This window comes from Phacochoerus africanus, chromosome 7, assembly GCF_016906955.1.
Source record: "Phacochoerus africanus isolate WHEZ1 chromosome 7, ROS_Pafr_v1, whole genome shotgun sequence".
In the NCBI taxonomy this organism is placed as follows: Eukaryota; Metazoa; Chordata; class Mammalia; order Artiodactyla; family Suidae; genus Phacochoerus; species Phacochoerus africanus.
Window position 1 is genome coordinate 26,606,169 of NC_062550.1, and position 58,546 is coordinate 26,664,714.

General features: G+C 42.6%; 1 protein-coding gene across 4 annotated transcripts; it reads left to right on the top strand.

The window, feature by feature from the left end:
* The first annotated feature begins 8,856 nt into the window (after nt 1–8,856).
* Nucleotides 8,857–56,312, top strand: OS9 (OS9 endoplasmic reticulum lectin). 4 transcript variants are annotated; one of them, XM_047787045.1, is made up of 15 exons: nt 8,906–9,102; nt 9,519–9,695; nt 11,202–11,265; nt 11,393–11,469; nt 11,652–11,750; nt 51,172–51,382; nt 51,491–51,595; nt 51,810–51,910; nt 52,105–52,156; nt 52,838–52,926; nt 53,133–53,405; nt 53,679–53,868; nt 54,783–54,947; nt 55,094–55,206; nt 55,517–56,312. In XM_047787045.1, the coding sequence occupies exons 1-15, from the start codon at nt 8,941–8,943 to the stop codon at nt 55,640–55,642; spliced, it is 2,004 nt and encodes a 667-aa protein (XP_047643001.1). In that variant the 5' UTR covers nt 8,906–8,940; the 3' UTR covers nt 55,643–56,312. The 4 variants fall into 4 exon arrangements, with proteins under 4 accessions (XP_047643004.1, XP_047643001.1, XP_047643002.1 ...); XM_047787046.1 differs by having other exon boundaries at nt 51,494–51,595; XM_047787048.1 differs by lacking the exon at nt 54,783–54,947 and having other exon boundaries at nt 8,857–9,102; nt 51,494–51,595.
* Nucleotides 56,313–58,546: the final 2,234 nt, after the last annotated feature.

Genomic DNA, 58,546 nt, shown 5'->3' on the forward strand with positions numbered 1-58,546 from the left:
AGGCATCAAAAAGTATTGATACTGGCAACTCGGGGTTGGTAATTTGGGTCCGATTAATTAGCTGCCCTGATTTATGAGATCACTGGACTTCTAACCATTCCTCAGTTGGTGAGTATCGTGGATCAAAGCAAGTATATTGGTCTCCCTGTTGACAGATAGAATAAGTGGTCCTGTTGTGAGTACAACTTCCATGAATTTCTCTGGAACAGGAGAAAGGAGTGGAGTAAAGCAAAGTCCATGTAACCCCTTGATCTGATCGGGTCACTCGAATGCACGAGTCCCATGAGGACGTGGATCCTGGCAGAACCAAAGGGGACCAGATTAACAGCAACAGGCAGCAAACATACATGTTGGTCATAAGATAACAGTATATGACAGTTAGAGAGTCTTGTGGATGGGAGGTAAGGCAGTTTATTTCACCAGGCTGTCGATTCCTCAAGCTTCAGCCATGCGTTGACTGACCAGCTTCCGGTGTGGTCAGAGCAGGGCTTTGAGATCGTCGTCTCCTTCTCTGTATTGTCAGGTGAAGAGGTCTCTCCGGATCGAGGGCAGTCTCCCACTCTCCATGGTCGTCAGCTGGGCCAGCCGGTTTTACTCTAGAATGATGGATCCAAGCATCTATTCCTGTTACTTTAAGAGCAGTAGGGGTGGTTAGAATTACAGTATAGGGGCCCTTCCATACCAGCCTCAAAGGCTCCTTTTTCCAGTCCTTTATCCACACCTGGTCCCCCGGCTTGTGGGGGTGTACTGTTATACCTAAGGACACAGGTATTCTGTCTGTGACCCATTTATGTATCCGAGAAATAGTGAGCCCCAGTCCTTGTAATTGCTTATGTAATTCCAAGTCTCCCAACTCCCTGGTGTTTCCTTTTAAACTGATTAGTGGAGGTGGCCTTCCATATAAGATTTCAAATGGCGAGAATCCTCTTCCCGCTCGGGGTGAGCATCTCACTTTTAAGAGGGCCACCGGCAACATGTTTATCCAGGGCAAGCCAGTTTCCTGACATAACTTTGCCAGGGTCTGTTTAAGGGTTCAGTTTATGTGTTCTACTTTCCCTGAACTTTGAGGGCGATAAGCAGAATGTAATTTCCATCAGATCTGTAAAGCTTTCGCCACCTGTTGTACTGTTTCAGCCACAAATGCCAGACCATTATCTGACCCAATGGTCAGAGGCATTCCATATCTGGGAATAGTGTCTCTCAGGAGTGCCTTGGTTACTTCCCTTGTCTTTTCAGTTCGGGTAGGGAAGGCCTCTACCCATCCTCCAGGCAGTTATAGTCTGGGGGGCCCCGCTTCATCTGGCAGAAAAGTAGCTGGGTTCAGAGTTCGCACAACCTCCAGTTTTACCCGTGGATTTTCACATAGTAACCCTTGATATTGAGTCATTCGTGCATGTGTGAGCCAATGGTGGCCCCTGGTATCCATTAGGGTTACAACTGAGTGTGGGACTTTAACATTGAGGTTTTGTCCCAGGGTCAACTTGTCAGCCTCTCTTACCAACAAGGTGGTAGCTGCCAGCACTCGGAGGCAGGGAGGCCATCCGGCAGCAACTGAGTCAATTTGTTTAGACAGATATGCCACTGACCTCTGCCAAGGCCCAAATTCTTGAGTTAAGACTCCCAAAGCCATCCCATTTTTCTCATGAACAAAAAGGTTAAGTTCTCTGGTTACATCAGGAAGTCCCAAGGCTGGAGCCTCAGTGAGTTTGGTTTTGATTGTCTTAAACGCTGTCTCCTGGCTTGGTCCCCATTCAAGGGGAGCCTTTTCTTCCCCTTTTAAAGCCTCATACAGAGGTCTGGCCAGGTCTGAAAACCCGGGGATCCATATCCGGCAGAATCCTGCTTGCTGCCCCTAGGAACTCACGAACCTTCCGGTGGGTGGTAGGGACAGGAATGGCACAAACTGCCTGCTTTCTTTCAGTCCCCAGCATTCGTCGGCCCTGCATGATGTTGAAGCCCAGATACTTGTTTTTTTTTTTGCAGATTTGTACCTTTTTCTTTGATACCCGATACCCTGCCTCCATCAGTAGGGAAAGGAGAGCTCTTGTTCCCTCTAGGCACTGAGCCTCCGTGGTGCCAGCTAGTAAGAGGTTGTCAACATACTGTAGCAAAACACAGCCCAGTTTTTGTCCAGGAAATTCAGCCAGGTCAGCAGCTAAGGCGCCGCTAAAAAGAGTGGGAGAGTTTTTGAATCCTTGTGGGAGTCTAGTCCAGGTAAGCTGTTCCTTTGTCCCTGTATGTGGATTCTCCCATTTAAAAGCAAACAAGGGCTGACTGGCAGGTGCCACCCGGAGGCAGAAAAAGGCGTCTTTTAAGTCCAGGCAAGTAAACCACTCAGCAGTGGAGGGGATCAGCCCTAGCAGGGTATACGGGTTAGGGACGGACGGGTATAATGTGACTGTTGCTTCATTTATGGCTCTCAAGTCCTGTACTGGGCGGTAGTCCTGTGTTCCCGGTTTTTTCATGGGCAGTAAAGGGGTGTTCCAAGGGGACTGACATTTTATTAGCAGTCCGTGCTGAAGCAGCCTATGCAGGTGAACCTGGATTCCCAGTCGAACTTCTCTGGGAATTGAGTATTGCTGTAGCTTTACCGGTTGAGCTCCGGGTTTTGATCAATCAAGACAGGAGCGTGGCGTTTTGTCAGTCCTGGTGGGTTTCCTTCAGCCCAAACCAATGGGTATTTAGTCTCTAGTTCTGGGGGAATGGTCCCCACTTCTGAAGGGGAAGAGTACAAGCGTCATTTCTCTTCTCTTTTCACAGCAAGAGCCATGATTAAAGGAGAGGGGGTTCTGTCAGTTTGAGTTGGGCTGATCCATCAGTAGAAAAGGAAATTTGTGCCCCCATTTTAGCCAGCAGGTCTCTTCCCATCAGGGGGACTGGGCAGTCAGGCAGGTAAAGAAACTCATGTATTACTTCATGGCCTCCTAACCGACATCGTCGAGGACCGCAGAAGGGCCTGTGGGTTTGTTACCTGTGGCCTCAACAATGGTGGTTTCTTTCCCCGAGAGGGGAACCACAGGTTGTGTAACCACAGAAAGTTCAGCACCTGTGTCAACCATAAAGTCTATGGGGTGGCCCCCTACTTGAATTCTGACCATAGGCTCTCAGGGGCCCAGATGGAGAGAGCCTGGTCCCCCCTAATCAGACTCAGCTAGGCCGATCAGGTTGGTGCTGAATGGCTCAGATCGGTACCGGCTAGGTGGGGCCTTGGTCTTTTTCTCAGGACGGTTGGGGCATTCATTTTTTCAATGTCCCTTTTCTTTGCAGTAAGCGCATTGGTCATGTTCCAGGGGACTCCTTTTCCCTGGCCTTGTACCATGTCCCCTATGGGGTGGTCCCACTGGGGGCACCGGTTTTGACAGGGTGGCTGCTAGAAGGGTCACTTTTTGTTTCATTCTCTTTTCTGCATCACGGCGGGCCACCTGGTCTCAGTTAATAAAAACCTTGTTGGCTATTTCCAACAGTTTAGTGGCATTCTCTCCTGCAAATCCTTCTAATTTCTGTAGCTTTTTACAGATATCTGATTGGGCTTGTCCCACAAAGGCAGCATTTATCATCCGTTGGTTCTCAGGGGCCTCGGGATCAAAAGGGGTGTAGGTTCAGAAAGCCTCACATAGTCTCTCATAGAATCTGGCTGGGCTTTTATTTGGCTCTTGTAGTATCTCACTGATCTTAGCTATATTAGCAGGCTTTTTAGCCCCAGCTATTGCCCCCTGTAGGAAGGCCTGCCGGTACCTCTCTAGGTTACGTTTCCCTTTTTCAGTGTCATAGTCCCAGTGGGGGTTTTCTTCTGGGAAGTCTTCCCTCACCCAGTTTGTTAAGTCTGCTCGACCCCCCGCATTGGCCTGAAGCCATTTTTGGGCTTCTGTTACAATTTGCCAGCACTCTTCAGTGTCAAATAGAGTAAAAAGGAGTTGCCGGCAGTCTATCCAGGTGGGACAGTGTGTCTGGAAAATGAATTGTAAGAGATCAATCAGCGCATGAGGCTTTTCAGAATATGAGGGAATATGGTGTTTCCAGTTGAGGAGATCAGCAGTGGAAAAGGGCTGGTAATAATAAAAACATCCCCCCTCTTGTATGGTCCCATCGGGGGCGACTTGCTGTGGCCCCCGTGTCTCCCGTAAGGGCATTTGTAATGCTGGAGTGGCTGCTCCCTGAGCTGAAGGGAGACGCCTGCTCATAGGTTCTGGAGAATCTGGCTGTGGGGGTGATATTGCCTCGGGAACTTCAGAAGCAGAAGGAGGAGGAGAAACAGAAGGTGGTGGGCTATCTGGCATCTGGGGACCCTCGGCTCCTGGAGGTGGGGCCGGCAGCACATAAGGTGGTGGCATAGGGGGCGAGTCCTCAGGTTCCCCTTGATAAATAGGTGGCACCTTCTTTTGAGACAAGGTTTTCTTCTTGGACTGGGCTACTAGCACCTTACACTGTCCCTGGTCTGTGGTGCAAAACCGAACCCATGGGGGCCTCAAATAGGCAATTTCCAACCATTGATCAATATACGGAAATTGGTCTGGGTGTCCAGGGTCTCCTGTTATAACATTATATACTGTTGTAACTGTGAACACATCTAAGGTCCCTTCCGGAGGCCAGCCAACACCAAAGGAGGGCCACTCTAGGGTACAGAGGGTACACAGTTTTCCAAGACTCAGTTTAACACCATAATCTCTAGAAAATCCTTTCTTAAAATTCTTAACCGTATACTCTAAGACAGTGGGCTTGGAAGCCGATTTACCCATTGTGTGAAGTCCCACCCTGTGCCAGTGACGCAGACAAACAGTGAGGACAAGGCCTCAGGTAACAATCGCTTCATCCGCCTGACCGCTCCCCTGGAGGAGATATTTCAGGCACCTCTTAGCATAGGTGGGACTGTATAAACCCCAACATCAGGATCCCCCAGAACAGGGCCACCATAAGCCGTATGAGGGTCGCTGCGGAACTGAAGGTTAGGACCCACTCTGGCTCCGTAGTCCAAAGACGGTGGAGCACGGGCTCTCGTTCTCTCCAGTCATTCACACACACACACCAGAATTGACAAGCCTCCCGATCCCAAGGGAGCAAACCCTGACCTGAGTGACCCTTTGGTCACTGAGAGGTGATCAGTCTCTCCTTCCACCGTATGGCGGGTCCTGACTTGGGCAGATGTCCCCGGGGCACTCACCAGTCTGACGTCCTGTCCAGGAACCTGTTTCCACTCTCCTTCTGAGTCCATTTGGGAAGCGGTGTGGGCCAAGGCCACGGCCCGAGTGAGGGTCTGGATCCAGCAAAATAGCCGGTGCGCGCTATCCACCTGTCACTGGGCCAGCGACCGTGGCCTCCCCTGGTTCCCCGACAACGGTGGCACAAGAGGCCAGCTCGGTTGTTGGCTTCCTGGCCAACGCACCAAAATGTTACGGAAACCTCAAAAACCATGGCAACGGAAGGAGACAAACAGCACTCAGAGATATGGAAAAGCAAGGTTTATTTAGCATCGGTGCGGGCTCAGAGGAGTCACCGCCAGAGTCTGAGCACCAGGCCTTTGTACTCAGTAACTTTTATACACTACAAGGTCTTGATTTTCCCATGTAAGCATCCTGGACCTCCCCCATCCCCAAGCAGACAGTGTTCCTCCCTAAGAAACTGAGCAAGCAAGGTTACAGAAGCAGAACTGATAAGCAATGCTGGGTACCTGATTAGCAGGGCTGCTGGCTTGGACAGAGAGCACACAGTTGTTACATTATTATAAGAAGGGTGGCATAGTGATGAGCACAGCTGGAAAGGCTTGCAGCTGCCTTCTTAGCCAAGGGGGGGGGGGTTGTTCTTTAGTTAAAACTCCATTTTATCTGAACTGCTCGAATCGTGATGAATTGACTTGTAGTTCTGCCCCGCAACTTGGAATCTCCCTTCAACTTTGCCCTGGGAAGGAGTTTCCCTTTTTGGCACATCAGGTTAAGAATCAGGTGTTGTCACTTTGGTGGCTTGGGTCACTGTTGTGGTGGGTTCTATTCCTGGCCCAGGAACTTCCACATGCCAGGGTGCAGCCAAAAAAAAATTTTTTTTTAATTGCACTGGGGATTCCTTTGGTTTTTCTTTTGTGCTGGATACCCTGCTTCCTGGATTTCATACTGTTCTCTCTTTTGACTAACTTATTTGTCTTGGTGTAATACATCCTCTTCTACCTTTCTGATACACAATGCATGGAACAGATGTATTTTGAGACCTCGCATATCTGAAATCATCTTTATTCTGGACTCATAAATAAGTCACAGTTTGGCTGTGTATAGAATTCTAGGTTGAAAATAATTTCCTTAAAATTTTGAAGCTTTTTTTTTTTTTTTTTTTGTCGTTTTAGAGCCACACCTGAGGCACATGGCAACTCCCAGATTAGGGGTTGAATTGCAGCTGTACCTGCTGGCCTATGCCACAGCCACAGCAACACCAGATCTGAGCCACATCTGCCACCTACACCACAGCTCAGCTCACAGCAATGCTGGATCCTTAGCCCACTGAGCAAGGCCAGGGATTGAACCTATGTCCTCATGGATACTAGCCAAGTTTGTAACCATTGATCCACAGCGGAGCTCCTTGAAGCCATTTCTTAATTGTCTTTTACCTTAGAGTGCTGATGAATTGATAGCTCTAATGCTATTCTGAATTTTTTTTAAATTTTTGCTGTTCTGATTCTCGATCCTTGTATGCAACTTGTTCTTTCTCTCTAGAAGCTTTTAGAATTGTTTGTCTTTGTCCAGTATTCTGATGTTCTGTAATGATGGATGTTGTTGTGGACCTGATTTATTTTGCTGTCAGTGTGCCCTTTCAATTTAGAGACTCAGTTCTTCATTTCAAAGTAATATTTTAAAATAATTTCTATGATTATTTCTTTCCCTCTGAGTCAGTCTCTGTTCTTTTTGTGGAACTCTCATTATTTAGATGGTCAACTTTCTGGACCGGTCTTTTGCTTTTTTATTAATTTGCTTCAAAAGTAAGTCAAACTTGATTTTGAATTTTATCCTCCAGGGTTTTTTGTTGTTGTTGTTGTTATTTTTTCTTTTTTTTTTGGCTGCACCTGCTGTATGAGGAAGGACTGACCATTTGTCACAACAGTGACCCAAGCCACTACAGTGACTTGTAGTGGGTACAGATCCAGTACCACAAAAGAAATCTTTCCTCTACTCTTTCTGTTGAGTTTTTATTTCTGCTGTCATGGTTTTGATTTCCAGAAGTTCTTTTTTTTTCTTATCCAGATAGTAATTACTTTTTAAACAACTTCCTGTTGTTATTTTATGCATACAATATATTATCTCTGAGTCCATTAATAATGGATTTTTTATTTTTAAACTTTTTTTTCTTTGCAATTTCTGTTTCATTTACATTGCTTTTTTTTTCTTCTTGCTTGTTTTGGTTTCTTCCTTGTATATTAAGACTGTCCTTAAATATCTAATGATCCTAGGCTGTCTGCTTATTTTATTTTTATTTTTATTTCTATTTTTAGGCCCACACCTGCGGCATATGGAAGTTCCCAGCCTAGGGGTTGAATTGGAGCTGCAGCTGCCCGCCTACACCAGAGCCACAGCAACATGGGATCCAGCTTGCAGCAATGCCAGATCTTAATCCACTGAGCAAGGCCAGAAATTGAACCTGCATCCTCATGGATAGTGTCGGATTCTTAACCCACTGCAGAGACAACACAGGTCCTTAACCCTCTTTGCCACAGAGGAAATTCCAGTCTGCTTATATTAGAGTGAGAACATTAAAAAGCTGATTGGAAAGATTGTGTGAGGGCTGGGGCCTGTAGGCTAAGGGCTTAATTGAAGGATTCCTTCATCTGTTTACAAGAACCTAGAAGAGAGTATCTTTGGGATTTCTCTTTGGGGCTGGACAGATTCTCCATATAAGTTTTTCCAAAGTATAACCATGCTCTTGTTTATGTTTGTTTAGGAATTAATTTCTCAGGTTTGCTAAATCAGTTACCATTCCTTAATTTGCTTTCTAGCTTCTAAAATGTTGCTGCTGTTGTCTCCTTTCGCTTTGTTCCTACATGGCCTAGAGGATAATACATGCATTGCCACTGCTCCCCAGCCCCAGCCCCAGCCCCCCGTTTTTAATTGGAAGCCCCATTATTTCTTTTTCTTCTTTTTCTCTTTTTGCTCTTTTAGAAGGCCGCGCCCGCAGCATATGGAAGTCCCCAAGCTGGGGGTCGAACTGGAGCTGCAGCTGCCAACCTAGACACAGCCACAGCAACACAGGACCCAGTCGCGCCTGCGACCTATATACCATAGTTCACTGCAACGGTGAATCCTTAGGCCGTTTGGCGAGGCCAGGGATCAAACCGCACCCTCATGAATACTAGTCTGACTCCTAACCCTCTAAGCCACAATGGGAACCCCCCTCCCATTATTTTTTAGGATAATTTTATTAGAGGACAACTGCAGGATTGTGGAGAAAGGCTTTGAAACAAATTACTAGATTGCCCTAAAGTCGTATGTATATGTGAAAAGAGTAATCTATTATGTAATAATTGTTTTGCAACAGGTATTAGTAGCTTTCAGGAGTATTGAGTGGACGCACCCATATGCCTCAATTCTCCAGGCGGCGGCCCTACACACAACACAGCAAATGACTTAAAACGTCGAGATGTGCTAAACAACTGGTCGGAGATAAAAACCTGCTTAACCTGGCCCAGCGCATAGACCACGCCTTTCTGGAGCGGAGAGGGTGGGAGGGGGTCCGATCTCGTTGGTGATTGGCTGGCCTCTCTGGCCAATCACGCGCAGCGAATGATTTCGCTAATCGTCGTGATCCACCTCCTAGTGGGCTTTGGCGCTACTTTGTCAAATGGGAATAGGGTACATGAGAAGGACAGAAAATTTAGCCAATGAAACCTTGGGGCGTTAATGGGCGGGGTGAGGCCGCTGCCAGGTTTGGGGCGGAAGGAGTTGTTCTGGATTAGAAGGGGAACGAAAGATGGCGGCGGAGACGCTGCTGTCCAGTCTGTTGGGGCTACTGCTTCTGGGGCTCCTGTTACCCGCAAATCTGACCGGCGGTGTCGGGAGCCTGAACCTGGAGGAGCTGAGTGAGATGCGTTATGGGATCGAAATACTGCCGTTGCCTGTCATGGGAGGGCAGGTGAGGAGGCGTAAAAGGGGAGAGGGTCCGGAGCAGAAGGGGAAGGGGGAGATGGTAGAGGAAGAAGGGCAGATGTGTAGTCTCTGGCGGGAGAATCGGTAAGAGTAAGAAGGGGATTTATGAGAACTCCTGAGGTTCGCAGACTGAGACCCATTCCCTTGGGGCCAGGGACTGGGAGGGGTGGGGCTTCCCGCTGTCAGCTTTAAGTCCCAGTTCCTGATCGAAACACTCAGACTCCTCCCCCGTGGAGAAGTGGGAGTGTCCTCTCCCCTCACCCGCTAAACACAGCTGCAGGACTTGTGGCCCATTCTGTCTTGACTGGGCTCTTCCCCAGGATATGAAGGGGGATCTCGTTGTTCTTCCTGATCCCAGGTTCTCTTTGCCTCCCCGCCCCCCGACCCTTACCTCTTTCCCAGAACCAAGCTTCGGACGTGGTGATTGTCTCCTCTAAGTACAAGCAGCGCTATGAATGTCGCCTTCCAGCTGGAGCTATTCACTTCCAGCGTGAAAGGGAGGAGGAGGCACCTGCTTATCAAGGGCCTGGGATCCCTGAGTTGTTGAGCCCAATGAAAGATGCTCCCTGCCTGCTGAAGGTGAAGGGGACTGGGATGGAGGGAATGAGGGCTTAGGAATTATCTGTTTGGGAACCAGTGTGCCTGTGAATGAGGAGTGATCCAGAGGATATGTAAGAGTTAAGAAGGCCATTGAAGGAGTAGGCATATTGTACAGACAGGAAAGAAGCAAAGACTCCTCTAACCACTGATGACACTTTGCTGAATATAGAAGGAGGATTAGATAGACGATCTCAGAAGAAGAGTTAAGCCAACGTGGTATAGGCTGGCAGCTGCAGCTCCAATTGGACCCCTAGCCTGGGAACTTCCACATGCTGTAGGTGCGGCCCTGGGTGGAGAGGGGGGGAGTTTAGCCAAGATTGAGGTGCTTAAAGAGGGTCAGTATAGGGCAAGAGGGGCACTCCCCAGACAAGCCTTCCTTGTAAAGTCAACCCTCCTCTTTCACTCTCTGTCCAGTATCCTATTTTATTTTCATCTTGGCACTTTTCATCATCTGAAATCATCTTATTACCTGAATCATCAGTTTATTTATTTTTGGTCTGAGTCCTAGCACTAGAATGTAAGTCTGTGAGGGCAGAGAATTTATATTGTGCACAGCTGTATCCCCAGTGGCTAAAACAGTACAAGGAAGTTCGATTTATTTTGTAATAGCCTATGTTTCCTTGGTCTGAGTGCTTCAAGGATATCACAATTTCCTATCTTTATGAACACAAAGAAGGATTTTTATCTTATTTATTTTTTATTGTTTGGTCTTTTTAGGGCCGCACCTGCAGCATATGAGGTTCCCAGGCTAGGGGTCAAATCAGAGCTGCAGCTGCTGGCCTACACTACAGCCACAGCAACACCAGATCTGAGCCTCGTCTGCCATCTACACCATAGCTCACGGCAACGCTGGATCCTTAATCCACTGAGCAAGGCCAGGGATCGAACCTGCAGCCTCATGGGTACCAGTCAGATTCATTTCTGTTGAGCCACGACAGGAACTCCAAAGAAGGATTTTTAAAAAGCCTTTAAAAAGAGAGGAGTGGGAGTTCCCGTCGTGGCACAGTGGTTAACGAATCTGACTAGGAACCATGAGGTTGCGGGTTCGGTCCCTGCCCTTGCTCAGTGGGTTAAGGATCTGGCGTTGCCGTGAGCTGTGGTGTAGGTTGCAGACGCGGCTCGGATCCCGTGTTGCTGTGGCTCTGGTGTAGGCCAGTGGCTACAGCTCCAATTAGACCCCTAGCCTGAGAACCTCCATATGCCGTGAGAGCGGCCGAAGAAATAGCAAAAAGACAAAAAAAAAAAAAAAAAAAGAGGAGTGGAAAACCCACAGGTGGGAACCAGCTAGGCTGTAGAGGTCTCTCTCCAAGTCACAGAAGGCTAACAGCCATCCCTCCTCACCAAGAATCTGGAGGATTGAATGTGGAAGCAGGGGGAGGTAAGAAGTAGATGAGAGGTGATGTGTCTGCGACCTGGGAGAGATTCTGGTTCTAAGAAGATATATCACCATCCCCTTGACTTTTCTTTTTTTTTTTTTATTGTCAGACCAAAGACTGGTGGACGTATGAATTTTGTTATGGACGCCACATCCAGCAGTACCACATGGAAGGTGACTCCTTTCTACATTTTCCCTAAGTCCTCAGCAACCTGTAATGGAAGGTGACCTGCCTCCCCAGATCCCTTCCTAGTCCTGTGAGAACAGGGTAACCCGCGCTTCACTGTGCTTTCTCTTGCAGATTCAGAGATCAAAGGTGAAGTCCTCTATCTTGGCTACTACCAATCGGCCTTCGACTGGGATGATGAAACAGCTAAGGTGGCAGGAGTGTGGGATTGGGAGAGAAAGGGGTCCGGGCTGCAGAGAGCCCTGATGAGAAGGGGAGGGTCAGGAATAGCTAATTGTTTCTCTCGGAGCTTGGTGGCCATCAGGACGAAGTGCTCTTCTTCCTCCTTGCTGTCTTTCTTATGTCCCTCTGTCTTGCCTGATGTCCTCCCCAGGCCTCCAAGCAGCATCGCCTGAAACGCTACCACAGCCAGACTTATGGCAATGGGTCTAAGTGCGACCTCAACGGGAGGCCCCGGGAAGCTGAGGTTCGGGTGAGTCCTGGAAGAGGGAAGTTAACACTCCTCTGGTGACAACTCAGATTCTAAGGGAAGAGGAGAGGGTTGCATGGTATAGTCAAGAATGTCTCTCCCAGACCCTAAACCCTAAGTTTAAGACTTGTATTTCCAGCTTCTTACCACTGCCTAGATTTTCAGAGGCACTTCAAGTCAGCATTTCCCAAATCTCCCCTCCAAACCCCCCAACCACACTTTTTTCCATGTTTCCCCTTTCTGTCCCTCTGGAAACCTGAGTGTCATCACTGACTCTTGCTTCTCCTTCATCTTGTCTTCCTTCCTTACTCTGCAGTGAGGTCATGCTGGTGTATGTGTCGGGCTCCGCTCCAGGAATAAATACAGTGGTGGGCAGACATGCAGCCCCTGCCCTCCTGGACTGAAGTCGGGAAAGGAAGGCAGAGGTTAGAGCATCACAGAAATGAGCCTGTGATTGCAAATTGAGAAGTGATGTGGAGGAAAGGAATCTAGGTCTCTTAGAGTCGATAACAAAGCCCATTCACTCTACTTCTAGATTTCTCTCACAGCTCTCCTCTTCTTTCCTATGCTTGATACCTTCATCTGTTACCTACATCACTGCTAAAGCTTCTTAACAAGCATTCCTGATCTAATGGTCCTTAATGAGTTCAGGCAGGCAGCTGTATGGCAGACAAGAAAGTTCCTCAGGTGATTCTAATGTATGTTTACAAACATACACACCTGTAGAGAACCCATGACACAAGCATTATCTTGCTATAATTTAGATGGGCACATGCAATTGTGTGCTGGTAAATGTTGCCAGGATAGGGTGGAGTGGTGGTGGTGGGGAGCCCAAAGGTACTGTTTGCCAATATCCATGGCATAAATATCCCCACCATGGCCAAATTCATGCCGTCACTGGGATGTCAGTCATATGGCAGTGTTCCTAAAAATTCGCCATTTGGCTCTTGTGAACTGGCCTGAGCTAGCTTCAACACACCACTGCGAGCAAGTATCACTTTTCTACTGGGTTCTGGAAAGGCTTCAATAACTCTGCCTTGTACAAAGGATAAGATCCAGATAATTCAGTGCAGACCAGGGTGGTAGCAGGGGAAACGGTGGGAAGCAGTCAGATTCTGGACTTTTTTTTTTCTTTTTTTTGGTCTTTTTTTTGCCTTTTTGAGGGCTGCTCCTGCGGCATATGGAGGTTCCCAGGTTAGGGGTCTAATTAGAGCTACAGCTGCCGGCCTACACCGCAGCCACAGCAACGCGGGATCTGAGCCTCATTTGCGACCTACACCACAGCTCACGGCAATGCCAGATCCTTAACCCACTGAGCAAGGCCAGAGGTCGAACCCGCAAACTCATGGTTCCTAGTCGGACTCGTTTCCGCTGCGCCACAATGGGAACTCCAAGATTCTGGACTACTTTGAATGTAAGATTTGTTGATGGATTGGATGTGAGTCAGGTATGACTCCAGGATTTTTAGCTTTAATGACTAGAAGAATAGAATTATCATTTACTAAAGTGGGGAGGAATGGCTTTAGAGGAGAAAACTAGGCAGGTGTTGGACATAGGAAGTTCAAAATGCCTATTAGATTTCCTAGTGGTGGTGTCCAGTTGGTAGTTGGCTCTGTAATTCTGGAGTTTCTGGTGCAAGGTCTGAGTTGGAGATAAAAATTCTTACTGCGTTTCTTTCCCACTGCCCTTCTTTCTGTCCTTTGAACCAGTGAGTCTCATTGTTCCCTCTGCCTAGAGGCATCTTCCCAGAGATCTTTGAATGGCTGGCTCCATCCTCTCATTCAGGTTATATATCTCTGTGACACCTCCACAGGGAGACCTAACATAGGCTCTTAGACACCCCCCCTCCCCGCGCTCCATTCCAGTAAACACCTGCAGTGTTTTATATTCTTCAAAGCATATGTCATTTCCTGAAATTAGCTTATTTTTTGAGTTCAATCTTTCTGTCTATCCCCACCCCTAGGATAAGCTCCAGAAAGTCAGGGACAATGTCTGTCTTATTTTCTGCTATATCCTTAGTGCCTTGAACAGTGCCTGGCACCAAGTAGGTGCCCAGAGGTTATTCACTGAATGAATGGAATGAATGATAAGCTAGTTCAAATGTCGCTTTATTTTAGGTGACCTTTCTTGGCGAGCCTAGAAAGTTCATTGTGTTCCTTCAGCGCTTCGTATACCTACATCCACATAGATCCATGTATTAACCTGCTCGGGCTGCTGGAACAAAATACCACAGGCTGGGTAGCTTATAAACAACAGAAATTTATTTCTCATGGTTCAGGAAGCTGATGTCTGAGATCAGCGGTTGAGTGAGGGCCCTCTTCCAGGTCACAGACTTCCTGTTGTTTCCTCACAAAGGAGCTCTGTGGGGTCCCTCTCATAAGAACCTTAATCCCATCCATGAGAGCTCCATCCTCATGACCTAATCGTCTCCCAAAGGCCCCACCTCCTCATACCATCAGAGCAGGCATTGGGAGTTCAACACACGTATTTTAGGGCGACAGAGACAATTCAGACCATAGCAACCCACAAGCATCCACACACACATATGATCTGTTATGGCACTTACTTCCTTATGTTCTGTTTTTTTCTTATTTGTACCTTCAGTAGGCCAGGTACTGAAAGCAAAGACTGCATTTTCCTCTATTGAACATATGCCCTGTGCCAAGCACTATACTAGAAACTGGAGGAGTTCCCTTTGTGGCTCAGCAGTATCGAACCCGGCTAGTATCCATGAAGACGTGGGTTTGATCCCTGGCCTTGCTCAGTGGGTTAAGGATCCAGCATTACCGTGAGCTGTGATATAGGTCGCAGACACGGCTTGGATCTGGAATTGCTGTGGCTGTGGTGTGGGCTGGCAGCTGTGGCTCCGATTTGACCCCCTAGCCTGGAAACTTCCATATGCCGTGGGTATGGCCCTAAAAAGACAAAAAAAAAATTTTTTTTTAAAAAAAGAAACTGGAGATGAAATGGTGACTGAGAGACCTAGTCCTGCTCTCAAGAGACAGACATTAAACAGCCATAGCAAGTAGGATAGAGGCTCCAACGCATGACAAGGTCCATATCACAGGCGGCGCACAATAAAGGAACTAATGGAGTCTAGGCCAAGGGGAAGCCTGTAGAGAAAGGGACCTTTGGCCTGACAACCAAAGGATAAGGAATTAGTCCAGCAGCTGTAGAGGAGTAGAAAGGGCATTCCAGGTGGAAGGTACAGTGAGTGCAAAAGGCCTGGAGGCAAGAGGGATTGATAGCCCTTCACAGGGACCAGAGGGAATTGTGGGAAGGGAGTATGGGAGGTGAGCCTGCGGTTATTAGAGGGCAAGTCACAGGTCACAAAGCTCTGTGGCTGTGTTAAGTTTGGACAGTCTGAGAAATGAGGGGGAGCCATTGAAGTGTTTTGAATAGGGTGATGGCACATTCAGTGTTGGTTTTGAAGGCTCCCTCTGGCTGGATCGTAGCAAGTGATGCAGAGAGGCCAGTTAGGAGGTGGTTGCAGTAATCCAGGTAAGAAGCCAAAGCGGCCCGGAGATGGGAATTATTGGAGAGATTTAAGGGGCAAAAATGAATAGAGTAGGATTCCCAGGTTTCTGGCTTGAGCAACTGGATAGATGGTGGGTTTTGTTACTGAGATGGGTGCAGTGGGAAGAGGCATAGGTTTGGTGCAGGAAAATGATTTTGGTTTTGAATATGGTGATTTTCCTGTCTAGGCATCCAAGTAGAGATCTCTGAGGAGGCTGTGGGATCTGTGGGTCTGGAGCTCAGGAGAGAACTCTAAATTGAACCCAGAGTGCTGGAGTCATCAACATACTGGGTATCATTGAAGCCATGGTATGAATGAAATCCCCCCAAAGAAATAGTACACAGTGAGAAAAGTGGAACAGAACTCTGAGGAGGTCGTCATTGAAAACTTGGGCAGAAGGGGGCCTTTGTCAAGAAGGGGCCAGAAAAGAGACTGGAGGCAGGGAACCCAGGAAAGGCCATGTCTCAAGGAAGGGCTGGTCCGTGGTATTGGCTGCATCTGAACCTTCAAGGAAGAGGAGAATTAAACTCTGCTTGTGGATGATCATGGAATTATTATTTTAATAAAGACAAACACATGCATGGAAATAAAAGTTCAGATGGTAGGGAGGGGAACCAGATGAAAATTGATAAGTCCTCTGCTCCTAGTCTCCCCTGACCAGTCTTTTGGTTGGACTCAATGCCAGAGGTCATTGGAGATTTTCACCAGAACAGTTTCAGTGGGATGGTGAAGATGAGGTATTGAGGAGTGTGGTGAGAAAGCAGAGATCTTTGAAGAAGTCTGCATGCAAAGGGGAGGGAAAAGGGGGGCACTAGTTAGTGGGGCTGTGGCCCTGGCAATGAGGGGCTTTGTGGTTGTTGTTTCATGGTTTCAGGTGGGAGCATGTTTATTTATTTATTTATTTATTTATTTTTCTCTTTTGCTATTTCTTTGGGCCGCTCCCGCGGCATATGGAGGTTCCCAGGCTAGGGGTCCAATCGGAGCCGTAGCCACCGGCCTACGCCAGAGCCACAGCAACACGGGATCCGAGCCGCGTCTGCAACCTACACCACAGCTCACGGCAACGCCGGGTCCTTTCCCCACTGAGCAAGGGCAGGGACCGAACCCGCAACCTCATGGTTCCTAGTCGGATTCGTTAACCACTGCGCCACAACGGGAACTCCCGGAGCATGTTTAAATGCTGGTGGATCTAGTAGAAGGGAGGTGAGGTTGAGGTACCCGAGAAAGAAAAAGACTAGAAGGTAGGCAGAGCTGGGGTCCTCAGGAGGGGGCTCTGCAGTTGTAAGTGCAACAGAAGGGTGGCTTATTTGCTGAGGAGTCTGGAGGTTTTAGTGGCAGAAAGTTGAGGGCCTTCCGGTCTGGCTGCTGCTCAGTTTTTATATCCTGATGGGCCACCCAGGTTCAAAGCCTACCTCACTGAGTGAAGCCCCCAGTCCAGGGCAGGCATGGTGAAGTTGCCCCCTTGGTAGAAGCAGGGTGCACAAGTGTTTGGTAAAAGCACAGTTTCCATGGAGTTTGGGAGCAATGGGTTCGCCATCTGGAATTAAATAAGTTTGGATCACCACCTCGATTCTTATATTAAGTAAGATTTCAGATTTTTTTCCTTTAAAATGTTTAATCATGAACCATTTCAAACATACAGAAAATAGTGTCATAGAGACCCGTAAATCCACTGCCAAGTTAAACAGGTGTTAACATTTTGCCATATTTGCTTCAGATCTGTATTTTTTTTTTAAATAAAAGGGATAAAATGCTAATGATACAGTTAAAGCCCACCCTCTCATTTCTTCCCTCTCTCTCCTCTCCAGAAAGAACCATAACAATCTCTGTGCTTGTTTTGGACTTTTGTTAGTGCTACACAGATCACAGGCAATGTATATAATTTCTGCCTTAAAATTATACATCAATATACTTTTGCTTTTTCATTAATCGATGTTTTTACCATTCTGTGGTGTGACATTGCAGATCTAGTTCAGTGATTTTAATGGCTGCATTGTCTCATTGTTTATTTATCCATTCCTCTATTGAGAAGCAGTTGAGTTTCAGCTCTAATGCCCTTACACACAGTGCTGCAATGTTGGTCTCATGAATGGAAGAGTTTCTCCAGGGAAATACCTTGAAGTAGAATCATTGGGTTATAGGGAATGCATATTTTATTGGTGAATTTGGTACATTGCCCTTTTTTTTTTTTAATGTCTTTTAACATATAGGCATTCTTCACTTTTTAAAATTTATTTTTATGTTATAGTAAAATAAACAATATTAAAATTTATCATTTTAACAATTTTAATTGCACAATTCAGTGGCAGTAAGTACATTAACACTGTTGTATAATCATGACCACTCTCTGTTTCCAGAACTTTTTCATCATCCCAAACAGAAACTCTGTACCCATTAAGCAATAATTCTCCATTTCCCTACCCACAACCTCTGTTCTAATTTCTGTCTCTATAAATCTGACTGTTCTAGTTACCTCATATAAGTGGAATCAGACAATACCTGTCCTTTTGTGTCTGGCTGATCTTACTTAGCATAATGTTTTCAAGGTTCATTCATGTTGAAGCATATATTAAAATTTTATTTCTTTTTATGGCATAATTTATAGTGTATTCCTTTTACGGGATATTTAACAATTGCATGTATATACCGCATTTTGTTTACTCATCTCTTGATGTATAGACTCTGGTGTTTCTACCTTTTGACTATTGTGAATAATGCTGCAATGAACATTAGTGTACAAGTATCTGTTTGAGTCCCTATTTTCAATTCTTTGGGTATATATACCTAGAAGTGGAATGTACGTTATGGTAATTCAATGTTTAGCTTTTGGAGGAATTGCCAAACTGTTTTCCACGGCAGCTATACTATACATTCCCACTAGCCATGCCCAAGGATTCAAATTCTTCACATCCTCTCCAACATTTGTTATTTTTTTTTAAGTGACTATCCTAATGGGTATAAAATGGTATTCTTTGAGGTTTTGATTTGCATTTCCCTAATGATTAATGATGTTAAGCATTTTTCATGTGTTTATTGGCCATTTATATATCTTTGCCCATTTTTGAATTGGGTTATTTATGTTGTTGTTATTGAGTTGTAGAAGTTCTTAATACATTCTGGATATTAATCACTTAGATATAGGATTTGCAGATATTTTCTCCTACCCTGTGGGTTGCTTATTTTCTCTCTCTCTCTCTTTTTAAATTTGTTTTTTTATTTTTGGCCACCCAGTGGCATATGGAGCTCCCAGGCTAGGGATCATATCTGAGCCACAGTTGCGACTTGAGCTACAGCTGTGACAACGTGGGGATCCCTAACCTACTGTGCCAGGCCGGGGACTGAATCCAGGTCCCAGCACTCCCAAGACACCGCCAATCCTGTTGCACCACAGTCAGAGCTCCAAGGTTACTTTTTCTTTTTCTTTTTTTTGTTTTTTTGCCATTTCTTGGGCTGCTCCCACGGCATATGGAGGTTCCCAGGCTAGGGGTCTAACTGGAGCTGTAGCTGCCAGCCTACGCCAGAGCCACAGCAACTCGGGATCCGAACCGCGTCTGCTACCTACACCACAGCTCATGGCAACGCCGGATCCTTAACCCACTGAGCAAGGCCAGGGATCAAACCTGTAACCTCATGGTTCCTAGTCGGATTCGTTAACCACTGCGCCATGATGGGAACTCCTACTTTTTCTTTTGATGGTGTTCTTTCATGCACAAAAGTTTCTTATTTTGATGAAGTCTAATTTATCTATTTTTTCTTTTATTGCCTGTGTTTTTGTTACCACATTTAAGAACTCATTACCTATTCCAAAGTCATCCAGATTTTCACCTATGTTTTCTTCTATGAAATACACACACACACACACACACACACACATACATAATAGTTCTATCTTTTAAATTTTGGTCTTTGATCCATATTAATATTGTATATGGTATAAAATAAGCATCTAATTTCATTGTTTTGCATCTGAATTTCCAGTTTTTCTAGCACCATTTGTTGAAAATTGTGTCATTTTCCCTTTGAATGTTCTTGGTACCTTTGTTGAAGATCAAATGACCAAATATCTGAGGGTCTGTTTCTGAGCTCTCTATTCTATTCCATTGGTGTGTATGTCTGTCCTTATGTCAATACCACACTGTTTTGATTACTGTAACTTTGTAGTAAGTTTAGAAATTGAGAAGTGTGAATCTTCCAATTTTGTTGTTTTTAAAGGTTGTTTGGACTGTTTGAAGCCCCTTGAGAGTCCATGTGACTTTTTTTTTTTGTCTTTTTGCTATTTCTTGGGCCGCTCCTGCGACATATGGAGGTTCCCAGGCTAGGGGTCCAATCGGAGCTGTAGCCTCCGGCCTATGCCAGAGCCACAGCAATGTGGGATCCAAGCCGCATCTGCAACCTACACCACAGCTCACGGCAATGCCACATCATTAACCCACTGAGCAAGGGCAGGGACCAAACCCCCAACCTCATGGTTCCTAGTTGGATTCGTTAACCACTGCGCCACAACGGGAACTCCCCATGTGACTTTTTAAAATTTATTGAAGTGTAGTTAATTTACAATGTTATGTTAATTTCTACTGTACAGAAAAGCAATTAAATTAATTATACACATAATTTTTTCTATTTTCTTTTCCACTGTGGTTTATCACAAGATATTAAATATAATTCCTTGTGATATACAGCAGGACCTTGTTGTTTATCTACCCTATATATGATAGTTTGCCACTGCTAATCCCAAACCAAATTCCTAAATCTTTTCTTCCCACACCCTTGTAGCCACAAGTCTATTCTCTACATCTGTGAGTCTATTTCTGTTCCATGAATAAATTTATTTGTGTCATATTTTAGATTCCACCTATGAGTGATATCATGTGGTACTTGTCTTTCTCTTTCTGACCTATTTCGCCTAGTATGATGATCTCTAGGTCCATCCATGTTGCTGCAAAGGGCATTATTTCATTCTTTTTAATGGCTGTGTAATATTTAATTGTATCTGTATACCACATTTCTCTATCCATTCATCTATCAATGGACATTTAGATTATTTCCATGTCTTGGCTATTGTAAATAGTGCTGCTATGAACTTAGGAGTGCATGTATCTTTTCAAATTGCAGTTTTGTCTAGATATATGCCCAGGAGTGGGATTGCTGGATCATATGGTAGCTCTATTCTTAGTTTTTGAAAAAACCTCCTTACTATTCTCCATAGTCTGCTGTACCAATTTACATTACCACTAACAGTATAGGAAGGTTGTATTTTCTCCACACCTTCCAGCATTTATTATATGTAGACTTTTTGGGCAGGGGGTGCCATGCCTGAAGCATGTGGAAGTTCCTGGAGCAGGGATCGAATCTATGCCACAGATGTGACCAAGCCACAGCAGTGACAACGCCACATTTTTAACCCATTGCACCACCAGGGAACTCCATTATCTGCACACTTTCTGATGATGGCCATTCTGACCTTTGTGAGGTGGTACCTAGTAGTTTTGATTTGCATTTCTCTAATAATTAGGGTTGTTGAGCATCTTTTCATGTGCTTGTTGGCCATCTCTTTGGAGAAATGTCTGGTTCTTCTGCTCTTTTCTTCTTTCTTTCTTTCTTTCTTTCTTTCTCTCTTTCTTTCTCTCTTTCTTTCTCTTTCCTTTCTTTCCTTCCTTTCTTTTTTTTCTTTCTTTCTTTCTTTCTTTCTTTCTTTCTTTCTTTCTTTCTTTCTTTCTTTCTTTCTTTTCTTTCTTTCTTTCTTTCTCTCTTTCTTTCTCTCTTTCTTTCTCTCTCTCTTTCTTTCTCTCTTTCTTTTTCTTTCTTTCTTTCTGTCTGTCTGTCTGTCTGTCTGTCTGTCTGTCTTTTTAGAGCCTCACCCATGGCATATGGAAGTTTCCAGGCTAGGGGTCAAATCAGAGCTGTAGCCACTGGCATATGCCACAACCACAGCAATGCAGGATGCGAGCCGCATCTGTGGCCTACACCGCAGCTTGCGGCCATGTCAGGTCCTTAACCCATTGACCAGGGCCAGCAATTAAACCTGCATCCTCATGGATACTAGTCAGATTAGTTTCTGCTGAGCCACCATGGGAACTCCTCTGCTCACTTGTCAGTTGGGTGGTTTTGTTGTTGTTCTTGAGTTGTATGAGCTGTTTGTATATTTGGGAAATTAAATCCTTGGTGACATCATTTGCAAATGTTTTTCTCTCATTCCTTAGGTTGTTTTCATTTTGTTTATGGTTTCCTTTGCTGTGAAAAAGCTTAGAAGCTGTTTAGGTCCCATTTGTTTATTTTTGCTTTTATTTTTATTGCCTTGGGAGACCAAGCTAAGAAAACATTGCTGCAGTTTATGTCAGAGAATGTTTTGCCTGTGTTCTAAGAGTTCTGTGGTGTCATGTCTCGCATTTAAGTCTTTAAGCCATTTAGAGTTTATTTCTGTGTATGGTATGAGGGAGTTTCTAACACCATTGATTTACACGCAACTGTCCAGCTTTCCCAATACCATTTGCTAGAGAGACTGATTTTCTCCATTTTATATTCTTTCCTCCTTTATTAAACATTAATTGACTATATATATGTGTGTGAGTTTATTTCTGGGCTTTATTCTCTCGTTGATCCATATGTCTGTTTTTGTGCCAATGTCATGCCATCTTGATTACTGTAGCTTGGTAGTATTATTTAAAGCTTGGGATAGTTATGCCTTCTGCTTTTTTCTTTTTCCTCAGAATTGCCAAAGCAATTCTGCGTCTTTTATAGTTCCATATAAATTTTAGGATTATTTGTTCTAGTTCTGTGAAAAATGTCATGAGTAATATGACAGGGATTGCCTTAAATCTCTATATTGCTTTTGTAGTATAGCCATTTTAACAATATTGATTCTTCCAATCCAAGAGTATAAGATATCTTTCCATTTCTTTGAATCATTATCAATTTCATTTATCATTGTTTTATAGTTCTTAGCATATAAGTCTTTGACCTTTTTGCCAGGTTTATTCCTAAGGTTTTCTTTGGGTGGGGGATTTTTTTTTTTTTTTTTATGGCCACATCTACAGCATATGGGAGTTTTCCCAGGGATATGGTCAAATTGGAGCTAAAGCTTCAAGCCTGCTCCACAGCCACAGCAACACCAGATCTGAGCTGTATCTGCAGCCTACACTGCAGTTTGTGGCAACACCAGATCCTTAACTCACTGAGCTACAACAGAAATTCTGGCGTGATTTTAAAAGTTTTTTTTTTTTTTTTTCTTTTTACAGCTGCACTTGTGGCATATGGAAGTTCCCAGGCTTGAGGTCCAGTTGGAGCTGCAGCTGTCAACCTACGCCACAGCCACAATAATATGGGATCTGGGCTGCATCTTCAACCTATACCATATAGCTCATGGCAATGCCAAATCCTTAACCCACTGAGCAGGGCCAGGGATCAAACCTGTATCCTGGAGTTCCCGTCGTGGCGCAGTGGTTAACGAATCCGACTAGGAACCATGAGGTTGCGGGTTCGGTCCCTGCCCTTGCTCAGTGGGTTAACGATCCGGCGTTGCCTTGAGCTGTGATGTAGGTTGCAGACGCGGCTCGGATCCCGTGTTGCTGTGGCTCTGGCGTAGGCCAGTGGCTACAGCTCCAATTCGACCCCTAGCCTGGGAACCTCCATATGCTGTGGGAGCGGCCCAAAGAAATAGCAAAAAAAAAAAGACAAAAAAAACACACAAAAAACCCTGTATCCTTATGAATACTGGTTGGTCTCATAACCTGCTGAACCACAATAGGAACTCCATAAAAGGTATTTTTTTATATTTCTTTTTAAAATTATTAAAAAATTTTTTATTGAAGCATAGTTAATTTGCAGTGTTGTGTTAATTTCTGCTGTACAGCAAGGTGACTCAATTATACATATATATTTTTTCATATTCTTTCTCATTATGGTTCATCATAGGATAGTGAATATAGTTCCCTGTACTATATAACAGGACCTTGTTTTCTATCCATTCTATACATAATAGTTTGCCCCTGCTAATCCCAGACTCCCAGGCCTTCCCTCTCCCACCTCCCCTCTCCTTGACAACCACAAGTCTTTTCGCTCTATCTTTGAGTCTTTTCTTCATAGATATATTAATTTGTGTCATATTTTAGATTCCATATATGAGTGATATCATGTGGTAGTTGTCTTTTTCTGTCTAACTTACTTCACTTAGTATGATAATCTCTAGGTCCGTCCATGTTGCTGCAAATGGTATTATTTCATTCTTTTTAATGGTTGTATAATATTCCATTGCATATATGTACCACATCTTCTTTATCCATTCATCTGTTGACAAACATTTAGGTTGTTTCTATATCTTGCTATTTTCAATAGGGCTGCAATGAACATTGGGGCGTGTATCTTTTCAAATTATAGTGTTGTCTGGATATATGCCCAGGAGTGGGATTACTGGATCATATGTAGCTCTATTCTTAGTTTTTTTAAGAAGCCTCCATGCCGTTTTCCATAGTAGCTGCACCAATTTACATTCCCACCAACAGTGTAATAGGGTTTCCTTTTCCCTACACCCTCTCCAGCATTTATTATTTGTAGACTTAGGAATAATGGCCTTTCTGACTGATGTGAGGTGGTACATCATTGTAGTTTTGATTTGCATTTCTCTAATAATTAGGGATATTGAGCATCTTCTCGTGTGCCTTTTGGCCATCTTCTTTGGAGAAATGTCTATTTGGTTCTTCTCACTTTTCAGTTGGATTGTTTTTTGCTGTTGTTGTTGAGTTGTATGAGCTGTTTGTTTGGAGATGAAGTTCTTGGTTACATCATTTGCAAAATTTTTTCCTATTCTATAGGTTGTCTTTTCATTTTGTTTATGACTTCCTTTGCTGTGAAAAAGCTTATGAGTTTGATTAGGTCCCATTTGTTTGTTCTCTTTTATTTCTATTGCTTTGGGAGACTGACCTAAGAAAACATTGCTGCAGTTTATGTCAAAGAATGTTTTGCCTATGTTCTCTTCTAAGAGTTTTATGGTGTCTTGTCTTATATTTAAGTCTTTAAGCCATTTTGAGTTTGTTTTTGTGTATAGGTTTGAGGGTGTGGTCTAACTTCATTAATTTACATATGGCTGTCCAACTTTCCCAACACTACTACTGAAGAGATTTTTTTCCCATTGTATGTTCCTGCCTCCTTTGTCAAAGATTGATTGACTGGAGGTGTGTGGGTTTATCTTCTAGGCTCTACGTTCTGTCTCATTGATTCGTGTGTTTGTTTTCATTCTAAATAAATTGTATTGTTCTTTTACATTTCCTTTCTGACATTTCATTGTTAGTGGAAAAAAATGCAACTGAGAGTTCCCTTGTGGTGCAGTGGGTTAAGGATCTGGCATTCTCACTGTAGTGGCTCAGGTCGCTGTGTGGCATGGGTTTAGTCCCTGGCCTGGGAACTTACACATGCTGTGGGTGTGGCCAAAAAGAAAGAATAATTAAAAAAATTTAAGAAAGAAATGCACTGGATTTCTTAATGTATGTTAATCTTGTATCCTACTACCTTGCTGAATTCGTTTATTAGTTCTAATAGTTTTTGAGTTGAATCTTGAGCGTTTTCTATATATAGTATTATGTCATCTGCATACAATGACAATTTTACTTCTTCCTTTCCAATTTGGATGCCTTTTATTTCTTTTTCTTGGCCAATTGCTGTGGCAAGGACTTCAATACTATGTTGAACAGAATGGCGAAAGCAGATATCCTTGTCTTGTTACAGAGTTTATTGGGAAGGCTTTCAGCTTTCTACTGTTGATACTATTATAAATGAAATTTTCAAAAAATTTCTTCTTTGGGTTGTTCATTGCAAGTAATAGAAATGTAACCAATATTTGCATGTTGATTTTATACTGCATCTTCTCTGAATTTATTTATTAGCTCTAACATTTTTTTTGGTTCCTTTGGACTTTCTATGTAGTATGTCATGTCACCTCTGAAATAGATAAATTTACTTCTTCCTTTCCAATTTGGGTAGCCTTTACTTCTTTTTCTTGCCTAATTGCTCTGGTTAGAACTTCTAGTACTATGTTAAATAGAAGTGACACAAAGCAGGCATCTTTATCTTGTTCCTAATACTGGGGGAAAAGATTTCATTCTTTTACCATTGAGTATGGCATTAGCTGTGGGGTTGTCATATATGTCCTTTTTCATGATGAGACATTCTTTTCTAGTTTATCAAGTGATTTTATCATGAAATTATGTTGAATTTTGTCAAATGCTTTTTATACATAAGTTGAGATGATCATGTGGCTTTTTTCTGCATTCTATTCATGTGACACATTATGTAAATTGACTTTTTATATGTTGAACCATCTTTGCATTCCTGGAATAAATTCCTCATAAATCATGATGCATAATGCTTTCAAAATGCTGCTGAATTTGTTTTGCTAGTATTTTGTGAGAAATTTTACATCTGTATTCACGAGGAATATCAGTCGGTAATTTTCTTTTCTTTCTTTTTTTTTTAATTTTTTGTCTTTTTGCTATTTCTTTGGATCGCTCCCGCGGCATATGGAGGTTCCCAGGCTAGGGGTCTTAGCGGAGCTGTAGCCGCTGGCCTACGCCAGAGCCACAGCAACGCGGGATCCGAGCCGCGTCTGCAACCTACACCACAGCTCACGGCAACGCAGGATCGTTAACCCACTGAGCAAGGGCAGGGACCGAACCCGCAACCTCATGGTTCCTAGTCGGATTCGTTAACCACTGCGCCACAACGGGAACGCCAGTAATTTTCTTTTCATGTAATATCTGTCTGGCTTTGGTATCAGAGTAATGCTGACCTCATAGAATGGGTTAGAGAAACATTCTTTGTATAGTCCAGATTTAATTAATTTCTTAGTTACCTATATTTTCTCTATAGCTTGTCTTTTTCTATCATTTAGAGTGTGTTAAATATACTTTAATTTTTTTTTTGCTTTTTAGGGCCGCATCTGTGGCATGTGGAGGTTCCCAGGCTAGGGGTCTGTTTGGAGCTACAGCTTCCGGCCTACCCTACAGCCACAGCAACACCAGATCCAAGCCACATCTGTGACCTACAGATGCGGCTCATGGCAGCTCCAGATCCTTAACCCACTGAACGAGGCCAGGGATCAAACCTGCAACCTCATGGTTCCTCGTTGGGTTCATTTCCACTGCGTCACAATGGGAACTCCTACTTGTAATTTTAAAAAGTTTTAAATTCCAATATGATTAAAACTTTCAATCTTTTTCTTTATAGTTTGTACTTTTTTTAATCTTTTATTAAATACTTTTCCTATATTTTTCAAATTTTTGAAGTTTTTCTATCATGTTTTGGACTTTAATGTATGATATAAGCTTGGGAGCTAAGTATACCCAGTTTTCTTCTGGATAACCAATTGTTCCAGCATCATTTATTAAATACTCTGTACTTTCCTCTCTGATTTGTAGCACCAGCTCAATCATCTGTCAAGTTCCCATATATATGTGCTCATTTTCTTCTTGGCTTCTCTTTTGTTTCAATTGTCTATTACTAAATATTGGTGTCTGATAATTTACATTTTCCTTTGTTCTTTAAACCTATCTGGGATATTATTGGACCAATTCTGTGAAAATTCTTTTGGAGATTTTAATTGGAATTACATTAAATTTTAGATTAATTTGTGGAAAATTGATATTTTATGACATTGAGTCTTTATATACTATGAACATAATATTTACTTCTTTTGTTGTTTAGTACTTTAGTAAGATTTAAATTTTCTCTGTGAAGCTCTTGTACATCTCATGTGAAATTGGTCCTAGATACCTTGTAGCTTTTGTTCATTTCAAGCATATAGGCACCTTACAGTTTTTGATGCAGTTGTTAATGGCATCTTTTAAAATTACATCTTCTAGAATTCCCTTTGTGGCACTGCAGAAACGAATCCAACTAGGAACCATGAGGTTGTGGGTTCGATCCATGGCTTTGCTCAGTGGGTTAAGGATCCGGCGATGCTTCGAGCTGTGGTGTAGGTCGCAGACGTGGCTGGGATCCTGTGTTGCTGTGGCTGTGGCATAGGCCGGCAGCTGTGGCTCTGATTCGACCCCTAGCCTGGGAATCTCCATGTGTTGTGGGTGCAGCCCTAAAAAGCAAAAAAAAAAAAAAAAAATTCTGATTATTGATGATTTTTTATATATTGATATAATTAATTTTTATATATTGATCTTATAATCAGCAACTTTGCTGAACTCTAATTTCTAACAGTATGCAGAGTCCTATGGATATTCTATGTATCATGTGGTCTGCAAATAGGGACAATTTTGGTTTTTTTCCTTTCTAATTCATATAAATTTCATTTTTCTTATACCTGCAATTCAGTAGAAGTGGTGATGATGTCCATCTCTAACTTTAAGGGCAGTACTCCTGAAGTTACGCTATTAACATGATGTTTTCCTATAGGCTTGGTTTTTCAGTGTTGGGTTTTTCTTTTTTTTGGCCACCCAGTGGCATATGGAGTTCCCAGGCCAGGCTCAGATCCAAGCCACAGTTGTGACTCATGACACAGCTGCAGCAATGCCAGATCCTTTAACCCACTGTGCAGGGCCAGAGATTGAACCTGTATAGTGATGCTGCAGAGATGTCACTGATCCAGTTGCGCCACAATGGGAACTCCTCCTGTAGGCTTTTTGTATACACCACTTACCAGGTGACTGAAGAGCCATTCTATTCCTAATTTGCTGAATATTTTCATCATGGATAGGTGTGGAATTTCAGCACATGCTCTTTGCATATATATTGAGACAGTTATGTGTCTTTTTATCTCTATTTTTTGAAATGTGAACTAAATTAATTCATTTTCTAAGGTTTTTTAACCCTTGCATTTCTTGGTTAGTCCATCATCATGAACTGTACTTAATACATTGCTACATTCAGTCTCCTCATATTTTTATTGATTTTTACAGCTGTTTTCATGTGTGAATTGGTCTATGATTTTCTTCTTTTGTGTTGTCCCTAAGTTATTTTTTTTTTCTGTTTTCAAAACAATTCTTTTTTTTTGTCCTTTTTTTTTTTTTTTTTTGCTATTTCTTGGGCCACTCCCGTGGCATATGGAGATTCCCAGGCTAGGGGTCGAATCGGAGCTGTAGCCACTAGCCTATGCAAGAGCCACAGCAACGCGGGATCCGAGCCGCGTCTGCAACCTACACCACAGCTCACAGCAACGCCGGATCGTTAACCCACTGAGCAAGGGCAGGGACCGAACCCGCAACGTCATGGTTCCTAGTCGGATTCGTTAACCACTGCACCACGACGGGAACTCCTCAGAACAATTCTTTATTTACTTTGCCCCACAAATCTGGTCCCACCTGGAGACATCCATTCTCCCTGACTCCCATAAATGGCATAACATGCACGCCATTGTTTAGGTCAAAAACTAAGGCATCTTTCTCAACTCCCCTCTTTCTTTTGTAGTTTTTTAAATTACTTAATTTAATTACATTAAATTACTTAATGAATTTTATTACATTTATAGGTGTACAACAATCATCACAAGCAAATTTTACAGCATTTCTATCCCAAACCCTCAGTGCATACCCCCACCCCTCAACCTGTCTCATTTGGAAACCATAAGTTTTTCAAAGTCTGTGAGTCAGTATCTGCTCTGCAAAGTTCATTGTGTCCTTTTTTTAGATTCCACATGTCAGTGAGAGCACTTGATGTTGGTGTCTCATTTGTCTGACTGACTTCACTTATGGTAATTTCTAGGTCCATCCATGTTTCTAAAAATGTCATTATTTCTTTCCTTTTAATGGCTGAGTAATATTCCATTGTGTATATGTACCACATCTTCTTGATCCACTCCTCTCTTGATGGACATTTAGGTTGTTTCCATGTCTTGGCTATCGCATATAGGGCTGCAGTGAACATTGGAGTACATGTGTCTTTGTGAGTCATGGTTTTCTCTGGATAGATGCCCAGGAGTGGGATTGCTGGATCAAATGATAGTTCTATTTTTAGTTTTCTGAGGACTCCCCATACTGTTTTCCACAGCAGTTACACCAATTTACATTCCCACCAACAATGTAATAGGGTTCCTTTTTCTCCACACCCTCACCAGAACTTATTGTTTGAAAATTTTTTTTTTTTTTTTGGTCTTTTGGGGCCACACCAGCGGCATATGGAGGTTCCCAGGCTAGGAGTCATATCAGAGCTGTAGCCTCTGGCCTACGCTGGAACCACAGCAATGTGGGATCTGAGCTGCGTCTGTGACTTACACTATAGCTCACAGCAGTGCCAGATCCGTAACCTACTGAGTGAGGCCAAGGATCGAACCTAAGTCCTCATGGATGCTAGTATGGTTTGTTAACCACTGAGCCATGAGGGGAACTCCCTGTAGACTTTTTGATGATATTCTGCCCCATGTAAAGTGGTACTTCGTAGTGGTTTTGATTTGCATTTTTCTAATAATTAGTGATGTTGAACATCTTTTCATGTGTTTTTTGGCCATCTCTATGTCTTCTTTGGAGAATTGTCTGTTTAGATCTTCTGCCCATTCTTCGATGGTGGGTTTTTTTTGTTTGGGTTTTTTTTTTTTTTTTTTTTTGGTATTGAGCTGAAGGAGGTGTTTATAAATTTTGGAGATTAATCTCTTGTTAGTCGATTCATTTGCAAATATTTTCTCCCATTCTGTGGGTTGTCTTTTCATTTTGTTTAGGGTTTCCTTTGCTGTGCAGAAACTTTTAAGTTTAATTAAGTCCCATTTGTTTATTTTTGTTTTTATTGTCATTACTCTAAGAGGTGGATCTGAAAAGATGTTGCTGTCGTTTTTATGTTGGAGAGTGTTTGACTTATGTTTCCCTCTAAGAGTTTTAAAGTATCTGGTCTTATATCTAGGTCTTTAATCCATTTTGAGTTTATTTTTTGTGTATGGTGTTAGGGAGTGTTCTAATTTCATTCTTTTCCATGTGGCTGTCCAGTTTTGCCAGACCACTTATTGAAGTGGCTGTCTTTTCTCCATTGTATATTCTTGCCTCCTTTGTCATAGAGTAGTTGACTGTAGGTGTGTGGATTTAATCCTGGGCTTTCTATCCTGTTCCACTGATCTATATTTTTGTTTTTGTGCCTATACCATACAGTTTTGATGACCGTTGCTTTGTAGTTTAGTCTGAAGTCAGGAAGCCTGATTCCTCTATCTCCGTTTTTCTTTTTCAGGATGTCTTTGGCTATTCTGGGTCTTTTGTGCTTCCAAACAAACTTTAAAATATTTTGTTCGAGTTTTGTGAAAAATGTCCTTGGTAATTTGATAGGGATTGCATTGAATCTGTAGATTGCCTTGGGTAGTATGGTCACTTTGGTAATATTGACTCTTCCAGTCCAAGAGCATGGTATGTCTTTCCATCTGTTTGTGTCATCTTGTCCCTATCTTATTTTGATATCAGGTTATATTTAGCTTCACAAATGCCTTGAGAAGCTTCCGTCTTTCTCTCGTCTCTGGAAAAATTTACTAAAGTAGGATTGAATCTCTTCTTAAAGGTTTGGGAGAACTCTGTAAAACTGCCTCATCCTTACAATTCACCACAGTATTGGTGTGTTGTGGGCATGGTTTTTACTACTGTTTTAATTTACTAATGATAATATTTTTTAGGTTTACTATGTCATGAAGCATTAATAAATTATAATTTTGTAGGCTCTTATTTTTTTCCTAATTTTTCAAATGTATTAGCATAAAATTATAGTGTTTTATTTTTAAAATCTGTTTTTGGAGTTCCCTCCATGGCATGGTGGGTAAAGAATCTGACTTCAGGAGTTCCCTTCATGGCTCAGTGGTTAACAAACCCAACTAGGATCCATGAGGATGCAGGTTCGATCCTTGGCCTTGCTCAGTGGGTTAAGGATCTGGAGTTGCCATGAGCTATGGTGTAGGTTGCAGATGCATCTTAGATCTTGCATTGCTGTGGCTGTGGCTGGCAGCTGTGGCTCTGATTGGATCCCTAGCCTGGGAACCTCCGTATGCCGTGAGTGTGGTCCTAAAAAGCAAAAAAAAAAAAAAAAAAAAAAAAAAGAATCTGACTTGAGGTTGGGTTGATGAGGAGGTGTGAGTCTGACCCCCGGCCCAGCATGATAGGTTAAAGGATCTGGTGTTGCTGCAGCTGCTCAGATTCAATGCCTGGCCTGGGAACTTCCATATACTGAGGGTACAGCCATTAAAAAAATATATATATTAAAATCTGTTTTTGTTGATATATTCTCTTTTTAATTCCTAATGTTGACATTGCCTTTTTTCTTTTTTTGATCTGTCTTGCTAGAGATTTGTCTATTTTTTCAGTCCAAGAGCTACCTTTTGATTTTGGTAGCTTCTCTATTGTCCAATTACTAGTTCATTAACACCTTCATTATTTTATCTTTATCATTTCTTCTTCCTTTAAGTTTGTTCTGTTTCAAACTCCTTGGATTTTTTTCACACTGAAAAATTTTTAAATTTTGGAGTTCCTGTCATGGCTCAGTGGCTAACGAATCCGACTAGGAACCATGAGGTTTCGGGTTCAATCCCTGGCCTCACTCAGTGGGTTCAGGATCTGGCATTGCCGTGAGCTGTGGTGTAGGCCAGCAGCTACAGCTCCGATTAGACCTCTAGCCTGGGAACCTCCATATGCCACGGGTGTGGCCCTAGAAGACAAAAAGACAAAAAAAAATTTGTATTTAATTTTTTGAATAGGTATTAAATTTTCATAGCTCCAGTATAGATATTTATACAAAATATGCAGAGAAACATCTTTACGCATCTTTCCCCTCATCAGCCTGTTCCTATCCCCATGAAAAGGTAAACACTGTTAGTTACTTTCCATACACCCTTTTTTTGCTCTAAAATTTTGTTGAAGTATAGTTGGTGTATAACATATATTAAAGACATACTAATACAGTAATTCACGATTTTTAAAGATTGTATTCCATTTATAGTTATAAAATACATGCAGAGTTCTCTGGTGACTCAGCGGGTTAAGGATCTGGCGTTTTCACTGCTGTGTCTTCAGTTTGATCCCTGGTCTGGAAGTTTCTGCATGCCACAGGCACAGCCAAAAAAATACATATATATATTTTCCCCCATGTTGTAGCTTTATTTTGTACATAATAGTTTGTACCTTTTAATCTCCTACCACTGTATTGCCTTTGCCTCCTTCCCTCTCCCCACTGGTAATCACTAGTTTCTTCTCTGTATCTATGAATCTGCTTCATTTTTATTACATTCACTGGTTTGTTCTATCTCTTAGATTTTCCATATAGCAATATCATACAGTATTTCTTTCTCTGTCTGACTTATTTCACTTAGCATAATGCCCTCCAGGTTCATCCGTGGTGCTGCAAATGGCAGAATTTCATTTTTTATGATGGAGTAGTATTTTCCATCGCGTGTACGTGTATGTATGTGTGTGTGTGTGTGTGTATCACATCATCTTTAGTCATTCATCTGTTGAGGGACATTAAGTTGTTTCCATATCTTGGCAATTGTAAATAATGCTGCTATGAACACTGAGGTGCATGTATCTTTTCAAATTGATGTTTTTGGGTTTTTTGAACATATACCCAGGAGTGAAATTGCTGGACCATATTGTAATTCCACAATTTTTTTTCTTTTTATGGCCTCATTTGAGGCATATGGAAGTTCCTGGGCAAGAGATTGAACCCAAGCCATAGCTGCAGCCTATGCCACAGCAATACTGGACTCTTTAAGCCACTGTGTGGTCGGGCCGAGGGTCAAGCCCAGTCCTCCACGGTGACCTGAGCCACTTTAGTCAGGTTCTTAACCCACTATGCCATAGCAGTAACTCCCGGAGATTCTTTTTTTTTTTTTAAAGCATATACAAGCATAAATCTGTGAGCACTCTCAAATCAGTATTTAAATAGCTTCTCTCTTTCTTTCTATAATTGACATATAACATTTTATTAGTTCCAGGTGTACAACATTAATGCTTAAGTTTTGTGTATAATATTGCAAAATGATCATCATAATAAGTCTAGCTAACATCTGTCACCATACATAATTACAAAATTTTTTTGCTTATGATGAGAAATTTTACAATTGACTCTCTTAATAGCTTTCAAATATGCAATACAGTATTATGAACTATAGTCACCATACATCCCCATGACTTACTTATTTTATAACTGAAAGTTTGTACCTTTTGACTTCCTTCACCCATTTCACGTAAGCCTCATTTCTGTTCTTTATTATACTTGCTGTTGTTCTTTTGTTTGTTTGTTTTTGCTTTTTAGGGCCACACCTGTGGCATATAGAGGTTCCCAGGCTAGGGGTCAAATAGGAGCTGTGGCCACCAGTCTACACCACGGCCACAGCAACGCCAGATCCGAGCCACGTCTGCGACCTGTACCACAGCTCATGGAACGCCAGATCCTTAACCCACTGAGCGAGGCCAGGGATCGAACCTGCAATCTCATGGTTCCTAGTTGGATTCATTTCCACCCCACCATGGCAGGAACTCCTTGTTATTGTTCTTTTCTTGCTATTGTTCTTTTATATGTATACCTGTATCATCACTTGTCTGAAGAGTTCCCTGTTGATGGACATTTAGGTTAACTCATTCATTTACTTGTTCATTTATTATTTATTTATTCATTTGTCTTTTTTCAGGCCTACACCTGTGGCATATGGAGGTTCCCAGGCTAGGGGTCAAATTGGAGCTCTAGCTGCTGACCTACACCACAGACACAGCAATAGGATCCAAACCATGTCTGCAGCCTACACCACAGCTCACAGCAATGCTGTGATCCTTAACCCACTGAGCAAGACCAGGGATTGAACCCGTGTCCTCATGGATACCAGTCAGTTTTGTTAACCACCGAGCCATGACGGGAACTCTATTGTTCATTTATTTTTAAAGTCCTCCCAGGGACTTAAGCCTGAGCCATGAGAAACTAGAAGGAATTTGAACTTCAGGAAAGGCTCAGTGTTGGGTTGGGGGTTGGCCACGCCTATGGCATGTGGAAGTTCCTGAGCCAGGGATTGAACCTGAGCCATAGCAGTGACAGTGCTGGATTCTTAACCTGCTGAGCTACCAGGGAACTCCTTAGGTTAACTCTTTTATTAACATGAAAGTGCTACAGTGAATGATCTTGTACCTGCAGAGCATATGTAGATTAAGATCCTGGCAAGTAGACTTATATAACTTGTATACATACTGCCAAGAGTGTACCCTTTAGGTAAATTACTCTCCCTCCAGCATTGTGTGAGAACACTGGTTTCCATGCAGCTATGCTAGCCAAATGTATTTTTAAACTTCTGAATTTGAGCCAATCATCAGATAGGCATCAGATAAAAGAATGATAACCCAGTATGGTTTTAACCTGCATTTCTTTTAGGAAGAGATACAGAATTTTATTCATATGTAAGAGCCGATTGTCTCTTTCCTTCTTTACTCTTTCAGCCATCCAAATTCTTGGCTCATTTTCCTAATGGATTATTTATCTTTTTCTTTTCCATTTATAAAAGCTTTTTACATAATAGATTATCCCTTCATCTGTCGTAGGAGTTGCAACTGTTCTTCTCACTTCTTGCATGGGATGCTTCCCTCACTTTCTCCTGTACTAATCATGCATTTAAAGCTACTCACTTCACTCTGAGGACTAGATTGGTTGCATCCCTCAAGGCTTGATATGCAGTGTTTCCATTTTCATTATGATCTGTACTTTGCTTCACAACTTATTTAGAATTATGCTCATATTCTAAATAAATGTGTTTTATTTCTTTTGCTTTTATATGATTGCCATTGATTTCTAACTATGCCACTGTGTCACTGATTCCTTCAGTGATTGTTGAGACTTTCTTTGTGGTAAACTTTAAAAAATGGTCTGGATATGCTTGAAAGCATGTGTTTTCTCTGGTTATTCAGATTCTTAATTGTATTTCAAATTTTCTACTAATTTGTGGCCAGTTACCCAATTAGTTATTGGAAGAGGTGTGGTAAAATTTTCATTCTGGTCATTGTACAACTACAAATATAGTAAAATTTATTGAGGTAAAAATTTTTTTCACTCTGATGGTGGATTTGGCAGTTTCATTAATTTTTTCTTTTATAGGAGTTCTTGTCATGGTTCAGTGGTTAACGAACCCGACTTACTAGTATCCATGAGGACACGGGTTTGATTCCTAGACTTGCTCAGTGGGTTAAGGATCCAGCATTGCCGTGAGCTGTGGTATAGGTTGCAGATGCAGCTTGGATCCCACATTGCTGTGGCTATGGTGCAGGCTGGCAGCTATAGCTCCAATTTGACTCCTAGCCTGGGAACCTCCATATGCTGCTGGTTTGGCCCTAAAAAGCCAAAAGCCAAAAAAAACCTTTTTTCCTTTATATATTTTGAGATTATGTTAGGTGCTTACAAATTTAGAATTGTGCTGTCTTTGTGGTAAATTATTCCTCTTATATTCCTCTTATACCTTAATGTTATCATTTTTTCCAAAGCATATTTTTTTTAAATTATTGTGAAATATATCGCAATACACAAAATTGTATAAAACATGAGTTCCTATTGTGGCTCAGTGGTAACGAACCCAACTGGTATTCATGAGGATGTGGGTTCAATCCCTGGCTTTGCTTAGTGGGTTAAGGATCCAGCATTGCCTTGAGCTGTGGTGTAGGTCGCAGACATGGCTAGGATCTGGTGTTGCTGTGGCTGTGGCGTAGGCTGGCAGCTACAGCTCTGATTTGACCCCTAGCCTGGGAACTGCCATATGCTGAAGGTGCAGCCCTAGAAAGACCAAAAAAAAATTGTATGAAACATACATATGTTATAATAAGGTAACATTATTATTATATCTTATTAATAATAAGGACCTATAATAAGGTCCTAATTATAGGACCTTAAATATTCCTCTGTGCCCTGCACACCCCATCCCTCTCTCTCCCTTCCACAGAGGTAAGTAACCGCTGTCCTCTAGAGTTTTATCATTGTGTGTATGTATCTCATTGAATTTAGTCTTTTTCTGAGCTTTATACAAGTGGCATCACACTGTATGTAAATACCCAGAGTACATATGCAGAAGTCTTCTGGCACTTGCTCCTTTTGCTCAGTACTGTGTATCAGATTTGTACCTGTCAATGGCCATAGCTGCAGTGCATCCGCTTACAGGCCAGTGTGGTATTCCTTTGTATAGTTCCTCATCATTTACTCACCCAAATTACCTTTCATGGACATTTGGGTCGTTTCCAGTTTTCTGCTGTAACCAAAAACTCCTGCTATGAACAATATTCTTTTAAGTACATCCTAATAGAATGTGTAAGAATTCTTTAGGGAAAACTTCATCTAGGAGTACCTTGCTGGGCATAGAATATGAAGGTGACCCCATGTTCCACTTTATTTTGGTAGTGTAGAATATTTTCTAAATTTTTTTGTTCCTGTTTACATTCCTGTTGCAGTGTGTAAGTTCCCAATGTTCCATAGGCTGGCCGGTATTTCATATTATTAGACTTTTAAATTTTTACTAATTTATTGCAAATATAATGATATCTCATTTAATTTTCATTTCACTGATTCCTAACACTCATCTTTTCAAATATTTATTAATATGAAATAATTTAAATATCCCTAATATCCTAACATTAAGCTAAACTTTGATTTGAAATCAAGTGTACCTCAAATCAAACATTTTCTAATATTAAACCAATTTTGCATTCCTGAGGTGAACCCAATTCGGTCATATGTATTATATTTGACTATTCTTTTATATCTTGCTGGACTCAGGTTGTGATGTTTTAATATCCTACAAGATATTAACCTGTACTTTTTCCTTCTAGTACTGTCCTTATTATGCTTTAGTAACAAGGTTATGCTAGCCTCAGAAAATAAGTTCAGGAGTTCCTGCTGTGGCACAGTGGGTTGGAGACCCAGCATTGCTGTGAGCTGTGGTGTAGGTTGCAGACACATCTTAGATCTCCATTGCTGTGGCTGTGGTGTAGGCTGGCAGCTGCAGCTCTGATTCAGCCCCTAGCCTGGGAACTCCCATATGTCTCGGGTGCAGCCCTAAAAGGCTAATAAATAAATAAGTTCAAAAATATTCACTTTTTCTATACTCTGAAGGGTGTGTAAGAGTGGAACTTTTTATTCCTTAAATGTTTGCTAGAACTCATGTGGAAAATTATCTTGGTCTAGGTTTTCTTTGTGGAAAGACTTTAAACTTAAGATTTTTTTTAGTAGTTTTAGGAATATTCAGAGTTTTCTATTTTTAGTCGGGTCAGTTTTAGTAAGTTGCATTTTTTAGGAATTTGTTTAGTTTGTCCCAGTTTTTAGATTTATTGGTTTAAAATTGTTCATGGAGGAGTTCCCGTCATGGCTCAGTGGTTAACAAATCCGATAGGGAACCATGAGGTTGCGGGTTCAATCCCTGGCCTTGCTCAGTGGGTTAGGGATCCAGCGTTGCCATGAGCTGTGGTGTGGGTTGCAGACGCAGCTCAGATCCCCATGTTGCTGTGGCTGTGGCTGTGGCGTAGGCCAGTGGCTACAGCTCCGATTGGACCCCTAGCCTGGGAACCTCCATATGCCATGAGTACAGCCCTAAAAAGCAAAAAAAAAAAAAAAAAAAAAGTCATTCATGATACCTCCCATTGTCTTTTTAATGTCTGTAGCATCTGTAATTAGGTTCTTTTCATTTCTTGTGGGTTGTTTTTGCCTTGTTCTTTTGTTATTGGTCATGCTTTCTAGAGGTTGGTTGGTTTTATTAGACTTTTCAAATAACCAACTTTTGGCTCCCATGAGCTTCTGTATTTTATCTGTTGTCCATTGTATTAATTTCCCCTCTAATCTTTTCTTCTACATTTTTTCAGCTTTAATTTGCTGGTTTCTTTCCAACTTCTTGAAATGAATACTTAGCTCCTTTCCAGCTTTTCCTCTTTTATAATATATCTCATAGATTTCAATTTCAATGTTTCATAAGTTTTCTAAAGCTATTTTAAGTTTATCTAATTTTCAAATGGATAATATTTTCCCCATTATACATATGTATATGTATAAACTGTATCTTGAAAGTATCTTGCAGTTTCCACTGTGGTGCAATGGGATTGGCAGAGTCTCTATAGCACCAAGACGCAGGTTCTATCCCCAGCCCTGCACAGTGGGTTAAAGGATCCAGCGGGCATAGATTGCAACTGCAGCTAGGATATGATCCCTGGCCCAGGAACTCGTGGGGCAGCCAATAAAGAAAAAAAAAAGTACATTTGTTAGGTGCAGCTGATGTATGTTTGAAGATTGCCTTTTGAAAATTTTTGTTACGTAAAGTTAAAAACATAAAAGCAGAGATAATTGTCCAGTGACTCCTTGTGTATCACCGGGCTTCAACCAAAAATGACCAGCCTCATTTCACCTATCCCCTTGCCCACTTTCCTGCACTACCACCTCCACTCTCAGATTATTTGGAAGGAAATTACAGACATCAAATTTCATCCATGAATATTTCTGTATTATTCCTAAAAGACTAAAGCTCTTTTAAAAATATAACCATAATATCATGCCACACTAAAAAATTAACCATAATTTCTTATCCCCAAGTAGTGGATAATTTCAAGTTGCCCTGATTATCTTGTATGTCTCATAATTACATTGATTTTAATGGTTGCACCCTTTAATTTGAATCCTTTTAAATTTGTAGGGAGTTGTTACATGGTCCAGTATATTTCAGTTTCTGTGATTGTTCTTAAAAAGAATGTGTCCTCTACTGTTAGGTGCAGTGTTTTCTGTATGTGTTTTAGGTCACTATTGTTAATCACACTGGTCTGATCCTCTGTATCCTTAGTGATTTGCCTGCCATTGTAATTATGGATTTGTTGTTATTCCTTATTATTCTTTCCCCTTATTCATCACTATTCTGTCAATTGTTACTTTTTGTATCTTGGGGCTATGTATAAACACTTATTCAACAAGTGTTTATTAAGCACTTCTATGTACCAGGCACTGTCCTAGTTGCTAGGGATATTTCAGTGAACAAAGAGACAAAAATGCCTGCTCCAGTTGGGAGAGACAGACACAAAGGAAGATAAATACTTACATACAGTTTATTTATTTATTTATTTTTGTCTTTTGTTGTTGCTGTTGCTATTTCTTGGGCCGCTCCCGCGGCATATGGAGGTTCCCAGGCTAGGGGTCAAATCGGAGCTGTAGCCACCGGCCCATGCCAGAGCCACAGTAACGCGGGATCCGAGCCGAGTCTGCAACCTACACCACAGCTCACGGCAACGCCGGATCGTTAACCCACTGAGCAAGGGCAGGGACCGAACCCTCGACCTCATGGTTCCTAGTCGGATTCGTTAACCACTGCGCCACGACGGGAACTCCTGACTTATCTAATTTTTTACTTAAAAAGTCTCTTTATCTAATTTTTTTACTTAAAAAGTCTCTTTAATTTTTTACTTAAAAAGTCGTGAGATAATAATATAGCTGTAATAGCTTTCATGGACGTGTTTCCAAATTTTTCATCCTTTTGCTTTTATCTTTTCTATATTCTTATGTTTTAAATATGTTCTCTACAGAGTATATACTTACATTTTTAGAAATTTTGACCATATATGTATGTGTGTATACATATATATATTTATTTCACAGAGTTGTGCAGCCGCCACCACAATCAATTTTATAGCATTGTCATCACCCTAAAAGAAATCTCCTACCCTTTAGTAGTTATTTTGTATTCCACCTCTGCTCTCAAACCCTCCATTCTAAACCACCTCTAATCTTTCACTCTAAAGATGTGTCTAGGGAGTTCCCGTCATGGCGCAGTAGTTAATGAATCCAACTAGGAACCATGAGGTTGCAGGTTCGATCCCTGCCCTTGCTCAGTGGGTTAAGGATCCGGCGTTGCCGTGAGCTGTGGTATAGGTCGCAGATGTGGCTCGGATCCCGCGTTGCTATGGCTCTGGCATAGGCTGGTGGCTACAGCCTAGACCCCTGGCCTGGGAACCTCCATATGCCGCAGGAGTGGCCCTAGAAAAGGCAAAAAAAAAAAAAAAGAAAAAAGATGTGCCTATTCTAGACATTTCATATAGATGTCATCATGCAATTTGTAACCTTTTGTGTCTGTCCTCTTTCACTTACCATGTTTTTAGAGGTCATCTGTGTGTAGCATGCACTTCATTATATTTTATTGCCAGATAATATTCCACATTCTGTTTATCCATTCGAACATATGGGTTGTTTGCACTTATTGGCCATTATGAACAATGCTGCTAAAAGCATATGTGAGCAAGTTTTTGCATGGACACATGTTTTCATTTCTCTTAGTGTATACCAAGGAGTAGAATTGCTGGATCAAATTGTAATTCTGTGTTTAACCTTGCAAAGAACTGCCAGACTTTTCCCAAAGCAGTAGCACCGCTTTATAATCCCACAAGTGGTGTATGAGGGTTGCGATTTCTCCACATCCTCATCAATACTTGTTTTCTTTCTTTCTTTCTTTCTTTCTTTCTTTCTTTTTTTTTTTTTTTTTTTTTTTACGGCCATACCCATGGCATATGGAGGTTCCCAGGCTAGGGGTCTAATCAGAGCTATGGCTGCCAATCTACACCACAGCCACAGTAACACAGGATCCGAGCTGCGTCGGAGACCTACACCACAGCTTGAGGCAACACCGGATACTTAACCCCTGAGCAATGCAAGGGATTGAACCTGAGTCCTCATGGTTGCTAGTCAGATTCGTTTCCACTGAGCCATGATAGGAACTCCTGTTTTCTTTCTTTTTGACTATAGCCTTCATAGTGAGTGTTAAGTGGCATCTCATTGTGGGTTTGATTTGTATTTCCCTGATGTTTAATAATGTGGACCATCTTTTCATGGATTTATTACCAATTTGTCTGTCTTTGGAGAAGTGTCTGTTCAGATCTTTTGCCCATTTAAAAATTTCATTGTCATTTTATTATTGAGTTGTAAAATTTCTTTATATATTCTGGATACAAGTCCCTTGTAAGATGTATTATTTGCAAATAATTTTCCCATTGTGTGGGTTGTCATTTCATATTCTTTTTTTTCTAATTGTTTTGAAGTATAGTTGATTTATAATGTGTTAGTCTGCTATACAGCAAAGTGACTTCAGTTATACATATTTATCTTCTTTTTCATGTTCTTTTCCATTATGGTTTATCATAGGATATTGAATGTAGTTCCCTGAGCTATATAGTAGGACCTTATTGTTTATCATTTCATATTCTTTTTTCTTTTGGCTGTGCCTGTGGCATGCAGAAGTTCCTGGGCCAGGGGTCAAATCTGCCCCACAGCAGTGACCTGAGCCACAGCAGTGACAATGCCAGATCCCCAACCTGTTGAGCCATCAAGGAGCTCCTATCATTTCATATTCCTCTTTTTTTTTCTAATTGTATGGCATACCCGTGCCATGTGGAAGTTCTTGGGCCAGGGTTTGAATCTGAGTCACAGCTGCAACCAATGCCACAACTGTGGCAACGGCAGATCCTTTAACCCACTGCATCAGGCTAAGGATTGAACCCACATTTCCACAGCAATCCAATCCAAGTCTCTGCAGTCAGATTCTTAACCCACTGCAGCATGGCTGGAACTCCATCATTTCATATTCTTGATGGTATCCTTTGCAACGCAAAGATTTTTAATTTTGATGAATTCTAGTTTATGTAATTTTCCTTTGTTACTTGTGATTTTAATATTGTGTCTAATAAACCATTACCTCATCAAAGGCCATGAAGACTTTCACGGTTTCCTTCTAAGAATTTTATAGTTTTATGTGTAGGTCTTTGATCCATGTGGACTTAATTCTTGTGTAAGGTATGAGGTAGAAGCATTCTTTTGCTTGTAGGTATCCAGTTGACCTAGGATCATTTGTTGAAAAGACTATTCCCACTGAATTACCTTGGCTACATTTTTGAAAATCAAATGATAACAGCGAAGGTTAATTTCTGGACTCTCGATTTTGTTTCATTGGTCTACATACATACTTATGTCAGTACCACAAAAGTCTTGATTATCGTAGCTTTACAGCAAATTTTGTCTTTTTTTTTTTTTTTTTTTTTTTCTTTCTGCCCTTTCTAGGGCCTCTCCTGCAGCATATGGAGGTTCCCAGGCTAGGTGTCTAATGGGAGCTGTAGCTGCCAGCCTATGCCAGAGCCACAGCGACGCCAGATCCAAGTTGCATCTGCAACCTACACCACAGCTCGTGGTAACACCAGATCCTTAACCCACTGAGCAAGGTGAGGGATCAAACCTGCAACCTCATGGTTCCTAGTCAGATTCATTAACCACTGAGCCACAACGGGAACTCCGCTTTGTAGCAAATTTTGAAATCCAAAAGCACAAGTCCTCTAACCCTGTTCTTTTTCAGGATTGTTTTGGCTATGTGGAGTTCCTTGAATTTTCATATGAATTTTAGGAACAGTTTATTAATTTCTACAGAGAAAGCATCTGAAATTTTGATGGAGATTGCATCGAATCTAAAGGTCAATTTGGGAAAGTTCTGCCATCTTAACAAAATTTAGGCTTGTTACCAATGAACTTGGTTGTCTTTTCATTTTATTTAAGTCTTTCATTTCTTTCAGCAATGTTTGGTAGTTTTCAGAGCAGTAGTTCTACACTTATTTTTCTACATTTATTCCCAATTATTTAATTATTTTTGATGCTATTACTAATGGAGTTATTTTCTTTATTTTTGTAATGTTCATTGCAAATGTATAGAAATACTTGATTCCTGTATCCTGTAACCTATTGAACTCATTTATTCTAATTTTTTATTAGATTCCTTAGGATATTCTGTATAAAAGTTCAGGTCATCTTTAAATAAAGACAGTTTTACTTTTTCCAATATAGATGCCTTTTATTTCTTTTTTTTTTTAACTAATTGCCCTGGTCAGAAACTCCAGTATTATGCCCTGGTCAGAAACTCCAGTATTATGCCCTGGTCAGAAACTCCAGTATTATGCTGAATAGAAGTGGCATGATTGGATATGTTCTGTATATAAGCTGTTGTGTATATAAGTTCTTTCATATCTTTTTTTTTTTAAGATTCCACACATAAGTGATATCATGATATTTGTGTTTCTCTGTTCGGCTTACTTAGTATGATAATCTCTAGGTCCATTCATGTTGTTGCAAATGGTATTAGTTCATTCTTTTTTATGGCTGAGTAGTATTCCATTGTGTATATATACAACATCTTCTTTATCCATTCATCTGTCGATGGACATTTAGATTATTCCATGTCTTGGTTATTGTAAATAGTGCTGCAGTGAACATTAGGGTATATATATCTTTTCAAATTAGAGTTTTATCCATTTATATGCCCAGGAGTGGGATTGCTGGATCATATGGGAGCTTGACTTTTAGTTTTTTAAGGAACCTCCTACTCATTTCCATAGTGGTTGCACCAATTTATATTCCCACCAACAGTTTAGGAGGGTTCCCTTTTCTCCACACCCTCTTCAGCATTTATTATTTGTAGACTTTTTGATGATGGCCATTCTGACCATGCGAGGTAATATATCATTGTAGTTTTGATTTGCATCTCTCTAATAATTAGAGATTTTGAGTATTTTTTCATGTGCCTTTTGGTTATCTGTATGTATTCTTTGGAGAAATGTCTATTTAGATCTTTTGACCATTTTTTTGATTGGGTTGTTCGGGGTTTTTTTATACTGTGCTGTCTGAGCTATTTGTATATTTTGGAGATTAATCTCTTGTCAGTTGCATAATTTGCAAATATTTTCTCCCATTCCATAGGTTGTCTTTTTGTTTTGTTTATGATTTCTTTGCTGTGCAAAAATTTTTATTTGGTTTCCTTTGTTTATTTTTTGTTTTTTGCTTTTTCCATTACTCTAGGAGTCAGATCCAAAAAAAAATATTACTTTAGTTTATGTCAAGGAATGTTCTGCCTGTTTTCCTCTAGGAGTTTATAGTATCTGGTCTTATTTAGGTCTTTAATCCCTTTCAAATTTATTTTTGTGTATGTTGTTAGAGAATGTTCTAATTTCTTTCTTTTACATGTAGCTGTCCAGTTTTCCCAGCACCACTTATTGAAGAGGCTGTCTTTTCTCCATTGTATATTCTTGCATCCTTTGTTGTATATTATTGAGCATAAATGCATGGGTTTATTTCTGGGCTTTCTATTCTGTTGATCTATATTTCTGGTTTTGTGCCAGTACCATACTGTTTTGATGACTGCAACTTTGCAGTATAGTCTGGAGCCAGGGAGCCTGAGTCCTCCAGCTGTTTCTCTTTATCAAGATTGCTTTGGATATTCGGGGTCTTTGGTGGTTCCATACAAATTTTTTAATTTTTTATTCTAGTTCTATGAAAAATATCATTGATAAATTGATAGGGATTGCACTGAATCTGTAGATTGCCTTCAGTAGTATAGCTATTTTGACTATTTTGATTCTTTTAATCCAAGAACATGGTGTATCTTTTCATCTTTCATTTCTTTCATCAGCATCATAGTTTTTGGAATACAGGTCTTTTACCTCCTTAGGTAGATTTATTCCTAGGTATTTTATTCCTTTTGATGCTATGGTAAATGGGATAGTTTCCTTAATTTGTCTTGCTGATCTATCATTATTAATGTATAGAAGTGGAACAGATATCTGTGTATTAGTTTTGTATCCAGCAAACTGCTAGAATTCATTGATGAGTTCTAGTAGTTCTAGTAGTTTTCTGGTAGCATCTTTAGTATTTTCTTCTATAGTATCTTGTCATCTGTAAATAGTTTTATGACTTCTTTTGCAATTTAGATTCCTTTTATTCGTTTTTCTTCTCTGATTTCTGTGGTTAGGATTTCCAAAACTACATGGAATAAAAGTGGCAGTAATGGACATCCTTGTCTTGTTCCTGATCTTAGTGGGAATTTTTTTAGCTTTTCACTATTGAGTATGATGTTAGCTGTGGGTTTGTCACATACAGCCTTTATTATGTTGAGGACTTTTTGCCCACTTTCTGGAGAGTTTTTATCATAAATGGATATTGAATTTTACTGAAAGCTTTCTCTGCATCTATTGCAATGATCGTGTGGTTTTTATTCAGTTTGTTAATGTGTTGTATCACAGTGACTGATTTGTAGATAGTGAAAAATCCTTGTATCCCTGGGATAAATCCCAGTTGATCATGAGGTATGATCCTTTTAATGTATTGTTGGATCTGATTTGCTAGTATTTTGTTGAGGATTTTTGCATCTGTGTTCATCAGTAACATTGGCCTGTAATTTTCTTTGTTAGTAGTATCTTTGTCTGGTTTTGGTATCAGGGTAATGGTAGTCTTATAGAATGAATTTATAAGTATTCGTTCCTCTGCAATTTTTTGGAGGAGTTTTAGAAGGATAGGTGTTAACTCTTCCCTATTTTTCTATTTTTTTTAAAACTCTCATTGTTTGATAGAATTGGCCTGTGAAGCCATCCAATCCTGGATTTTTGTTTGTTGGGAGTTTTTTTGTTGTTGTTGTTCTTTTTATGGCCACACCTACAACATATGAAATTTCCCAGGCTGGGGTCAAATTGGAGCTTCAGCTGCTAGCCTACAACACAGCCACAGCAATGCCAAATTTGAGCTGTGTCTGTGAGCTACACCACAGCTCATGTCAATGCTGGATCCTTAACCCACTGAGCAAGGCCAGGGATCGAACCTGCATCCTTATGGATATTAGTTAGGTTTGTTACCACTGTGCCACAACAGGAACTCCTGTTGGGAATTTTAATCACTGATTCAATTTCAGTACTTGTAATTGTTCTGTTTATATTTTCTATTTCTTCCTGGTTCAGTTTGTTTCATTGATCGTTTCAGTTTTCTTTCTTTCTGTCTTTTGTCTTTTTTAGGGCCACATCCTCAACATATGGAGGTTCCCAGGCTAGAAATCAAATCTGAGCTGTAGCCACTGGCCTATGCTATAGCCATAGCAATGCCAGATCCCAGCCACATCTGCAACCTACACCACAGCTCATGGCAGTACTGGATCCTTAACTTGCTGAGTGAGGCCAGCAGTACTGGATCCTTAACTTGCTGAGTGAGGCCAGAATCTGTGTCCTCATGGATGCTAGTCAGATTCATTTCCACTGAGCCACGACGGGAACTCCTCAATTGTCTCCTTAGTCTCTATTTATTTCTGCTCTGATCTCTTTGATTTCTTTCCTTCTATTAACTTTGGGTTTTATTTGTTCTTTCTCTAGATGCTTTAGGTGTAAGACTAGGTTATTTATTGAGATTTTTCTTATTTCCTGAGTTAAGCTTGTATTGCTATAAATTTCCCTTTTAGAATTGCTTTTGCTGTATCCCATAGCTTTTGGATTATATTTTTATTTTCATTGTGTCTAGGTATTTTTTGATTTCCTCTGATTTCTTCAGTGATCCACTGGTTGCTTAGTAGCATATTGTTTAGTCTCCATGTGTTGTGTTTTTTAGGTTTTTTTTCTTGTAGTTGATTTCTAATCTCATAGCATTGTGGTCAGAAAAGATGCTTGATATGATTTCAATTTTCTTAAATTTATCAAGGCTTGCTTTGTGGCCCAGCATGTGATCCATACTGGAGAATATTCCTTATGCACTTGAAAAGAATGTGTATTCTGCTGCTTTTGGATGGAATGCTCTATAAATATCAATTAAGCTCATCTGATCTAATGTGTCACTTAAGGACTGTGTTTCCTTATTGATTTTCTGTCTCGATGATCTGTCCATTGATCTAAGTGGGGTCCCTCACTATTATTGTTACTATTTTATGTCTGTTAGCATTTGCCTTATAATGAGGTACTCTTACGTTGGGTGCAGACATACTTGCAATTGTTTTATCTTCTTGGATTGAGCCCTTGGTCATTATATAATGTCCTTCTTTATCTCTTGTAGCAACTTTAGTTTTAAAGTCTATTTTGGCTGATATGAGTATTGCTACTCCAGCTTTCTTTTGATTTCCATTTGCATGGAACACCTTTTCCATTCCCTCACTTTCAGTCTGTGTGTGTTTCTAAATCTGAAGTGGGTCTTGTAGATAGCATGTATACAGGTCTTTTTTTTCTTTTTTTTTTTTAATAATGAGGATGACAAATGGTTGCTTATTTATTTATTTATTTATTTAGTCTTTTGTCTTTTTAGGGCCACACCCATAGCATATAGAGGTTCCCAGGCTGGGGTCTCATTGGAGCTGTAGCTGCTGGCCTACACCACAGCCACAGCAACGCCAGATCCAAGCCGCTTCTGCAACCCACAGCACAGCTCATGGCAATGCTGGATCCTTAACCCACTGAGCAAGGCCACTGATTGAACCTACAACCTCATGGTGCCTAGTCAGATTCGTTTCTGCTGCACCACAACGGAAACTCCCAGGTCTTGTTTTTGTATCCATTCAGCCAGTCTATATTTCTTGGTTAGAGTGTTTAACCCATTTACTCTATTTTTTTTTTGTCTTTTGTCTTTTTAGGGCCACACCCACAGCGCTATGGCTAGGAGGTTCCCATATGGAGGTTCCCAAGTTAGAGGTCGAATCAGAGCTGCTGGCCTACACCACAGCCACAGCAACGCCAGATCCAAGCCACATCTGCAACCTACACCACAGCTCACGGCAATGCCAGATCCTTAACCCACTGAACAAGGACAGGGATTGAACGTGTGTCCTCATGGATGCTAGTCAGATTCATTTTTGCTGAGCCACAACAGGAACTCCTAATCCATTTACATTTAAGGTAATTGTCAATATGTATGTTCTCAGTACCATTTTGTTAATTATTTTGGATTTGCTATTTTAGATCTTCTTTCTTCCTTTCCTCTTTGCTTTCTTCTCTCCTCTTGTGATTTGATGACTGTCTTTACTGTTGCTTTTGGACTCCTTTTTCTTTTTGTGTGTTTATCTTATAGATTTTTGGTTTGGGGTTCACCATGAGGTTTTATATGATGATAAGTTACTGATACCTTAATTTCAAATACTTTTCAAATGTCCTGCATTTGCACCCTCCTTCTCTCATGGTTTAGATATCATATTTGTGTGTGGATGATTCCCTACTTTTACTGTATTTTTAACCTTTACTAGTGAGCTTTTTCATTTTATAATTTTCTTGTTTCTAGTTGTGGCCTTTTCTTTTCCACCTGGAGAAGTTCCTTTAGCATTTTTTGTAAAGCTGTTTTGGTGGTGCTGAATTCTCTTAGCTTTTGCTTGTCTGTAAAGCTTTTGATTTCTCCATCAAATCTAAATGAGAGACTTGCTTAGGTAAAGTACTCTTGGTTATAGTTTTTTTCCCTACATCACTTTAAATATATCATGCCACTCCCTCTGGTCTGCAGTTTCTGCTGAAAAATCAGCTAATAACCTTATGGGGATTCCCTCGTATGTTATTTGTTGCTTTTCCCTGTTGTTTTTAATGTTTTCTCTTTAATTTTTGTCAGTTGAATTACTGTATGTCAATCCTGTATGGGACTCTGCATTTCCTGGTGTTGGGTGACTGTTTCCTTTTCCATGTTAGGGAAATTTTCAGCTATTATCTCTTCAAATATTTTCTCAGGCTCTTTCTCTCTTCTTCTTCCAGGGCACCCATAATGTGAATATTGATGTGCTTGACATCATTCCAGAGGTCTTTTAAACTGTCCTCATTTCTTTTCATTTTTTTTCTTTATTCTGTTCCACAACAGTGATCTCTACCACTCTTCCTTCCAGCCCACTTATCTAGCCTCATTTATTCTGCTATTGATTCCTTCTAGTGTGTTCAATTCTTTGCTTGTTTTTACATTTTCTAACTCCTTTTTTTTTTTTTTTTGGTCCTTTTAGGGCTGCCCCGTGGCATATGGAGCTTCCCAGGCTAGGGGTCTAATCAGAGCTGTTGCTGCTGGCCTATGCCAGATCCAAGCAACGCCAGATCCTTAACCCACTGAGCGAGGCCAGGGATCGAACCTCATGGTTCCTAGTTGGATTCGTTTCTGTTGCACCACAACGGGAACTCCCATTTTCTAACTCTTTGTTTAAAATTTCTTGTAACTTCTCTCACTCTGTGCATCTATTCTTTTCCTGGGTTCTTGGATCATCTTTTCAGCCATTACTCTGAACTCTTTTTAAGGTAGATTTCCATGTCACTTAGTTGTTCTTCTAGGGTTTTATCTTGTTCCATTGTCAAGAACATATTCCTCTACCCTCTTATTTTGTCTGAATTTCTATTTGTATTTTTACATATGTGGAAGGTTAGTTATGTTTCTCAACCTTGGAGAAGTTCCCTTCTATCCCCACAAAGGGAATGTCCTATGTGCACGAGCAGTACACTCCCTTCTTGTCACCTAAGGGCCAGGGACCAGCTGGTCCCAGGGTAGGTTCTGACCTGGTTTTTAGACTCAGTTCCTCAGGCTGCAGGATTGTAGGATTGTAGTTTTCTTGCTTCTGGTCTCTGACCCTGGTGGGAGAGGCCAGTGCCTGCCCCCTGGGAGGTAGAGCTGAGTCTTGGCCCTCTGGTGGAGAGGACTGTATCAAAGGGCATGTCTAGAGATGGTTGTGGGCTCAGAAAGTCTTTAGGCAGCCTATCTGCTGATGGGTGGGGCTATGTTCCTACCCTCTTGACTGTCTGGCCTGGGGCATCCCAGCACTGGAGCTGATAGGCTGTTGAGTGGGGCCAGGTCTTGGTGCCATTTATCCAAGTAACATGTCTGCCTCCAGCATGAGTTCAAGTAGATGAACACTCCCCAATATTTCCACCGCCAGCTGCCCCCAACACTGCATCCGCAGGAGACCCTCCAATACCAGCAGGTAGGTCTGGCCCAGGCTCCTATGAAGTCACTGCTTTTGCCTCAAGTCCTGGTGCACATAGACCTTTTATGCGCTCTCCAAGGGTGGAGTGTCTGTTTCCCCTAGTCCTGTGGCGCTCCTGCACTCAAGCCCCATTGGCCTTCAAAGCCAAGTGCTCTGGGGGCTTCACCTCCCAAAGCCAGCATCCCCAGGCTGGGGAACCTGATGTGGGGCTCAGAATTCTCACTCTGTCTTGTTGTGGTTTCTCCTTTGTCTTTGGATGTAGAATATCTTTTTTGGTAGGTTCCAGTCTTCTTTATTGATGGTTATTCAGCAAGTTAGTTGTGATTTTGGTTTTCTCCTGAGAAGAGGTGAGCTCAAGGTCTTTCTACTCTGCCATCTTTGTCTCCAATCTTCTAAATGTCTGTGTTTTTAAAAAATATTCACCAGCACCTAATGTTTCACTAGGGTGTGGGTCTGCAGAGCTCCTCATGCTGCCATTCAGAAGTGAGGCCTTTCTTTTACTTTCACTAGTTACTTTAGAAACTACAATAGTATATACTAACTTTTTCAAAGGCTAACAATTGATATCTTTACTCTCTTTCTGAATAATACAAGGACCTTAGAACTGTTTGAAGTTTTAAAAAAAATCATATACATATACACACAAAGAATATGTATATTTCAAATACATATAAAATATATATATATCAAATATGTGTAAGTATGTACCTACTGTATTTATACAAACAAGAACGTGAAACAAAAATCAGCTGGTTACCTGCAGTTAAGCTGCCTGAGTTCACATTCTGTTTTTTTTCCTTTTTTCTTTTTTGGCTGCCCCATGGCACATGGAGTTCCTGGGCCTGGGATCAGATCCAAGCCACAGCTATGACCTATGCCGCAGCTGTGGCAATGCTGGATCCTCCAACTCACTGTGCAGGCCAGAGATCAAACCTGCATCCTGGCACTGCCAAGATGCTGCCAGTCCCATTGCACCACAGCAGGAACTCCTCCATTCCTATTTTTGCCACTTTCCAGCTGGTCAGTCTGAACAGGTCCCTTAACTGCACTGCCCACCTAAGTTTCTTGAGCCAGAGTTAAGATAGTGCTACCTCCCTCACTGATTTTTTGTGGTAATTAAATGAGCTAATGCATGTAAAGTGCCCTATATAGTATGTATGTACAGTGCCTGGCAATCAATAAGTGCTTAAGAGAAGGCAGCTCCTCTAGAAACGAATGGTAATTATTGGTGGTAATTACGATTTATTCACCCTCTGTCCTGGCAGTTCCTCTGTGACGAGGGTGCTGGTATTTCTGGTGACTACATTGACCGTGTGGACGAGCCCTTGTCCTGCTCTTACGTGCTGACCATTCGGACTTCTCGGCTCTGCCCTCACCCTCTCCTCCGGCCCCCACCCAGTACTGCTCCCCAGGCCATTCTCTGTCACCCTGCCCTTCAGCCTGAGGAGTACATGGCCTACATCCAGAGGCAAGCTGGTGAGTAATCAAAAAGAGGAAAGGGAGGTATGGGGAGGGAAATGCAGAAGATAAATTACTGAAGAGCCCAGAGGACTATGTCCCTGTCCCCCTACATGCTGTCTTCAGTAGACTCGGAGCAGAATGGAGACACAGCCAGAGACGGACTGCAAGACCTGGACCCTCCAACGTGGAGTGAGACCAAGCCTGGGGTGGGACCCACAAAGAAAACAGGTAGGCCCTTGTTTCTCCTGTTCCGTGGAACGTGTCTCCATTTTTCCCCTTCTCCAGTCTTATTATCCTGTATGCCCCTGACTGTTGAGGTGGGATTAAAAAGTACCATGGGCTCTACCCTCTTAATAATAGAGGAGGGGAATGTACTCCATTCTGTGTGCTCCCTTCTGTTCCTCCCCTCCTCTCAGTGTCCTCCTTGGTCTCTGTATCCCAGGTGCAAGCCCAGCCAAGGAGGACAGTAAGGAATCAGATTTCTGGAAGATGCTTCATGAGCCAGAAGAACAGGCCCCAGAAGGGGAGGAGGCACAGGCTGAGGTGAGAGCCAGCTTCCTAGCCGTTTCTCTGATGAGGCTGAACCTGGGCTTTGGGTTGGAGGGCCGCTCGCGCTGAGGTCATTACGAGATGACCTCCATCTACCCAGGATGCAAGGATATACCCAGAGTCATTGCCTTAAGAGTATGGTTGGCATACAGAAGCCTGTGTACTTGACTCTGCCCTTTTCCCACCAGGAGCAGGAGCCAAATCTTGAGGCTGCAGATCCAGTGCCAGGCTCTCCCGATGGTGAGTGAACCCTCCACGGCTCCTTTACCGCTTGAATGTCTTTTCAGGTGGGTGCGGGTGGGATGAGGATAGAGCTAAACACTGGGAGGGAGGATGGGCAGCCAGGCCAGCAGCAGAGGCATTTTGATAGGAGTTAGTGCTCTTTCTAGACAACAGTTCTATTCTCGGGAGGTAGCAGAACACAGTGGTTCCACCACTTGCTGACTTCAGCATCTCAGTTTCTTTACCCATAACATGTGGGTGATAACCCCTACCTTAGGGAGTTATTGTGGGATTAAATAAAAATGAATCTAGTTCACAGTACAATGCCAGGAACAGAGTAGAGAAATAGTTGTATGTTTGTGGAAAGGGGAGAACAGGATCCAGGGAAGAGGAGCCCTTGGCTCCAGAATCTCTTCTGTAGACCTAAACACTGCAGTGATTGCCAGGAGGGCCTCAGCGGTGCATCAAAGAGCAGAGGATTCGGCAGCTTGTTAGCCTCCTTCTGTCTCTCACCTGTGAGGCCCCCTTAGGCCACCTAATTGCTTTCTGGAGGGGTATGTTGGTCCCTATTGCAAGGACAAGGCGGGTAGTTCCTGGAGGCAGGGACCATGTCCTTCCTTGGCCTCCTCAACTCCTCTCCTTAGGAAGTCGAAATAGAATTTAAGACACAATTAGTCCATTCCTCTTCTTTCATCTCAGATTTTCAGAACAATGTGCAGGTCAAAGTCATTCGGAGTCCCGCAGACTTGATTCAGTTGATAGAGGAGCTGAAGGGTGGAACAAGAAAGGTATGGGCCCTGCTCCAGGGAGGGGTAGAACCTTGCTCCCTGCTGGGAGCATTCGGAAACCCGCCCCTGCCAGGGCCCGGAGAGAGCTGCCTCCGGCGTCCCTGGCGACCACATCCCAGCCCGTTTATCTGCCCCCAACCAGGTGTCTCTACAGAAACCCCAACCACCCACTGTCTGCCTCTCTCTCCCAATCCCCACCCACCCAGGGGAAGCCAGATGCAGGCCAAGAGCAGCCCGCAGACGGTGCCACAGAAGCCCCTCCCAGGGAACCAGAGGTGAAAGAAAAGAGTGACCCAGAACATCAGAACGAGGTGGAAGAGGAGGAGGACGATGAGGATGAAGACGATGAGGATGAACGGCAGTTGCTGGGGGAATTTGAGAAGGAACTGGAAGGGATACTGCTCCCATCAGACCGAGACCGGCTGCGTGCCGAGGTGAAGGCTGGCATGGAGCGGGAGCTGGAGAACATCATCCAGGAGGTAAGCTCTGCTCTTCCTCCTGCAGCTTCGGCTGCTGCCCACACTTATGGATGGCACAGGCCCAGGGGCCAGAAGAGAACAAAGAGCAGCACCTCAGCTGCCTGGGGCACAGGACAGGGTGCCCCGAACTGCTAGTTGTTTACTTAAACGGGAGGGATGGTGGGGAAGGGGATCAGAGAGAAGGGTGAGGCTTAGTTACCCTCCTATAGAGCACAGACCACCCCTCTCACTCCCCAGACTCTTGACTTTCCACTCCCACCTTGGGTCTCCCAGACAGAGAAAGAGCTGGACCCAGATGGGCTGAAGAAGGAGTCGGAGCGTGATCGGGCTATACTGGCCTTGACATCCACTCTCGACAAACTCATCAAAAGGCTAGAGGAAAAACAGAATCCAGAGCTGTTGAAGAAGCACCGGAAAAGGAGGGTTATCCCCCAAAAGCCTCCCCCGTCTCCCCAGCCATCAGGTGAGAGCTGTCAGGCAGAAAGGAATGGCCAAGTCCATCATCTGTAGCCCTTCTGAGAATGCTCACTTTTTCTGGAACACTGTCCTCACGCTTGCCTTCTTCCCAACACCTCCATCCTTTTGCCTGGTGACCTCCTGGTCATCCTTTTGGGAAGCAGCTTTTAGTGTCTGACTGGCGCACTTGCCTGGCTCTTTCTCAGCCTGCTCCTGTAAACCCAGTGCCTAGCACTTTGCTCCCACCTTGTGGGTGATCGGTAGATATTTACTGAATGACAGTGGGCCTGTGCGCCGAAGACCTCACATCTGTGATGGATGCTGCCTATCAGTAGTTAGAAGGGCACGCGGAGTGCCCCAGCTGGCATGGTGTGAATGGGCAGCCCAGCTGCTCATAAGTCAGCTGCATGGCAGACTTGAACTTCCCTTCCTCTTGTACCTCTTGTGTCCCTCCATGAGTCCTATGGGTGCAGAGATCCATAGGAGTAGGTCTATGGAAATGTCCTAGTTCCAAACCATCTGTCCTGCTATGTCTATTATAAACATTGAAATGTCTTTCAATTCCCAACATGTGGGGTGCCAAACCACAGTTCTCCCACCTGCTTCTTAAAACTTCTTTGTAGGCCCAGGTGGCCCGATTTTTGCATCAGAAGACACGGTCATTTTCCTGTAGGTGATGGGCAGACTTATTGGGTCCAGAGGAAAGAAGGGAGACTGCAGCTGGTGGAGGGAGCTTTACCGGCTGGATTGGGGTGGAGGGTGATGGATACTCATTTATCTTGAGCGCTGGCTCCTCTTAAGTGTTTGGGATGGAATAACTGCCAAAAGCAACTGATGGCTTAGGAAGAGGTGACCATCATAGCCCCTAACCCTGGAGTCACAGCTCTGCTTTGTGTCTCCCTGCGTGTCTCCCCCTCTAAGAGGAGGATCCTGAACACAGAGTCCAGGTCCGGATCATCAAGCTCCGTCACGGAGGCCCCAATCGGGATCTGACTGTCCTCCAGATGAAACCAGAAAACCCACAGCTGAAACAAATCGAGGGGCTGGTGAAAGAGCTGCTGGAGAGGGAGGGACTCACAGCTGAAGGTGGGCCCTGGAGGGCGGGCTGGATTCAGAGCTGTTGGAAGGGCTTGCTGCCAGAAGTGGAGGGGCTGGGGACCTGGGGGCAAAGAACCTGCACTGAAGCTCCCCACCCTTCCTCTCCTCTCACTGCCCATTCTGCTCCTTTCCAGGGAAAATTGAGATCAAAATTGTCCAACCAGGGATGGAAGGGACTGAAGAGGATGCACGTTGGCTGACTGATGAAGACACAAAACACCTCAAGGAGATTTTCTTCAATATCTTGGTGAGAGGCGTCCCGGACTCCAGCCTTCCCTCTCCCCCAGCAGGCTGGTCTGGGGTCCAGCAGGCACCTCCCAGCCTCACCACTGGCTGAGCCTAAGTTTCCTCAAACATAAGAAGCGGTGTTGGTTCTGGGCATTGGGTCCTCAGCAAGAGCCCCACAAGGGGCTGGGTGGGTGGGTGTGTAGGTGTGTGTTTGTGTGCCTGTGTGTGTGTGTCTGCCTGCTCCTGCCTTCCTCACGCCTGCCGGCCCAGGATCCTCCAGCACCCAGTGGCTCCCTCGGCTCCCGCTCACCCTCACACCCTCCTACCAGGTGCAGGGAGCTGAAGAGGTGCAGAAAGAGCGGCAGCGGCAGAAGAAGCTGGAGAGCAATTACCGCCGGGTGTGGGGCTCCCGTGACGGGGAGGGCACGGGGGACCTGGACGAATTTGACTTCTGAGACCGCCACTGTCGGCTCGCCAAGGATTCCAGAGTCTTCCTAGACTGGCCCTGCCTCCTCCCCTCACCCCTACTCCCCAGGGCCCTGAAGGCAAAATAGCAGAGGAGAGCTAAGCTGTGAAGCTGTGCCTTCGAGGCCCACCTGGGGATGTGAGGGACCCCGGGAGGAGTGCTGCTGCTGCTGCTGCTGCTGCTGCTGAGAGCCGTCCTCAAGACCTCCCAGGCCTGTGAGAGCTGCTCTCCCAGGCTTCTCCCCCCCACTCACTTCCTTTTCCTCCCCGGCTTCCCCTGTTGCCATTCTCCAACTTAGGGGTTCATTTCCCCCCTTACTGAGAGCGTGGCGAGATCTTTTGAGTGAGTAGAGCAGGGGGAGCAAGAAGCGTGGGGGCAGATCAGCAGGCCCTGAGAGGCCGGCCCCCACCCCTGCCCCACTATTGTCACCTTCCCCTCTTTCCCCAGATTGGCTAGGGATGTCTTGCCCTTGCCCTTTCCACACTGTTCCCTACAATCTGTGCTTCTGAGTTGAGGCACTTCCCCTCTGTTGCTAAGAAAATGGAAAGAAAGTTGCCCATCACCACCTCTGACACAATCCTGTGAGAAGGATGGGCTACAGCCCCACTCACCATGTTCTTGAACAATCAGGTTTCTAAATAAAGAACTGGACCATCAAATCATCAATCCCTTTTTTCTTTGGGGGAGGTAGGTGGGGTAGAGGCCAGGGAGGGAGGAGACTTGATGGTCTCAGGATGGAGGGCACACTCTCTGATCCACAGGCTCCACAGTCCAGACATAGCAGTGGGGCTGGCGTACGCAGGAGGAGACCAGCACAGCAGAACACAGCCCAGACTGAAACACCTCCAGTGCTGGTGTCCCTTCTTTTCCTCATCTGTCCACTTCTGTTCTTCTCTTCTACCCCATTATAGCCCAAAAGCCACAAGGTATATATGTGGAGTTACCCCACCACAGGGATCATCCTGCTGACATCATGCTGCAGACTCCATCCCCACACCCGCCAGCCATACCACTTCATTTCCCAGAAAAGACCTCTACTTTTCGTCATGCCCAGAGAGAGAGCTGCTACCCACACAGGCCAACCTCCTAGTATGCCAGTGGCGGTAGGTGGCCCTGAGTAGGTGTCTCCATCTCTTCCTCACTACAAATCTGGGTCCCCCACCTCTCCCATTTTCTCCTCTTGCTCTGCATTTCTTAGGTTTGCAGCATTTCTGCTGAAGACTCCACTGACTCACAAGATCAGTTATAGAGGACAATGAACTTCCAGTCTCCAAAAGTGGAAGGGAGAATTCACCTGTCACTGAAGAAGCTGTATGAAGCTAAAATAGATAATTGTACTGGCCTCAGGTAGTTTTGAGGATTGAATGAAATACAGTGTGTGTCACTCTCTTAGCACAGTATCTGGTCCACAGGAAGTGCTCAATAGCATAACAACCCAGCTGCTGAGTTCTGAGGAAACTAGATGGTACTTGGAGGCAGGAGTTGTAGAAGGAGGGAGTTCCCATCATGGCTTAGCAGAAACAAGTCTGACTAGTATCCATGAGGACACAGGTTCAATCCCTAGCCTTGCGCAGTGGGTTAAGGATCCAGTGATACCACGAGCTGTGGTGTAGATTGCAGATGCGGCTCAGATCCTGTGTGGCTGTGGCTGTGGCATAGGCTGGCAGCTGTAGCTCTGATTTGACCCCTAGCCTGGGAACCTCCATATGCTGTGGGTGGAGCCCTACAAAGATGATAGATAGATAGATAGATAGATAGATAGATAGATAGATAGATAGATGTATAAGGAATCCCAAAAGCTGATCAGAAGCTACAGTATAATCTTTTAGAATGAGAAGGTGGGAAGAGGCTGGGGCAGGAGGGTTACCTTTGATTTGATAGGAGTAGAGTTAATATCATCGGAAAATAGAGTTCTACAGATAGACTTAATTGATACCTTAAAAACCCAGAATACACATTCAAGTGCACATGGAACATTCTCTAGGATAGGCACATACTAGGACACAAAACAAGCCTCAACAAATTTAATAGAAATTTCAGGCTTTTTTTTTTTTTTTTTTTAATGGCTGCACCTGTGACGTATGGAAGTTCCCAGGCTAGGGGTTGAATTAGAGCTACAGCCACTGGCCCACACCACAGCAATGCAGGATCCGAGCTGCATCTGCAACCTACACCACCGTTCATGGCAACCCTGGATCCTTAACCCACTGAGCAAGGCCAGGGATTGAACCTGCATCCTCAAGGGTACTAGTTGGGTTTGTTTCTGCTGAGCCACAATGGGAACTCCTCAAGCATCTTTTCTGACCACAGTGGCATGAAACTAGAAATCAAACACAGAAAGAGAAATGGGGGTTGGGGAAGGATTATATGGAGAATAAACAACATGCTACTAAAAAAAAAAATCAATGGGTCAATGATTAAATCAAAGAGGACATTTAAAAATATCTTGAAGCAAATGACAATGAAAACACAACCATACAAAATCCATACAAAAGCAGTCTCTTAGAGGGAAGGTCATAGCAATACAGGTCTTCCTCAAAAAAGCAGAACAATCCCAACTTAACCTACCACTTTAAAAAAAAATTGAAAAAGAAGAACATACAAAACCTAAAGTCAATAGAAGAAAGGAAATAATAAGGAAATACTAGAGAAAGTTAAAAAAATACAAAAAGTGAATAAAACTAAGAGCTAGTTTATGGAAAAGGTAAAAATCAACAAACATCTGGCCAGGCTCATCAAGAAGAAAGGACCCAAATAAGAAATGAAAGAGGAGAAATAAAAACTGATACTGCAGACATAAAAAAATCATACTACCACAAATAATTATATGCCAGCAAACTGGACAACCTAGAAGATATTGACAAGTTTATAGAAACATACATCTTAACCAAAA

Excerpts from the sequence above, each read along its gene's own strand:
- OS9 (XM_047787045.1), top strand. The coding sequence starts at position 8,941 with ATGGCGGCGGAGACGCTGCTGTCCAGTCTGTTGGGGCTACTGCTTCTG. Across the intron at positions 11,266-11,392 it reads CCAGCAGTACCACATGGAAG|ATTCAGAGATCAAAGGTGAA; the intron begins GTGACTCCTTTC and ends TTTCTCTTGCAG. Across the intron at positions 51,596-51,809 it reads GGGACCCACAAAGAAAACAG|GTGCAAGCCCAGCCAAGGAG; the intron begins GTAGGCCCTTGT and ends TCTGTATCCCAG.